We start from the raw sequence: 60,948 nt of genomic DNA, 5'->3' as shown, positions 1-60,948 counted from the left end.
GGAAGAAAAAAAATAAAAATAAAAAGAAAAATAGAAAGAATAAGATGAAAATACCCTTAATGGGATAAATGTGTCACGCTTAGCAAAGTTCGGGTTTTTCACGTCACAAAATAAAGTTTGGGGTAAATCTGTCACCCAGGCAAAGTTTGGGGTTTTTGGTGGCTTTTCCCCTTTCTTATATTGTAATATTGGCCTTCTCAGTTGACCAAGTCAAAGGTGGTGGGACCTACCTTTATTGGAAAAAGAGAAAGACTTGGTAAAAAAAATAAGAAAAAAGGGAAAAAAAGAAAGATCATTGTTGTAAGACAAAGGAAAAGGAGAGGGCACGCCGGAAAGGGGAAAGAAAGAGAAAAGAAGAAGAGAAAAGGGAAAAAGAAGAAAGGGGAAAGAAAGGAAATGGGTTTCGCCTGTATACATGCATATGATGGGGACATTGCTAAAGCCGATTTGACTCCAATTTGCAATGCCGAAAGTTGCTCGCAGCCCTTGTTTTGCCGCTCGAAGTAGTTTTTGGAGTTAGGTTGTATATTTGAAGTTTTGTGAGGTTCAAGTTGTGGAGTCCAATGTTTGAGATGTTGAGTTATGAGATTTTATGGAAATCGTGGATTATGACATTATGGGGCCGTGGGGTTTGATTGAGTTGGTTTAGAGTAACGATTTAGTTGGAGAGAAATTTTAAGATTTTTTTGTGTGAGTTTCACATTGCGTTTAGATATGAATAATCAATTTGAGTGAGCAATTTATTGACGCATAAGAGTTGTTTTAAGCGTAGTTTAGCCAATTCTTAGTATTTTTTTGTGTGAGTTTCACGTTACGTTTAGATATGAATAATCGATTTGCGTGAGCGATTTATTGACGCATAAGAGTTGTTTTGAGCATAGTTTAGCCAATTCTTAGTTGTTTATAGTATTTTATTTGGTTTTGACATAAATTCTCGTTTAATATTAGGATTCTTGATTTGAGTGAGCGTTGTTGTTTGGTTTTTAGGTATTCTAGGTGAGTGGTGCTATATTTTCTATGAATTTGTAAGCTCATGTCATGAAAGTGATAAATATTTGAGTATCGTACGAGTTGTTAAAGCATGTTTAATTTTATAATATCTAGATCGGGCAATGTCTATCTTTTAGTATTTGTGGGTTTGAGAATGATTTGACGAAAGGAATTGTGAAATTATATATATATAGCTTTACAAACTAGTTTATGAATTGACTTCAAAGATTATTTGATAAATGTTTTACAGAAAGTATTTCATGCAGAAAGGTGTGTTGAGAAAGATTATATGTTTGATTTATGAAACCGTTTTGTGATTTGATTCCGAATTGACTTGTGAGTCCATTGAGCAGCTCATGGGTATGTATATCGGTTAGGATATTCTTGTAAGTTGAGCCATCGACTTATAACTAATGGAGACCTTATCAATGGAAGAATTTTGGTCGTCTTGTCACTAGGCGACCTAGTTTGAGATTGAGCAATAAATTGGTCAATGGATGGACCATTAACATGTAAGTTAAGATTGGTTAATGAATGGTTTATTAGCACATGATTTTGATGAGATTAATCAATGAACTTGATCATTGATGTTTTATAATGATTTAAATGAGTATTTTCTAAGTTGTACAAAATAAAACAACTTGTATAAGGTTATATATATTAAAGAATTGAAATATGAGTTTTCGATAGTGCTTTACACTTTTAAATATATATATATAGTGGTTGTTTGATCTATTTAGAAGAGATATGTATTACAGATTGTGATTGCTCATTCCATTCATCGTTTGTATTTTTTCAAGTCCCTCAATTAGTGGCTATTAAAGTGCGTCTTTTAAATGGAAGGATGGTCGTGTCATTACTCATATCCTTGTAGGATTTGGAGTGTGACAAAAAATATGACAATTCATAAACTTTTATTTTCACGCACTAAGGTGGCGTCTTCCATAAATCCAAGAATTTTTCTTGTCTCATGTCACATGCATGTTGCAGAAATTCATTTGCAAAAATTGAAAAAGAAAAAGAAAGAAAGAAAGAATAGATTTCTTCATTCATTTATTAAACATAAAATTTGTTGTTCGATCAATCGTGAATTAGCTTACCATGCCACGTTGTTAGTGTCACTCTTATATTTCGCCTTGAAATAGTCCTACTTCATAGAAAATTAATTAAATGATTCATAGAGACCTAGCGTGGCAAATGGCTACTTTGCTGCTAAACAAAGAGTAGTGCTTATGAAACATAACAATTTAGATGTTAGCCATGAACACCTCCTAATACATAAGCGTCTTAGGAGATGTTTTATAACTGGATTTACTAGTTTCAAAACACTTGCAATTCCTGTGCCACAACTAAAGCCCACCTCTCATACATAAAAAGAATCCAAAATAGGAAAATTCCTTCTCAAGAGACTATATGCAAATTAGAAAATCACTGAAACTAAGAAACCTACTCAAATAAGGAAATTTTGTGAGTTCAAGCTCTAGAGATATTATCAACATTAGTTATGGCTGTCAAGCTCATCTGTTCAACATCGACACATGTTATACTCTGTCTTGTCCCGACTCTTTGATCTACTTTGTTTTAACTGCAAACAAACAAATACAAATCAAATCTAGTCTTGTAAAATGCTTAGAGCAATTGTTTCGCAGACATATGACGTCAAAAGAAATGGAATTTAAAGTCTTTAATTAAAATTACTAGTAATGGTAATTCGACTTAATACTAGTATATCGCTAGTTGTGAGGTTCAACGGGTAAAAAGAAGTTGCTGAATTTGATGATATTAACATTAGCCTAGACATGAGAAATCAATATCGTTTGTTATGTTTTGTTAGTTGAATTAAATTCTTAATGAAGTAAATTATAAACCTAGTATACTTTAGGGAAAATGTCACAAATGGTCCATATACTATTATTTAATATGCAATTTCGTCCATAAACTTTCGATCGGCTCAATTTGGTCCATGAACTATCGATAAATGCCCGATTTGGTTCGAATTTTCAATCGGCTCAATTTGGTCCCCGAACTATTGATAAATGTCGATTTAGTCCTTCGTTACTATTTTTCTTTTTTGCTTATAGTAACGAAATTGAACAAAAAAAAAATAACGAAAAAGAAAAAGAAAAATAGTAACAAAAAAAATAGTAACGAAAAAAAAAAAAAAAAACCTAGCGGGTAATGTTCATCTTCCTCGCGGGCGCCCTTGCTCGCACCGGCCACCGCGCCGGCAGACCTCGACCGCGCCGGTGACCCACGAGCCCCCTCGCGCTCCACCGCCGCTCCACCGATCTCGCCCGCCGCCCGACCTTGCAACGCCTTAGTCGCCCGCAACTTCCGGATCCGGCGACCTCTCGCGTCCTCGTCGCACCTCAACGCTTTGCCCGACGACTAACGACGACCTAACGCTTCGCTACCTCACCGAGTCGATCCTTGCCACCACGACCCAACGCTCGACGTCCCGCTCCGGCCGGCCGACTGCGACGCCATCGTTGTCCCGATCTCGCCGCTCGAGTGTCCGACACCGACGGATCCGAGAGCTCCGCAGGCCACGACCCGAACGCCCGCCGCCGCCGCGCCCGACGCTCAACCGCTGCCGTGCCGCTATCCTTGCCGCGACTTGACACCGCCGGAGCCCACACCGCCGCGACTTGACACCGCCGAGCCCACACCGCCGCTACTCGCCTCTTCCCGATGTCCGACAGCAAGCCTCGCACCCCGCGACACCCTCGCCGATGCCCTACCACGCCGAGTCCTCGCTAAAGTTCCGAACCGGCCAAGATTTTTTTTTTTCAAAAAGAAAGAAAAAAAAAATTAAATTAGGTATATTTATTTTATTAGGCACATTTATTTTATTTTATTTTATTTGAGATATTTCCCCATGCGTAATTAGCCGGTGCATGCAAGGCTGCTTTCGTGAGGAAGATGAATAGTACCCGCTAGGGTTTCTTTTTTTTTTTTCGTTACTATTTTTTTTTCTTTTTTTTTCGTTATTTTTATATTTTTTCAATTTCGTTACCATAAGCAAAAAAAAGGAAAAAAAGGAAAAATAGTAACGAAAGACTAAATCGGACATTTATTAATAGTTCATGGGCCAAATTGAGCCGATAGAAAATTCAGGGACCAAATTTGGCATTTATCAATAGTTCAGGGACCAAATTGAGCTGGTCGAAAGTTGATGGACGAAATTGCACATTAAGTAATAGTATAAGGACCATTTGTGACTTTTTTCCTATACTTTACCTGTATGAGCTTAGAAGTAGTGCTGATTCTTATGAAAATTAGGGTTATTTTCTAAAGAACTCATGAAATAGGCATAAGCACAAGACCATAATAGTACTAAGTAACTTATGAGTTTTTTTTTTATCGAAACAAGGGGTTAATATATGTTTGATAGGTCCAATTCTATGATTAAAGTGGCTACTTGAAATTTTTAAAGAATTTTGAGATATTTGTACTAAATAAATTTTTAACTCAAAAGACTTATATATATATATATATATATATATATATATATATAAATCTCATGGATATTTTCACTATATATTTTTAAATATCATGTTTTATTTTAAAAAAATTATGTTTTACAAATTGTTTGTAAAATAAATAAAATAATGCTTTTTCAACTTGTTCAAATGAAGAGCATTTTGATGCTCTCGTGGATTTGCTAGTCTCTATTAGTCGTAGCGATAAACTAGAGTTACTATATATGATATTCTTAATTGAGACCTTTCTTTAACCTAGATGATTTTTGCCAGCAATCATTATTTACATTTTGGGATAAATAAATTTTTTTATCATGTCTTAAAATCTGATTTCATTTCTTCTCAATCCGAAATAATTATTCCCGATATATACGTTGCCGGAGAAAAAACATCTTTTCCGCGTACGCGTCAACGAGCTCAGGTGCCTGCACAAGGCTCGAAGCCCCCCGCATGGCGATTATTACCTTCGCGCGTTAATTGCGGACACTGTCTCCGAGGAAGAATCCTATGAAAAAAAGTAAAAAAACAATGACGTGTGTGGTGCAGGTTGAATCTGGTATTCTTCACTGCACAGTTCACTGCAAATCCAAATCCTGCCATTTCATATTACACCTTCGCCAATGGCGAATCGCCATTGTGATTTTCAGCCCTCTATAACTGTATGTGTGTGCAGCCTTTCGTGCGGCGCAACGGCAAATTGGGGGAAAAAGGTGAGCCTTCTCGCGACTCCTACTGTTGGTTATGAGTTCTTACGGTTGCATTTTTAGTTTGGTTGGATTTTAGCTTGGTGGGATTGGGAGTTCAAGAAAGTGGCCGAGGAGATTGGGGAAGGTGTTTAGATGAAATGGAGATAGTGATCTCTGTGGCAGCTAAAATTGCGGAGTACACTGTAGCACCGGTTTTGCAGAAGGTAAAATATGTGTTTTCGTATCAAAGTAACATCCACGAGTTGAAAGTCGAGCACAAAAGGTTAGTCGAAAAGAGGGAAGGTGTGCAACTGCAAGTAGATGAGGCCGAGAGGAACTTACATAAGGTTGCGCCCGCTGTTGCGAGCTGGTTAGAAAGAGTGGACATGATTAATAAAGATGTGACGGGGTTCTTCGAAGATGAAGTTACTGTCGATCTAAAGTGTTGCAAAGGGTGGTGTCCTGATCTGAAGACGTGCTATTTACTTAGCCAGAGGGCTAAGGAGAAGAGTGCGGCTGTTACTAAGCTTGAAAGGGATGGAAATTTTGATGAAGTTGCTTATCCTGCACCCCCACAAAAATTGGGGAGAACATTTGCATATGGTTCTAAGGACCTTGAATCAAGGACAAGGATTATGAACGAGATAGTGGATGCAATCAGGGAAGAAGAAATTACTATAGTTGGAGTTTACGGGATGGGTGGTGTTGGTAAAACAACCATGATGAAGGAAGTGATCAAGACAGTGGAAAAAAGGAACCTTTTCGATGAAGTGGTGATGGCAGTTGTGTCCCAGAACCCGAACATTACGAAGATACAAGATGAGATGGCAGATAGGCTTTGTCTTAACCTGGATAATAGAGGAGAATTTGGAAGAGCAGGTCGGCTACGTGCAAGACTGCTGGAGCGTAAGAGTACACTAGTGGTATTGGATGACCTCTGGGGGGAGCTTGATCTCGAGGCAATAGGTATTCCTGCTGGGATTTATTGCAAGATTCTATTGACTTCACGAAGCAAAGATGTGTGCAAGAAGATGAGAAGTCGGGGGATCTTCCAAATCTCAGTTTTATTAGATACAGAATCCTGGGATCTTTTCCGGGAGATGGCAGGGGATGCTGTTGACTCTCTAGATCTACATGACATAGCAAGAGAAGTGCTGGGGGAGTGTGGGGGTTTACCCCTCGCAATTGCAACTATAGGAAAGGCTCTAGGACATAAAGAGAAGCACATATGGGAGGACGTACTAGAACAACTTAGAAAGTCTACCATCAGCTCATTCACGGAAATGCAAGAATCTGTGTTTTCACGCGTGGAACTGAGTTACAAGTATTTATCGAGTGAAGAAGCTAAGTCATGCCTTTTGCTGTGTTGTCTATTTCCGGAAGATTTTGATATACCAATCACCTATTTGGTTAGTTATGGAAGAAGCTTGAGGTTCTACAAAGGTGTTGATACACTAATAAAAACGAGAAACAGGGTCTTGGCATTAGTGGATAAATTGATATCTTCATGTTTGTTATTGGAGAGTAATCGTAATGATTGTGTGAAGATGCATGACATTGTGCGGGCTACAGCCATCTCTGTTGCTTCCAGAGAAAAAGCTTTCCTGGTTAGTTGTGATTCTGATATGGGACAATGGCCAGAAGAAGACACAGGCCAAGATTGGCAAGCGATTTCCCTCCTTTTTGATCAATTGCCTAACCATACGTGTGAATGGAACTATCCGAAGTTAAAGCTTTTGCAAATGGCATGCATAAATACTTCTCAGACACTTCCTGATAATCTCTTTAGAGGAACGAAAGAACTCAAAGTTCTTACTTTGCTGGGATTATCGATCCAACAAGCACCTTCATCTCTTCAATTCTTGCTGAACCTTCAAACTTTGCGTTTAGAGTTTTGTCAGTTGAGAGACATGTCCGTGATCGGAACATTAAAAACACTGGAAAATCTTAGCTTGGTCGGCTCAGAATTGGAGGAGTTACCTGAAGAAATAAAACTTCTCAAGAAGCTGAGAAGTCTTGATTTGAGGGGTTGCAAAGGTCTCCGAAGAATCCCCCCTTGTGTTCTCTCAAATTTATCTCTCTTGGAAGAGTTGTACATAGGGTACAGCTTTGACAGTTGGCGAGAATATGGCAGTGGTCGAGAGAGTAATGCGAATCTTAGTGAGTTGACAGCTTTGCACTCTCTGAGAGATTTAGTTATTTGGATACGAGAACCTGAAATCTTGCCAAAGGGTCTCCTTTCAAATAAGTTAATGAGATTTGCTATACAATTGGGACATTCTCCTACTTGGTACTCATGTACTTCCCAAAACAACAATATTCTTCTTGGATCTCCCAGCGAATCCAGCAAGACGAAGGGCCTGAGGAGAAAGGGGACCGAGCAACCGCTGACCGTCAGATTCCCTAGCTCGTGGCATGCATGGCGCCCAAAAAGCAACGTGTTGACCATGGAGATTGACGGGGAAGATCTGCTGACGAAAAATATTAATGTGCTGCTAGAGAAATGCGAAATTCTTGATCTAGATGTCCGTGGTTTGACAAATATTCCTATGAACTGGACAAAGCAGGATTTGTCCGCTTGAAGTCATTACTAATTGCAGGGTGTGGGTTAGAGTATGTAATAAACCCAACGGATGGAAGTCTAATGCTCCCTTTCCTCTCTTGGAGTGGCTCACGATTCGTGATATGTGGTCTTTGAAAGAAATATGTCCCTATGAGAAAGCAGTAGATCTTCCAGAGACATCACAATTACCGAAGAATATCCGACGCCATCCATTTCTTGGAAACTTAAAAGTTCTGGAGGTGTGCCGATGTAACAAGTTGACATATGTATTCTCGCCTAGCGTAGCTAAAGGTTTGGTGCAACTTGAAGAGCTGATTGTGGTCGGTTGTGAGATGTTAGAAGAAATTATCAGCATACAAGGAAGGCATGATGTCGTAACAGCTATTGAGATCAAGTTCCCACGTCTCAACTATTTAGAACTGAGAGGTCTGTCTGGCCTTGTCGCATTTTGTAAAGCCCCAAATGAAGCTGAGTTTCCTAATAGCAATTCTTTCGAAATGGAGGGCACCAGCAAGACTTCTCACGAACCTATACTAGATAAAAAGGTATGTCCGTGTATGCAGGATTATTGTTGCTAGTAGAAAAGTTCTAAGGTTACATGACTTACCACAATTGCTTCAAGAAGGCTCAGGAGTTTCCATGTCTTGCTGAGAACTGCGGTTGAAGTGACTTTACGCCATTACTGGATTAGAATCTTTCTGCAGATTGCTCTGGTCCCTTCCCCTCAGCGTTAAGGAAAAGCTGTATTGATGATACAGATAAAATACATGCCAATTATTAAATGTCTAATTTCCAGTAAGAGAGATTTTTTTTTTTTTTTGGGGTAAATAAGTAGCATAATAGGAGAGGCGACAGTAACGCATCGACTCCCGCCGCTTTGTTTGTTTGTATCGTAAGATACTATGATTAAGAAAAAAGTAGGAAAATATTTCCGTCTGTTATTCTTTTGTCATAGGTATCTTTGTCACCCCTATCGATTTTGTAGGAAGAATTATCTTATTGTAATTGTGTCAATTCAATCATAAACTTTATTTTTATTTTTTTGTCAATTCAGTCTTAAAATTTTTGTATTTGCATTAGTTTAGTCCATCTAGCAAATTTTGGCCGATCAACACGTTGACATAGCAATTTGAAATAATATTTTAATTTTTTAATAATTTTTCTTCTATTTCTTTATTTTTCCCCTTCCTCTTCCTCTTCCTCTTCCTCTTCCTCTTCCTCTTCCCTTCCCATTCCCTTTCCCCTACTCTTAGTGCCAGCCGAGGGCTGGGCAAGGGCATCGTGGCCCTCGCCGGGGGGGAGAGGGCATCACAGCCCTCGCTCGGGCGAGCAGATGATAGTCGCGATGCCCTCACCAAATTTGGCCAAGTGAGAATGCCGTGGCCCTCCCTAGACTAGGCGAGGGCCGTGACACACTCTTCCATTGCCGACAATGGCCACAATGCTCTCGTCAAAAATTTTAAAAAAATTATAAAAAATCAAAGAAAAATTAAAATATTATTTTAAAAATGCTACGTCGGTGTTACTAGCACCACGTCAACTTTGGTTAGGTAAAATTGGCAAAATGGACTGAACTGGCACATATGCAAAATGTTTAGGACTGAATTGATAAAAAAAAGAAAAAAGTTTAGGATTGAATTGTAATAATTGTAATAGGCTTAAGACTTTTTGATAATTTCCCGTGGTGTTATACAACTCTTGATCATTCCAGAAAATCAGCAATCAGAAAAATGCCGGTCATACTAAAAATTATTGTCATATTCCAAGTTGTATATTCTAAGTAGTGTCTAGAAGACGTTGATAATATAAATTATGCGTGATCTTGACAGTCTCTCGCCATCATTGCAGTTCCCTAAGTGAAATCTCCCCAAGCACAAGTGATCAGCCCACCAAATCTGTAGAAGATTTAAATGGAGCGTCTATAAGTTTGCTGCTAGAGGCTAATGTATGCATTGATGTTCTTCGTGGTTGGTTAGGCTTACGCACGCATTAGTATATTCTTGAGTCCGTTCCTTCTAGCATCTTCGGTTCCTTACAACTACGAGATGAGATCTTCTCTAGGAAAGCATCTTAGCCAAAGTAAATGCTATTTTTTGTTTGCTTCCTTCTATTTATCATTTAATGTCTGATATTTGGAGTTTATTTATAATTATGGAATTTTAAACTCCTATGAAGTCTACAGGGTTTTCTTGTAAATTTTAAAATTGAACTGCAAAATTTATTTTTGTGGGAAAACCAAAATGTAATTCTTTACTTTTCTATCACTTTTTATAAGTTGAAGAATCCACCAGTAATTTTCTCATCAAAAGCACTTCATCAGCTGAGTTTGGGAATATGTCAGAGCCTCTGTTGTTCATGTATTTGCAGGCCGTTTACTCCTTTGAATTTCCATCATTGATCGAAGTGATAATTAAAGCATGCCCCAAGATGGTGAGATTCTCATATGGCCAAGTCCGCACACCATTCCTATGGGTTGTAATAAACGACGAAGAGAAACCATTGACGGAAGACCTTGATGGGACAATACAGCATGTCTTCGAAGGTAGATACACATAGCCGATCGATCGAAGTCATTGCTATAAATATGCATCTTTTCATTAAGGTGCATTTGTTAATGCAAAGATTGAGTGATGTCATTGCACTTACTATTTTGTAGCTTCCAAAACTGAAGCTTTGCCATCTAAGCCTATCGAGGAGGGAGTTGCACATGGAACAACTGTGGGAAAATTTGACATTGATGCTGGCGACGCAAAAGATATTCTTGCTGCAGTTGAATATGTTGAGGATATCTACAAGTCCTATAAACTAGTCGAGGTAGGATATCTCTGTGTGTGTGTAGGTGCGCGTATGCGTGTGTTTGACCAATTAGTCATGGAATGCAGAGTGAAAGCCGGCCCCATGACTACATGGATTCACAGCCAGACTTAAATAAGAGAGAGAGAAATTCTAGTGGACCAGCTCATTCTTCTCCACGATACACGTAAGCTCATGCCAAAGACTCTTTATCTTACTATCAACATCCTTGATCGGTTCCTCTCCGTGGAGACTGTGCCAGGAAAGAAGTTTAGATTGGTCGGAATGGCAGCTATACATATAGCTTGCTTACACGAAGAAAGTTCGCCTCTTCGGGTTTGCCTCTCTCTCTCAGCTTGACGCACTTAAGTTTGCAATAGTTAGTTTCCTTCTTTAGCTCAGTTATAGTGATCAAACGCAACGGTCAAATTGTGCAGGTTTTGGATTTAGTATCCCTCGGAGGCGATGACTGCACTAGGGACGATTTTAATGTTATGGAGCGTAATATTCTGCTGAAGTTAATATATAAGATAACGGTTCCAACGCCTTATGTCTTCCTCAATCGTTTCATTAAAGCATCTGACTCTGATAAGAAAGTAAGCATTCTTCGCCCTTAGTCTCTGTTTTGTAGTCTTTGATTGCCTATGAGTATCTTCATATTACCTATCCGCGGAGTATATTTATGTTGTATATGAGTGGCTTATGTTTTCAACGTGCTGCATTCCTCCATTATATGTAATTGAAGTTTGCATGCGGTGGTTAGCTCCCTGACTTACCTGGCGTAAATGTGTATCCATGTGTGTTTGGACAATGTCTGACTCACCCTGTTAAATAGTGCAATATTCCCAATTAAAACTAACCAATTATGTTCTCTGTTTAATTGTCTGTAGTTGTGCTGATGCATTGGCACCATCATTTTTACCGTCATCTTGATCAATTCAGTGGGTGGAGGCATGCAAAATTAAGGAGCAGTTGTTTTGTACTTGCATGGAGCATAATTAGAGCTTTGCTTAATTTATTCGCTTCTTTGTTCTTCGTAATAGCTGGAGCACACGGCATTTTATCTGGCTGAGCTGGGCCTGATGGATTATACCTTCAGCGTCGCGTATTTACCGTCAATGTCTGCAGCAGCGTCGGTTTATACTGCTCGATACCTTCTGGGTGAATGTCCCCTGTGGACCGAGGCACTTCAGTTCCACACAAACTACTCGGAGTCTCAGCTGAGGTAAACTTAAACATGCCATTTCTGCCTCTAATTGAGACTCGAAAAAAAAAAAAAAAAAAGACCTATTTTTTTAATTGCCTTCTGAGTCGACCTTCTTGCCTATTGTCGTTTGCGCTATGGAACTTCCTTCCTAAGGGACTGCTTTGAGATATTATTGAGTAAGCACTCGAATGCTGGGGAGGATGAACTCAAGGCTGTATACGAGAAGTATTCCGAGGCTGAGCGAGGATCCGTGGCGCTCGTTCTTCCAAAGGAGACTTCCGCGTGTGGCAATTTATCTACCGTAGAGCCTCCTCAAAATTCCGAAATTTTACTGCCAAAAGGGGATGATAATACTTCCGCCGAAGAAGGGAAAGTTGCCGACTATGGAAATGAGATTCGAATGGGTTAGTTGGAGCAATGGGCTGTGGATTCAAGTCCAACCTTCTTCCTTCTCTTAATCTAAGGAAGATTCAAGGCCTCTGGCATCTCATGTAGCTGAAGACAATATTCTAGGGAAAACTGATGTTCAGTCTCAAGGTGTGCATGGACCCCCAGGTCGATTCAACGTTATTGATGCATTCTCCTTGTTGTGCTCGAGACGCCACCTCAATTTTAGAACATAAATGCAAAAGCAACAAACTAATCCTGTGTCTTAGTGAGTTATGATCACATGCATTTTGTCCTGATGGGACAAGCTAAAATCTAAAAGGTTTGGTATCAATCTTTGAGATCTATCATTTCGTGGTCCAGCAACTATCAGTCCACGAGGAATGACTTATCAAGGAATTGCGGAAGCATATGCCACGGTTTGCCAGAAAATCATGACCCTAACACTCTATGCCATTGTCCAAATAAATTTCAATACCGGATGATATTGCTTCACCTGCATAGATCCATGCGGTTATCAATTTTCCCATGAGAACAACACCACCTCAGTAAAAAGCCTGCACAATTACATTACCTCCAATAACCACATTCAACAACTGGGGATACTAAGATATGCAGGTTAGGTTTCATCAACTTCATTGGAAGTTCTCAAAGACTGAAAGGAAAAGCGCGCGCTAGATGCGTTGTGGAGAGGGAGACCTCCAGCACACTAAAAAAAAAAGAAGGTAAAAAGCAACAGCTGAAAATTCAACCTCTACCTTATTTTGCTCACCTATTTATCTTGCTTAAACTATAGATCTGTACACAATAGTGGCCATTATAGATGCCTCCAAGCCACCATTTCTCAGCAGCCATTGCTTGACAGTTGATCAAGATCCGTCCAAAACCCAACTCACGTCAGCCATTAAGTCCTCCCAGATTGCAGTTGTGGATGATATTCCGCCGGAATTGATATCGATGAAAGGGCAGGCCAAAAGGAGGATGAACCCCAAGGCCGGGCAGACGGTCATAATCTCCACCTAAGACTCCTGGAAAACCTAAAGGGTTCAGAAGCCTCCTGACCCGTGAAGTATATGCAGGCATCTGGCACCGACTACTCTCCCTCTTCCTCTTCTTCTTTGCCTCCAATGTGAAAATCTGCTTCCAATTGATCATCTCTCCACTTTCCGTCCGCTCTCCAAACTCCTCAACATACTTCTGCTTCCACAAATCATTATTGGATGCCAAATACTGCAGGTCAGAAGATACACACCCTACCCTTGCAAGGTCAATTCCAGGAAGCAATTCGAAAATCCTGAGCTTCAGTTCCATTGGAAGGCATGTGAAGCAAGATGGAAGCGGCAAACCAGCTCTTTCAGTTAGGTCTATTAACAGTGGCAATGCCAAACCATCTTTCACGATCTTCCAAAACTCAAACACTTCTTTTTCAGAACTCGAATTCAAAGATCCACCATCCTCATTCCCTTCCACATCATCATCGCCTTTCGCCCACATCTCGTCTATAATAGGAGCAAATCTGCGCTCGTCCAAACAGACTCTACGCAATGCCAAATTGGCTTTAGCCAGACGCCCATAGACACTTATAAAGTGACCTAAACTCACAAACTTCAGAACTACACTCTCAGATACATTCCGACCCTGTGTCTTAGCCACGAGCTCAGGCAGACTGTACTGCAACGTCATCATAAACGCCGTGGAAGGCCATTGATCGGAGAGATGAAACCGATGGGCAGGCACTCCAGTCACCGGATCAACCGCGACGAAACCGGATTCCAGGAGAACAGCATGCACCGCAATAACCAGAAGCCTATGGTCACCACCGTCCCCACCCAATTCTTCTCTCAAAACCCTCTTCAGAAAGCAAGGCTCGGAGAACTTGCTGCGAACCCCAGCCGAGTCATCCGCGGCCACAACGCCGTCGCCCTCAAAATCAAAACTTGCAGAGACGGAATTACCTGGATCCCCGGCGCTCCCCGAAGCATCGGCTCCCGGCGCATCATCAGGCACCGAATCGACCATCTCCGATTCCGCGACCTCCCGAGGCCGTCCCCCGGGCGGATCTTCGGAATCCATCTCCGCGTGCCCTAGGGGGACCCCACCCGACGCCCCTGCGGAGGATTCGGCGCTGGAGGAGCCATCGCCTGCCTGAGGAGAAGCGAGCGCATCGGGGGCGAGGGAGAAGTAGACGAGGTCGCCGGACGCGAGGCCGAGGGACTGGAGGGAAGCGGCGGGGTCCGGCGACCGGAGCTCGTCGGTGCGGTTGAGGGAGAGGCGGAAGGAGGCGCCGGGAGGGGGCGGGGGGAGAGGCGGCCAGCGAGGATGCGGCGGAGCTGGGGGAGGGAGCAGGGATCGGGGACGTCGAGCTTGAGGGTGCCCTTGGATTCCAGAGACCGGAGCCGGAGCTTCATGACGACCGATCGATCGACCACCGCGATGTTAATCTGCCGTGCGGGAAGGGATTTAATTTAAGGAGTCGAGTCAGCGTTCCCCCTACGTCCTTTAAGAGGAGGAAGAAAGCCCATTTCGCCGCCGACCTTCAGGCCCGTTGCAAGTTTTCAGGCCCAATAATCGTCAGGCCCATTTGAATCTGCCGCGGGGTTGATATGGAGAAAGGTCTCTGGGAAGTTCTCCCTTCTTGACTCCCCCACTGAAATTATGTCGGCAGGGAAATGAATGAGCCTGTGATTGTAGCTTCGCGACTTGTCGAGTCCATGGTCGAGTTTCCTACTCCGGCCCGTGCCCGAGGTACTATTGCTAGGAATGAATTTTCTCATGTAGATAGGCAAGTTACATTCGCTGATGGAGGATATATCTAGTTGTTAGCAGATTTTTTGTTCTAGTCTCGTATGTCTGTCCTGTGCAGATTACCTGCACTTGTCTTCTTTCTTCTTCTTTTCCCCATCCATTAGGAGATACCCATAAATTCTCTTGGTAACAGAACAATGAACTGAATTGGCTAAGAATATGCATGGGTTTCGTTGCCTATTTCATCCTCTGATCTAAGTCATTGATTAGATGCTCGGTTCGTGAGGTTGCAGATGTGTCTGAAGCGGTCGGACAGTATGCTGGTGCTTTGATGTTTTCTGGTGAATCCACGAAAGGATCATGTGGACGCCGTCTTGTGAATGACCGGCAGGAGAACCGACAGAGCGTGCTCTATCATCATAAACTAGAAGCCTCTTTGCCTGACCGTATTGCTGAGCAAATTTGTAATTGTGTTGCTGAAATAAGCAAGATTCCTTTTTGCTTCAGCATTCTAATGTCCTTACATGTGTGTCTAATCATGCAAGATAGCCCAAATATACCACTAGCCAGCATTGATATTCCATCATAATATGCTTTATGCTTCTAAGGCTCCGTTTGGTTCAGCATTCCAAATGGATTTTGAGATTCTAAAGCCCCTTGGTCAAATGCAAATAACGTTTGGTTTGTTTTTTACTCAACTTTGGGGAAATATAATTGTATTTCCATAAGGCTTTAAGGACCTTTAACTCAAAGTAGGTCCAAATGTCTTTTGGGAAGTTGTCTTCTCAGAATATAAGTCTTGGTTTCTCATTTATTGTTCATCTTCCCCATGGTTTGCATGGAAAAGTCGATTGGAGGTTGATGATCGTCGGCCAAGGGGTCGCGCACATCGGCAATTGCCACTTGAGACTTGCCTAACCCTGATGATCATCGCTTGATCTCAGGTGACGCTTGGGTCACGTGACCCCACGCGACCTCACGCCCAAGACCTCAAGCGAGACCAAGGTGGTATCACTTGGGTTGTGACGACCCAAGGGATGCCTAAGGTCGCATGAGACCTCAAGCGAGGTTGTTTGGCAGTCGTTTTGGTTGCCAATGGCTGAACTCAATTTTAAAAAAAAAATTTAGTAAAAAACATTTATAAAGTGTAATTTTTACCAATGATATTTAAGTCAAAGTTGTTTCCCAATACAATTTAAAATTACAATTAACCAAATACTATTTGCATTTTGAAAAACCTCATTTAACTCAAAAATATTTGTATTTTTCCAAGGATATTCTCAAAAGTTGAAACAAATGGGTCTAAAGCACTTCTAGACCGGCAGCCAGTGATCATGTTTGGAGCAAAGAATTCAGTACCTTCTGCTAAAATCATACATGAAAATTGCAATGCACTTTGTGACGTTAGTTAGACAGACTCGTACACCCGGGGCTCTCAGGTAAAGTGACTAAATCCTGGGCACTCTGTATAGTCTAATCGAGGAGACAAAAAGTTTTGATCAGGCACACCTGCTTCTGATGATGTATTATTGGACAAATCCACTGCGCCGGTTGAAATTTATATGAATTCTGTGTGCTTTTTTGTTCATTACGCAGCTGGCAACCTTAATGTCGATGCCATTTTCGTGTGTACAAAACACGGACACGTGGCATCTCTTCTGTCACGGAAGCTATCCGTCCTCTTTCTTATTTGTGTTCACATGGTGTTTCATTGGTTATTTTCTTCAATTATAGCATAATATATAATATCGTGTCTAAATTTTTAATAAATATCTAAATTAGTCCATGAATTATAAGAAAATGTCCGATATTATTAATCACACGTAACATGTCCGACATTAATGTGGATAGTTATTATAATTTTTTTTTTAAATTTCTTGAAATTTTATTTTATTTTGTTTTTTTAATTGTGGCCAATGACCCTAGGTAAGGGGTGCTCGTCTGCCCCAATTAAAAAATAACAAAAAATAAAATAAATAAGTAAATAAAATGCTAAAATAGTTTACAGCAATACCTGTTATCTTATGTGGCATAATTGGCGTTGGCGTGCATGTCAGTGATTTATGATCAAAATTGACCAAAATGACTACGTTATTAACTCATCCAATGGGTTAGAACTAAATTAGTCAAATTAAAAAAAAAAGAATTGAAATGGTATCTATACAATTAATTTTTTTTTAAAAAGGTAATTTTCTCCGGATAAAATAGAACACCAATATACATCAGTGGTTTCTCAACTTGTCCGTGAGATCGAATCTCGTGATGATCGTCTGAAAAAGAAAAGGGAGAATTGCCTAAACTCATCATAAAAGTCGGGACACGAAAATCTGACCAAGAAGAAGCTTCTCATTAAAATCCAAGGTGGGCAGTGCATACTTATCTTCGGTTGGAGCCCAGATTCTTCTTGCCCTTGTTATATTTCAAGCCACCCAACTCCACCATAAAAGATAAAATAAAAGGCGTTTCATAAATTGTGCCCACAAAATAATGGTCCGCCTAGCCATTTCTAGACGTCGACTTTATCACCCCAGTATTAATGAGTCTCTTTGACTATCCTGCTTTCGAAATTTCCTAGGATTAGGCACAATTATCTCCTTGAGCATTGTCACGAAATAATACATATGGTGTATGGACCACCCCCACTAGGATCCCCATCGCACGATATCATGATACTACTTATATCACGCGGTTTTCTTTCTCCACAATAATGCTGAATATATGAGCACCGACGGACTGGAGAAGTCGATTATTCCCAATTGTTTGGTGCCTGTTTATACCTGATTTGCCTATGAATACATGGAAATATACCTAATTTTCATAAGTTTTGTCCACACGGTTTATGCAACTAACAAATACGGATTATCTTAAGAAGACTTCGTGACGAAAATCCTACCGACTTAATGATACATGTTGCCGACCAGCCGATATTTCGGTCACATGTTTGCGTTGGAAGATCTCCATGGCATGTTTTATTTTGGAATATAAAACAATGTAAAGTAAGATTAAACGCAGAAATACCGTGATGTGGTCTGACTATATTCAACAAATTGCTGCTATTCATGTTGAGATGAGAATGTCCAACTGAAAAAACGGCGCAAAACGCGTTGACCATTAAGTGGGAACGCTTCTTCTGTGCCGCTGTGACAAATTCTCAAATTCGAGTGATCAAAGTAGAATATTTGTGGCCAGCAAAAGAATGTTCTTTGCTCGTCGCCTAGAAGTACCTCAAGAACTGCTCTGTCTAATAATGAACTTTATTTTCAGAGAAAAATAAAAGAAAAATATCTTGGTAATCTTGTAAATAGGACAAGACACGGCACCACAATCTCGAATTTGAAATGATTTATATACATGGTAGTTTGGAGAATCGACTTTTGCGTGGCATAATCCACACAAATCCATTTCTTTGTAAAAGTTTCCCAAACTAGTACACGGTGATAAATTTACTTCAAAATCGATACATTTTATAAATTAATTTTTTTTATCACTAAAAACTTCAAATTAGTACATTCGTGATAAATTTACCTTATATTAATTTCCGTTAAATTAAATTAATATCACCAAAATGACAAATTGATACATTTATGACAAACATATGATAATACCTCAAATTGGTACATCCATTAACTATAACGTGTTAACCAACTCAGTAATTTGACAATAAAATTTAATAAAAACTACTAGAAAATAAATTTATCACAAGTGTATCAATTTTAGGATTTTTGTTGATAAAAAAAATATTTTGGGGTAAATTTATAATAAGTGCATCAATTTGGGAATTTTTAGAGGTATTGACCTATGTTATTTTAATGTAAGATGCTTGATTATTTCCATCGATGAAATGATTTAGGATGCCAGGCCATTATGATTAGGGGCTCCGCAATCTGACTTGAATATTACATTTACTTGATTGAAAAGAGTGGAGTTACATTCATGGTAAATTATTCAATTGCGAGGGGTCTGGGGCTTATTATGTGTCCACGATTACATGATAAAAAATCATGGTTTCTAGAATCATTGCATCCTTGTATAATATTCAACGACAAAGATGGTCTGACGCCCCCATGATTCACCCAACTCAACGCCGTACGTAACTTTTCATTTCTGATTCATCTATTCGATTATTTTTATTGTTGTGGGTAGATGGATAGTACCTTCCATTTAAAATCCCCCCCTTAAATTAATTCTAACCCCTATCACCAAGAGGAAGATTCCCATTTCGCCCCTTCCATGCAGCTTCCCCCGTCTCCTCTATAAATTATGGTTGTCGACTGTCTCTTCAATTCCAGGCAATTCTAGAGAGAGCTGAGAATTATGAAGGCTTCCAAAGCAGTCATCTCCTTTTTTTTGTTAACTCTCCTGTTGTTCTCCGACGTGTCTCGAGCTGCTCGGCCGGCGCCGGTTGGAGCCGATTTGGCAAGAACTCGACCCGAGGTAGGTTGTCTCCCGTTTCCCGAAAACAAAAAACCCTTTTTTTTTTCTCTGTGTCTTGTGATCCTGGATTGATGAAAGGAAGCTTACGGGGATGAAACTTTTGCAGGGTGTTGATGGGGAAGTAGAGAAGGTAGAGGTGGAGCGGGGCTGCGAAGGGATTGGAGAAGAGGAGTGCTTGATGAGAAGAACCCTCGAAGCTCACCTTGATTACATCTACACTCAGAAGCAAAAACCCTGATGAGCTATCTTGCTCGTGAGGGTAATGAAATTATCCGTGAGGGTAGCAAATGGAGTCCTGAACTAGCTTCTGCTTGTGAACGTTTAGTTGATTTTTTTCCCTTTTCTTGTTCATTAGTTTTGCTTTCGTTCGACATGATTCTGCAGGATTTTGTATGTAAATTCTATAGAGATGGCCCAGGCTCTGTCAAATGTCCCTGCTTTGCTCTTACCGGAACGTTGGTGAGGGTCTGGTGCTTGATAGAGAGATTGTATTCTCGCGAGGGTCTTGGAAACTATTACCGATATCACCATACGATGTATCAGCTTAGCCGCCTCAATTTTTCGCTCGTTCTATTACTCTTGTGATTATCTCGAGTCTTGACTAATGGAATGAAGAGAAATGGCCCGGCCCACATCCAGGTAAGTGATCAAAATTCAAAGCCCTATCTATACCTTGGTCTTTAGGAACGAGGGGGCGACTGTTAGGGTTGACCAGAGGGCGAAATGCGTGCTGCTCTCCCTGGTCCTGTCTAACCTCGACCAAACTTTGATGGACTGTGTCAAACCCTTTCCTTGTCTTGGTTGACTTCTCCTTTCTTCCTGTTTCTCTGCGGACGGCTCATTTCCATTTTACAAGATTGCAGTTGTCATCTTCCCAAAATCATCATTTCCAACGTCATTCTTGTCCAAAGATCAAGCGTATAGGAACCAAGTCGGTCGAAGTTCAAACCTCACGGGTTAGGTATGTACGGAGAGACTAGAGGTCTGAGTAACATACAAGCAAGAAATAATAATGCAATATTTCGCTCGTGAGTATCGCACATGCCTAAAGACTTTAGACACCCATCATGATATTGACCGGCGTATCCTCGCCAAAAAGAACGAATAGTCAATCTCAGAGTTCTATCATGCATAATAGTGCTTAATTTGTCCTAAGGATTTTCACTATCAGAACCTCGTCATAAACTCGGGTGACGATGTTTTGTGCAAACAAACTCTCGGTCTATATGTTCCTTTCGAAAACATCTAAGACATTTATCTCACGTCATCCGATTCTTGTTCAAACAAAATTGGATTTATCGTGCGACTCCTGATCCTGCATGTATATTACACGCATTGGATGAAAGATCTCCTATTCTCCTTATGTGTCTCAACCTGTTTCAAGTATGTAAAATGACCCGCATCACGAATCTTTGAAAGGATGCAGGCTAAGAGGACGTGCGTGCGGGTTCGGATCCCGCACGCATGACATGAAGTGAGACCCATCAAGAAAATAGGGGAAACCCATATCCATCAATTATTACACCTCAAGCTTATTATTAAGATTACAAATCATCATACGATAGCTCAGCACTATAGGCGCACATACCGTGACCTTTTAACTATGCGCCATGATGCCGGCCAGCACACGCCGGAAGGATTTCCATCGTTATCATCATGGCCCTCTTTTCTGTATTTTTTATGTGTAATTTTTTGCCACTGGTGGTCTCAAGAGTTAGAATAGGTTGACTTTGGTGCAATAAAATGATTCACTATGCTTTACAATGAATGCGCCTTGCATTTTCATATGTGTTGAGATTGTTCTACATTGATCGTGGAAGGGGTTAATGGTTAATTTATAAGTACGAGAGAAAGTTTAATTTTTTAAATTAGCTTTTGGCGCAAAAGAGGCTAAAATATTCAATATTTTGAGTTTGAAGTGAATCTAGATGATATGTGGTCGGAGAAAAACTGTGTAAAACCTTTGGAAACAATCAATATATGCTCAGCATCATGCACGCAAAAAGAGGTGAACTTGGATGATGTCTTTTTAGGGAAAAAAAGAGCATAAAACCTGGGAGTCCACGGGTGCCCAAAGCAATTAATAAATGCTTTACATCATATGCACGCATAAGGAGATTTGAGTTGGTCGGTGATATATGATTGGAGAAAAATGTGTAAAACCTTGGAAGCAATCAATATATGCTCTGCATCATGCCCGCAAAGAGAGGTGAACTTGGATGATGTCTTTTCAAATAAAAAATGTGTAAAATCTTGGAGTCCATAGGAATCCAAGGCAATCAATATATGCTCTCGATCACGCACACATAAGAAGATTTGAGTTGGTTTGATCTCGAGCACCATGAGCACTGTATAAGAAATTTAAAAATCGCGAAGTAAACGAAGCCTAAATTTAAAATCAAGTTGAAGATATTGAAAGAAAGGAAAAGAAGCTCTTCTTTAGCACAAATAATATAGGAATAAGTAATGTAACTTAAACTTCAGGAAGACGAGGACTAAAGGAGTTGTAATTGTGATTGATTTTCTTTTCCGGAAAAAATGGTAATCGACCACGACTTGCGGTGAGAGGGAATATTCTAATGCAACTTTCAACTTTTCATGGCTCGTTGATAATTAAGGTCCCTAACCTTTTTATTAATCTTTGGAATTTACTGGAATGCTAGAAACTTTCATTTCCTTAAGTATTTCCTAAGATAAAATAAAGGAGAGCAAAATCTACCATGACTTTTCACTTCACTTAAGCGAATCTCTTCACATTCCGTACTTCCAGTTTCAGTGGTGACCGGAATGCTCCTTGGCCGCCATCCTTGGCGCCAGAACCCTGCACTTCCCGCCATAAAGGCCTCGACTTTCCAGCTCCAGAGGCCGCCACGCCCAAACCCTTCACTCCACTTCGCCGTCGCAAGCCGGGAACCTCGCTCTCCCGCCGCCGAAGAGATGGGGAAGCCCAAACAGTACTGGCTCCTGAAAACCGAGCCGGGCGAGTGGTCCTGGGACGACCAGGCGGCCTCCGACGGCGGCGTCGCCAAGTGGGACGGCGTCAAGAACAAGCAGGCCCAGAAGAACCTCAAGTCCATGCGCCTCCGCGACCTCTGCCTCTTCTACCACTCCGGCGCCAAGGCCCGCCGCGTCGTGGGCGTCGTCGAGGTGGCGCGCGAGTGGTACGAGGACGACGGCGGGGGCGGCGGCGGCGGCGGCGACGGGGCGGTGGACGTGAGGACGGTGGGGGAGATGCGGAGGCGCGTGGAGCTGGCGGAGCTGAAGGGGGACGGCGCGCTCAAGGGGTTCGCGCTGCTGCGGCAGCCGAGGCTGTCGGTGGTGCCGGTGGCGGAGGATGTCTGGGAGAGGATCTGCGAGCTGGGAGGCGGGTACGAGGGGGACGGCAGAGATGCGGGCGATGGCGACGGCGACGGCGAGGGGGAGGGCTGAGGAGTGAGGGGGGAAGTGTTGCCTCGTAGGTGTTTGTGGAAATGCCGCACTGGGAAATGTCTTTTGAGGTTGTGATGGGATATGTCCCAATTTTTGTGTTGATTGTAAATGCCAGGGGATGCTTAGATGTGAAAGTTTCGTCGCCCTCCTTCCTTTTGGTAATCCTGTAAATGTTTGCTCGACATGCTGCAGACTTCTATGCAGATGATAAACCAGAATCTCCTTTAAAGAATTCATCTATTGTTCTTTGCTTTGAGTGGGAAAGTTCTTGACAAAACAACGAATCGACCAGCAAACAAATTCCAGCAAAATGCTTCCTTTTTGTGTCGGAAAAAGATCAAAGATTGATTAAATCGGGGGTAAATTCAAACAAAAGTGTTCCGAGGTCGATTTAATAAAGAAAAAGGGATTTAATAATTATTTAAATATCAAATGATCTGAAGAGAGGAAAAAGAACAAACAAGAGGGAGCGAAACGAGCATTGGAGTAGATTCTCCCCAGAACGAAGCAGAACTGCTCCGGAGCTTGAGAGCTCTGGGAAACAAAGGGAAGATCCGAATGCAAGCTCATCGACCCACGTTCCACCGCTTTGCCGCCCTCTCGAACCGATGGCGGCACCGGACGTCGTGCAAGTTCCGAGCTTTCTGTAGCTCCTCTTCTTCTTCTTCTTCTTCCTCGGATTACTCCAACCGGTCTCGCGGTGGGCTCCCTCGCTTCTTCTCCGACGTCCTCCCTCCTTCCGAGGTGTTACCCTCTCTTTCCATGTGCCCGCGCGCGCGCGGGGGTGTTGGACGGCTCGTGTCGCGTCTTCCGGTGTTAATGGGTTTTTCCTTTTGTCTGCTTACTGTCGAACTGCAGGGTGGGGTTGTTCGCGTGCAGGGAGATGAATTCTGGCATATGACCAAAGTGTTGAGGTTGAGTACCAACGACAGGTATCTTCAGGCCTTCATCTTTTCTGACGCAACGGTTGCTGGATTTTCTTGGTTGCCTTCACAATTGGGCTATGATGATAAGGGGTGATTTTAAGCAGTTCGAAGTGACTTACTTGCATTGCCTCCTTGGGCTATGATTTGCTGAACTTTTGGTCTCTTTATATAACCTGCGGATGTTGCATGCTTACCAAGTGTTCGACAAAATCTCCCTTAGTAATTTTATTGTCTAGCTTTGCAAGACAATGGCGTTTATGTAACTTGCATGTAATATTCCTGCAAGGGTAGAGCTCTTCAATGGGAAGGGAGGATTAGTGAGGGGGAACATTCAGAGCGTTGATCGGGCTGGATTGGACTTCGTGGCTCAGGAAGACCCGAAAACGGTCCCTCCTCAGATGCCGCAGTGGCATGTATTTGCTGCTTTTGGTGAGTTATTACAAATCTAAGCAATTATACAGTAGTAGCTAGCTTTTAAAGGCTTGGGACATAATTCTTTTTTAGCTCCTAATTGTTGTCAACTTTGCTTAGGAACTCTAAAGGGGGGTCGAGCTGATTGGCTTGTTGAGAAATGTACGGTATGTGTCCATGCAATTACGTCTTCTTCCTCCCACATTTGAAAATTAAATTGTCCCTTTGTGCTATGCTTGTCACTCCTGATCTGTTCTTTGATTCCCATAGGAGCTGGGGGCGAGCAGTGTAACTCCTCTGCTGACTGAGCGATCTCCTTCAGTCTCAGAAAATAGGGTTGACAGGCTACAACGGCTCATCTTAGCTGCATCAAAGCAATGTCAGTTACTCATCACCACAAGAGTAGTCTTCATTAATAGAAGTCTTCGTTCTTATTAGTTAATTCTTTTTCTTTGGGGAACTTGATCAAATTGTACTTTGTATTTTCCAATATAACATAAGGAGGTCCCTTTGGCTTGGTTGAGTAATTGTTCCAATTTACCTTCTTTAATTGCTTTTCAGGTCAGCGGCTTCATGAAATGGTACTTAATCCTCCACAAAAAATCAATGACATTCTACCTCATGTAAGTTAATATTCCTTGACTGCAACCCAGCACATTCGAAAAATTTTCCAATTTCATTCTCTTTTAGAAATGAATTTTTCATTCTTTGACTAAGTAATTAATTTATGTATGGTTTTGTGATTGGATTTTATAGATTCAGAAGTCAAAGCTATCTTTACTCGCTGTTGCAGAAGCTCCTTCTCTTATGAGTGCATTGACTTCAAGCAGAATTGAACCTGATGGGATTATGATTGTTGGACCTGAAGGAGGTTGGTCCCGTTTTTCTTTTGCTGATTTCCCAGCATATAATTGAGAAAACACGGGCCCTTTGTGTGTGTAGAGGGGGTGAGAGCATGGTGGATGGTGGGTGGCCACCAGTGCAGATGTGTGTAGATGGGTGGGAGTGTGCGCGGGTAAACAAGAGTGGCCACTTCAGCTTTCATCCATTTTAATGATACATCATTCCTCTAGGAAGGCACCCTTCCTCCCCCTTGGTGCTTATCCCTCTTTTTAAGCTAATAGAAAAGGAAAACCATGGAACTGTTAGAAATCTAACTCCTCACATTAGATGGTATGCTATATAGCGCGTGGGTAGTACCTATGGTTCTACCTTTCACAAATAGGAACGCTGCTTGCCATCTTAGTTGGCAATTCTTTTGTTCTTCGAGAGTCTTGTCTTTTGAAGCAAGTCTTTTCTCCTAACATCTTCAGTCTGCAATGCTGATCCCCTTTTCCTTTTAACTAACAATAACATATTTTTACCTTCTGTTTGCTGTATGTCAGATTTTACTGAGAAAGAACTGAGTAAACTGATGGAAGCAGGTGCTACTGCTGTTGGCCTAGGGCCACATCGCCTACGGGTAGAAACTGCCACAATAGCCCTTCTGGCAACGCTCATGTTATGGTCTGATCATCATCAAGTGACTAAAGCTTGATTGCTTGTTCATGCCAGGTAAGTTGTTGTGGTGCTTTTGGCTTATGCTATTACGGTCAGCAATTGTGCTCTATATATTCTTTTACTGGGGCAGGGCACATCCTCGAGAGGCACTGTGCCCTGTGTGAGGAAATATCTCATTGATTTTTAAAATCATATAATACAAATATTTTTGTGATTAGAATATCCATAACCATTGTGAACTCTGCTACTTTAATCTATTCAAATTCTGTAGCTGGTTATTAAAAAATCACAATCGCATGAGTGCGACTCTTTCTTATTTGAATTAACCTTTTGGTATTATTAACTTAATAACATGTATTATTTTTTTTTTCTTTACATTAAATTAAGTGGGTCATGCTTTAGAATGAGGTATATGATATAATAATCTATGTTTCATCTTATAATTTGTAAATATATATATAATATAACTGGGGTGGGGAAGGGTAATGCCATCCCTGCCTTGTCCCCGCGGGGCAATATTCACAGGGACAACTTGTCTCGTTTGGGATGGCGCACCGCTGGGCACATATGCCCATTCCTGTTCTTATCATTATATATAACCAAGATGAGGCTGATGTTGTGGGTTTGATTTTTGTCCTTCAAGATTTGTGCTTGTCTGCACACAAGGCAGATCCACGCATGCTCCCAAATAGGCTTTAGAATTGAGAGATCCGCTTTACTGGGGAAGGTCGTGCACGGCTGTATTAGTTTTGAAAACTGACGTGCGACTTATTTTCTTGGTCTTCCTTATTAAATTAATTAAAGGTTGACTGACTTGAGCAGCATTATAAAACCACCTATTGTGATACCTGCCACGGATTGCGAGATTTCATTAAAATTCAGCTGCACTTGGTTTAATAACATATTTACTATTTGCAACTCGCAGCATCTTCCTCCCGCTTGGTGCTTATATCACCCATGTCAAAAGGATGAAGCACCGAGCATGTATGTTGCAGATGAAGCTCCACTTATTAAATCACATTTTAACTTGTACTCAGGATCAGTGGAAGAGAAGACTTACTCGGAGATGCGGCATTCCATTTGCAGCTGCACCAGTGAGGTGATTAGAATTCAGATTACTGTTTAGTAGACATGGATGAAAGACCGCAGTGTCGTTTAAGAGATAATTAGCTGTTCTTTTTTCTTCTTCTTTTCTTTTCTTTTTTCTCCAAGAAAGAAGCCAATTTGATGAGGCAGTGATCTATCTAGAAATCTTGAACAAAAGGGGTTAGCAAAGGTCAAAGCTCAGGCCAGTATTGTCGTCGATGTTGCTTTTGGCTCAGGGATGGGGAAAATTCAATGTGTTTGACTCTCAGGTTTTGGCAGGCGGAGGATGTGAATGCCGGGTGCATTTGTGGAAAACTATGAGAGAGCGTGTGGAGTCCAAGTGCCGTTTCCATTCACGATGTTGTTGTCCGTATTTGGTGGGCGGTGGTTTCGATTAACTGAGGTTGGGTGGTAATGTAACGTGATCGTTTTGGTCAGCACGATCCATCATTTTTCGATCGACAGTGACTCTGGATAAGTACGAAACCGGGGTCTCGCTCCTGCCGTTCATTTGTTCTATAACACTCGGTTGTACTTTGAATTGCAATGTGTACTGTCCTACATAAACTTTGACCAAAGAACTTGTAGTCCTTTTTCTTGAATTTCCATGGATGTGGCTATTCACATTCAAGGGATATGAATAAATTGGTTATCCCCCTCTTTTGTCAAAGACCGTACATATCTTCATTGCATCGATTCCACCCACAATATAAAAGGTTGAATTCTACTTTTCGCAAGATACTCATTTGAATTTTTGACTCGATTAATCTTCATGGATATAGACAGGACCAAATGAGGTTGTGTTCATGATGTTGGATTGATCACCTCTCGAATAATCGGCAATTGGATTCATTTTCAACATTACAAAATATATCTAAAATGTATACGACCCAAATATAACTCTAGTAGAAGTAATACCCCTATCGCTATCGCTTATATTTGCAACATTTACTATTAATACCAAGTCTGACTTTTACTTGTTCAGTTGACATAAATGAAGCAATCGGAAAATCGTATAAGGAATCAAAATGATAATTACACAAGATATGATTTTTTTTTATTGCGATGTGTCGTTAAATAATTTGGGTTTTATTAATTCCGACCACTATTTATAAGCAAATTAGTCATGTGCGCTTACCATAGTAAAGTCTTCCATACTATCGTTGCCACATATATTATCCCTCTATCTATTTGTCTTGTTCCTTAACTCGTTCCGATTCTCTCTCATTCAAATGATATTTTCGAAAAACATTTTCCAAAACATTCATGTTTTACGAAATAAATGAAATATGAATGCTAGGCCTACTCGATAAAATTGATATCTAAGTGCTCAAAATTTAGGTAATGAATTTTATGTATCAATAACCTTAAGTGCTAAAAATAAAATTAAAAAGGTTTTTAATGATAACTAAAAAGTCGATGGATAAATATAATTAACCTCTCCCAAAGATAGAAAAAAGGACCATTAGTGGCAGATTTTTACTCGTATGTTTAGCAAAATTTAAATCATCATCAATTATTCTTCTATGGAACGAATTAAGCGACCCCTTTTTGCTTACCAGACTAAGTGCATTTATTAATAAATTAATTCTATTTAAGGCCATAAATCAAGCTTAATTTCAAGTTATCAAACACGCTCTTTACTTCATACAAAAACACAGGCCGTTGGTCTTACCCAAAATTTTCTTAGCATGGGGCCCGCCCCTATACATAAAGCAAAGCAAGAGGCAAGTGGCAAAATCGTTATATTTGTCCAACTACGTGTCGACATTCACACGTTCCGCTGCATAAAAAGAACAGCAGACTCCATTAGCAATGCTCCGAGAGCAAGAACCGCAAATTGCACTCCCTTCCCGAGTCCGCAGCGAGCAAGATCGGACGTCCGATCGGACCCGACGATGGCGAACCATCTGGAGGGCCTGGTGGAGACGATAAAGTCGAAGGTGCGGGCGCTGAAGAAGACCAAGAAGCCGTACGTGAAGATGGACAAGAGCTCCAGCGTGAAGGTGGAGATCCGCAGCCGCAAGGCACGCAAGCTCATCGACAAGACGCTCAAACACGCCGATCAACCCGCCAAGCGCGGCTTCTTTTAGGCCTCACCTGATCTCTCTCTCAATCCTCTCTCTCTCTCTCTCTCTCCCTCTCTCTTAGAAATCGAGGAGAGATCAGTCGGGTAAAGGGAGATGATGATGATGATGATGATGATGATGATAAGTTCGTGTTCCGTTAGGAGTTGGTCTCTTTACTTTGGTTTTCGTTCTTTTTCATCGTCGTTCTCGGGTCTGTACCTGCCATTTCTGGGTTTCTGACTAGGTTTAGGGCGACACTGGAATGAAAGGGTTCCGGTGTGCGGCGTTGGAGAGGCGTCGTTTGTTCCAAGTTTGATTGTACAGAGATAAGGGTTCCGTTGAAACATATCGTCCCATCAAGCAATCGTCTGCATATCATCAAAGCAAAAACTCATTTATTAGGAAATATCTTAAATATCTCCTCACATCAAGGGCAAACAAATTCATCGAAAGGGAGAGGAAATCAAAGATGATCACCCTTATTCTGCTTCCGAAATACTGCGCGAGGGAAAAAAACGGGAGACACGGGCGGTTTTCTCTATTTGCCCGGATCTTCAGCCTGAAGTTTTTGTTTTGAGCACTAACTACGCACCGTGTCTGCGCACGCACCGATCTTTCGCAACCATTTTCCTCGTTCCGTCGTATGTAGGAAATTAGGTTTTTCAAGATCCGAGGGATGTGATGTAACGTAACGAACTTCTGTGGAGCGAGAAGTGAGAGCTGTCTTGCAGTCAAAGTATGCGGAACTGTCGAGTAATTATGCAATGGCATTAACCCCGGGGGGAGATCCTTCTTGGTCAGATTCAGCAGCACAAAATCATGGGGGGACGGGTCGCGTATTAAATTCCACGTGCTTGGAAAAATCAAGTTGATGGTGGGGTTGGGCGGGCGAATGTCAAAGGACTCGAAAAATATCTGCCGTTTCCGAAAGTCCAGCGGCTGAGAATGGATCGGGTTTTGAGGCCCAAGCCAAGGGAGAAGGAACAGAGACGCTCCTCCAAAACGACTCGAATCGAAGTGGCGGTGTCTTCCTTGCCTGTCGGCAGATCCCAGCTGTATCCCCTCAAGTTAAGTCCCCTCTGCTCGAAACCTGAAAATTGGGGGGATTTCGCTGATGATGCGTGCGATCCTCTTCCTGGTGAACCGAGATGCGATGCGAGGATGCATCCAAACGTGACGCACACGCTGACGGAGGCGTGCATGGAAGGGAGTACCTGGATTACATGTGTGATCGCGAATTCCGATGGATGGAAAGTCTTCCCGAATGCCCCGTTTAAATTTTGAAAGTCCACGCGTGATTCATGACTCATCTTTTTAGCTATGTATAATCACATCTAAGATGCACAATTGGGAACTTTTGTTATGGTGAGAGTTTTCTTTCCTCCTTCCCCTCTCTCTTTGGGTGTGTGAAATGAAAGTATCGGAATTCAATAATGTCTAGATAGAGAGTAAAATGAATATAATTTGGAAAAGTTTGATTAAATGGCAAGATTCGTCGATTTCTTCCACCGGGTTTTGGAGGGATAGCTTGAACAAAAACATTATTAGCCAAATCATGCTCACGATGAGAGATCATTTAGAAGAGATCAGCCTCCATTCAAAATTTGGAAGTGCATGGGTGATTAGTGACTTATTCCTTAGGGGCAAATTACGAAAAAAAAAAAAAGGCCTAAATTTATTATAATTTTTCCAATTTAGTCATAGTTTTTTTTTTTATTAATGCAATCCTAAAATTTTTGTAATTGTGTAAATTCAATTTATCTAGTTAAATTTAGGCTGAATGGCACCGACGGATAATTTTTTAATGATATATATTTTTTATTTTTTATTTTTTTTTTCTTTCTTCTTTTCTTATCCCTCCTTCCTCTTGCTTCAGTGACCAACCAGAGGGGAGGGTCGGTCAATGGCTAGTGGCATGCCCTTGCCAGTGGCTAGGCGACACTTGCCTTGTTGGATCTGGGTAAGGTCAACCTTGCCAGATTCAATAGGGGCTTGCCTTGTTAGTGACTAGGGAGCTCGCCATTGGTTGGCGACTGGCCCTCTCTCTAGCTGGTCATTGGAGCAAAAAGGAAGAAAGAGGGAGGAGAAAATAAAATAAAAAGAGAAAATAAAATAGAATAATTTTTTTTTAAAAAAGAGTAAAATATTATTAAAAAAATGTCTACAGGTGCCAACATCAACCAACCAAATTTGGTTAAATGGATTACATTGATATAATTGTAAAATATTTATGATTAAATTGAAAAAAATTGTAATATGCTTATGACTTTTTTGATAATTTTCCCCATCTTTTAGCGATGTATAATCACATCTAAGGTGCACCATTGGAGACTTTTCTTTCCCTTTTTTCTTCCCTTTTTCGGAGTGTGAAAATATCGGGTGTTTAGTGATGTCTTGGTGGAGAATGCCATGAATATAATTTGGAAAAGTCTGATTAAATGATAAGATTCATTGATTTCCTCCATCGGATTTTTTAGGGATAGCCTGAACAAAATATTATTAGCCAAACCTCTCTCGTGATGAAAGATCATTTAGAAGAGATCGGCCTCCATTCGTGGTGATGCTGATATTGAAGAGTTCCTTGAGCCCCTTCTTTATGACAATTCTATGGATAGAATGGGGAGTCGAGGGGTACGGCAAATATTACGAAAGCGACGACTTTGACGTTTCTTGTGAGAACAAGCTAAACGTCCTCAATTCAAATATTCATTTATTCTATGCGAGAATTGGGCCAAGGATTTGGACTAATTGGCCTAACGTGAACCCTAAAAATTGGAGGCTGGACTGGTGAAGGCCGAAGCTAAGATGATGCAAAGCTTATGCAACTCGTGAGTATTAATTTCCACCGATTGACCGGAATAACTAATGATCAAGAACGAAACTTAAACAGCATTAAAGGATGTTTGACTACTTGACTACTAATTTGAAGAATTCTTGATATCATGTCCTCATGCATTTGGCTGATGTTAACCGCAAAACAATAATTATCGCCATTCTTGACTCTTTTATTTCAAATTGATCAACAAAATTAACCACTCAACCAATCGGTTTGACCGGTGGTAAGACCATTTTGGCCCCTTGATTGAAATGTCGCTGCCATAAATCAGGAAGAGTTTCAAGTTTTTTTACTCAAAATTTATACCAACTAGAGCAAGAAAGGTGCCTTCCAAATCTTGTTCATTTTTTTCATCAATTTTAGAATCTCATGGGTAGTAGCTTGGGAAGTAGATGGTTTACGTTTCTCTTCAGCCCAATCGCATTCCAAACCTGATCTAGAGGTTCAAAGTGGTGGGATAATTTCAATTTCGCCAAAAAATGCATATGAAGAAACTGTCCTGTCTTGGCTAAACTAACATAACACCCAAATTAAAGCTTCTCTAGATTGCACAATTAGAAGCAAATGCTTCATTTTCTCCTGCAAAAGTCTTTGGCCACTGTGCAAGCTGCAGCTGGTGATCACAAGACGAATAAATCGCAATCATGGAGCAACTGCCAGCAGAGCTGAAAAGTTCCAAAAGCAACTCTAACCAATCACATCATAGATGAGATATCAATGAGGACGATTGTTATGGAATCAATCTATCAGATGATGAGTAATAAAATCATAATAATATCATTAGGAATCAAAACAATATCATAAAAAAAGAAAGAATAAAATCAGTAGGTCATCAGATTGTAGCAGCACGAGGGGACTCTTGCCACTGCTAGAGGTAGAGCCATTAATCAAATTGCAGCAGCATGCGGGTAACTTACCAACAGCAAAAGCAGGTTACTTATCGGACTGTAGCAGCAGGAGCAAAAACTGCATTAAACATCATGGTCGACAAATCATTAATGAATCACTGTACAATCACATGGGCATTCATAGCCATTCTCGTTATAAAATGGCGATTACTCTAACTAATAAGGGCAGAACTTACATTCATGACAGTTTACATTTGTGTGAGAAAGAGTCTCTGTATCACTTTCCTCTACACTTGCATCTCGGTAAGATTCCCATTTCAAATCATCCGTAATCTTTTTAATCATTCCATTTTGTAAGCCTTTACCACTTTATCATATTATTAATATCAGAACTACCACCTACATGGTGGTCTTACAATCTGCTTATTTGCTTTAAAAGGTCTTAGCCAAGCCCGTCTAATCTAAAACAATTTATATAATTAGGATTCGGATCGACGAAACTCATCTCAAATTCATGATGCAATTTAATTTTTACAAGTTTACCATGAAAGTACATTGCTTCATGATTCATTGTTAGCTATGTTCATCTTTCTCACCAGACATTTTTGTTATAGGCGAGTACTTTATTATTATTATTATTATTATTATTTTATTTTTTTTGGGTGTGTGAAGATATTGGCATTTAGCGGTGACTTGGTGGAAAGTAGCATAAAATTTTGGTATAATTTGATTAAAGAATAAGATTCCTCAATTTCTTCCATTGAGTTTTTTGAAGGATAACAAGAATATATAAGCAAACCGCACTAAAAATAAAAGCTAAGCAACAATCAAGTCCTATCGAATGGATGGCATTAAATGATTCAATAGGGTGGCCTCGTTAACTCATTCAAACTTTGCTCTTACTCTTCATACTTTGTTTTATTTGGATTGATATAGATATACTTCTTATTTGGGTAGAATATAATTTTCAGCTCTCTCCTTAAAGGCAAAATTTCTTTTGGCTTTAATTGCTCTACAAAATAAAAAACGTCACAGAAAATGGAAGCATACTGGATTAACTAAAATGATACTAACAGAAAAATATTCTTGATATTATTAAAAATAATATACTAAAACTCAATAACTATAGTCACTTTTAACATAACTAAATAAGGTATTCTAAGAAGACAAATTAAATAAAAACAAAGAATGCCTAGATAAATAAAGTAGAAATTCCTTTTACTTCATGTGTTCCCTTTTCCTAAAGTATCTTATTATTTCTATTAATATATCCATCAAAATTTTAACAATTACATATTCAATATCATTACCATTATCGATAATTATTTATTTTTTATATTAGTATTTGGTTAAACTTATTTTTGTCCATTTTCCTTATGTTACCGTTCTTTAGAGATGGGAGTGATTTTTGAATTATCCGATGTAGCCGCTTCTGCTCTCTCCCCTCCAACGGTCAAAAGAAAAAAAAGCGGAAATCCCCCAAGCCTGGCAACACTCGCCTCGCTCCTATCTCTCTCCCACCACCTCCTCCTCTCTTCTCCTTCATCATCATCATCATCATCATCATCATCATCATCATCATCATCATCATCATCTTCTTCTTCTTCTTCTTCTTCTTCTTCTTCTTCTTCTTCTTCTTCTTCTTCTTCTTCTTCTTCTTCTTCTTTGTCTGTGCTTTCTTTGTCTGTTCTTCTCCTCATTCCCCTTTTTCTCTCTCTCTGGAGCCCCGGTCGGGTCAGACAGCGACCACGACGGAGCAAGATCTGGCTCCGCGTGCCGCCGATCGTCTTTGCCAGACACAACCCATCGTCGGGGCACAGAAAGAGAGGGAGGCGACTGCCTTCAGGGCTCAGCGACTGGGACGCACGCGGTGGCAGCAAGGGCCCGGCTCGGCGATGGGATGTGGGTGGCGGATTCCAGGGTATTGCTAGATGGAGTTCGAGATGGGGCTCTTCAATTCTTCGTGCGGGTTCATTCTGTGAGTATCTGGAAATTCAATCTCTCCTGTATTGTTCTTGTTTCCCATGACGATAATGCCGCGTTCTTTCGATTTGTTTGTCGCTGATGGCGGTTGGCTTGTGTATGTCCTGTTCTGGTTCTGTTGTCTGTTCTGCAGTTGCAACCTTGTGGTGAATTTCTTGACATATTTTTTTTTTTTTTTGGGGCTCGTGTGACTGGGTGGAGAAAATATTCAGTGGTTCGTGCGCGCCACGTCATCCGCGGACGTGGCGCGCATGAACCACTCAGATATCAACACCTGTCCCGAGCGGGACCCCCTCGAAAATGAGAAAAGGACTGGTTTTTGATCGGCTCGGCTTGGCTCGAAAGGACGGTTAGCTAATTCCTCCCGCTCAAAATTTTTCTCTCTCCTCATTTGAATGGCCGGTTCTCTCTCCTCTCCTCGTAAAAGAAAAAAGAACGCTCAGAGCCTTCCTCTGCTTCTTTCTCCGTGCATCCCACCTCCTCTGCCTCCGTCTCCGCCTCTGCCTCGGCCTGCGCCTGCCCAAAAGCGTTGCTGGTCATCTGCCTCTGGCATCTCGGTCTCGTTCCCGAGCGGCACCAAGCTCCCCGCTGCTGACCGGGCGCTGTCCCTGACGTTGGCCCGCTCGGTCGTGAGGAGATCTGGGCGGACTTGGGCGGGGTCGACGGCGCGGCGAAGAAGGAGAGGCCTGCTGCATTTTCTCTCTTTTTTTCAACGGAGCGCGCGCTTTTTCTTTCCGCTTCTGCCTCTCTCTTCCTCGAGCACTCCTCCCTCTTTGTCCCGAGCCCTCTCACTCACCCCAAGCGCCCCCCTCGCTTCTCTCGAGCCCTCTCACTCACCCTAAGCGCTTCCCTCCTCGTGGCTCCAGAAATCGCCGACTGCCGACTGGCCTCTCGAGCTTCTTCGTCTTCTACTCCTTATTCGGTCCCGATTTCGGGCTCGAGTACATAGCCAAGGATTTTGAAGCAAAAGAGGTTTGCGAGGCTAGATATACCGGTGGCGGTGCTAAGTTTTGGGGTTTCGCCGCGACCAATGAACTTCCAAGATCACGGTCGAGCACCGGCACCGGCACATCGAAGAATTTATTTCTGGGTTCCAGCTCTTTTCTAACGCTTCCTCCGGACATGAATTCGCCGACCGTTTTCATCTCCGTCGTCAAATTGGTCCTGCTGTCCAACGGTTCTCTCCGCGTGTCGTCCTCGACTTCGCCGCCCAAAGACCCGTTTCTTGGGATAGCTCTTGAAGGTTCGAGCCCGCCGCTTTCTTTTGGGTGCCTCGTTTGTAAAGTGTTTTTTATTGGACAGAGCTCGCTGTAGTGGGTGGGGTGGGGTGAGGGGTTTTGACTATTTGAGGCTGTGGTTGGGTGACTGATGACAGTCTGCGTGATACCCAGATGTGAAATATTACAGTTCATCGAACAGGATCAAGTGTAAGGATGGGTCGAAGAAATTCACCAGAGCCCAGGTCAATGACGATTTCTGCGACTGCCCAAATGGGACAGATGAGCCAGGTCCTTTTTGAGCCTTTTTTTAGAGTAATTAGTTTGCTGTTGTCCTTGAATTTATTGGTTGTTCTCACGTCTTGCATTGTGTTTAGATGGATGAGTTGATGCAACGGAAGGGAAATAAAGACAGAGATTATGAATATGATAAATAATGGAAATAGTAAAATAAATACTTCTTTTTGGGCCATAGACCACCCTGGGGCGAAACTGGGAGGAGATAGAAGTAAATTCATGAATCACTGTCGCCCTTCTTTTCATTGATGTCTGTCTTGTTCATTTGATGAGATGCATATGAAGAACTCCCAGTTTTCTTTCTTGCCGAACGAAGCAGACGAATTGTTACCTTAAGCAATTTCACCAGATATTACGAACTTGGCGGGTATATTATGAGGACATAATATTTTCCTTGGTAATTGTCATGAATAATCGGTTTTGCATCATAGATCAGCAAAACTGCGGATTGCTTTATTTGATATAAATGCTTTTGAAGAGCAAAGAAATGTATTCAGTTTATATGGGATGGTCTGGCCAAATTCCATAAACTGGCATAGTTGAGCGATGCTCTCCATTGATATATTAGTAATGATGGTACATCAACAAGCTCAGCTGGACTCATGTTAGTTCAGTTGTATTGTGCTTATCACAAACCATGGGTTTCTTTTTGTTAGGCTTGTACTGGTTTTAGATATTACTTATCCAAAAAAGACTGTTAGTAATCCTAGGCTTTATTTCTTCTTATAGAACATAGTATGTGTGGAAACACCTAGTAGTGTCCATATCTGGACCTGCTTTGATGTTTAGACTATTCTAAATGACACTGTTACTTTCACCCGGCTTTGTCTCCTCCTTTAGAACATCTCATGTATGTCTGGAGATTTCTTGTAGTGTCCACCACTAGAGCTACGTACTTTTCTAATTGTAACTTCACTTTCTCTGACTCGATAATGCAGGAACATCAGCATGCCCAAATGGAAAATTTTATTGTCGGAATGCAGGACATGTTCCTGTCATTATATTTTCTTCGAGAGTAAATGATGGCATTTGTGGTAAGTACCATCGGGACTTTTTCTCCATGGTCTTGGCCTTTCCAAGCATTCGTTTTCCTGTGTTGATTGTGGACCTCATTCTCCCTTTTGATCACCTGTACATAACACATGCATGTAAGTTCATGTACCATCGAACAAGATCCTGCTGCATTTGAATTGCTCAACAAGGTTGCAATTCCTTCTTAGACATAAGAATATCAGATATGATATTATGAACAGCCAGGGCCAGAAGTCCTCTTTGCAGATTTTAATTGCTTCAATGTCAAGGATATATCTAATCTTCACTGCAATGAGATGTTCCACGCTTTAGTGTCATGGAGCACTGATTAATCATAATTGTGCAACAACAGATTTATTTACCTGCTTTAGCAACTTCATGTCCTGGATTGTCTTCCTCACCAACAAACATCACTGTTAAAATATTAATTTACAGACTATTTAATGAACCCTAATACCATGAAGACAAGTAAACAAGGGTATATTTCCTTTGGAGTTAGCTGGTTAAAAGACCCTTACATAAACAGACTGAAAAGTTAGCGGCTTTCTTGTTCTTTCAGCAGTTTAATTTGAACATGGGACATGTTTTTCTTGTGAAATACTAAATCCCATTGCTTTTTGTTTGGAGCTTTTTCTGCCATCAAATTGTACCTTTTCGGAAGAACTGATTAGACCTTGGTCCTCATTGATGCAGTAATAAACCAAAGCCTGCATATCTTTCAAAGATTTTGATTGCACTTTTAAGCTATGGCGGGGTCCCTAATGAATTTCTTTTGGACATGGTGAAGAATGCTCTGGGAGATGCAAATAGTGTCTTCTCTAGTAAACGAGAAGCTCTAACTGATTAGTATCTTCATTACGATCCATTAGAGTATTCTGTTTTATAGGTCTTTTGTCTTATAAGGCAACTGATTAAAAGATTTGCTATTGTTCATGTTTCCAAATAAAATCATGTTTTATGGTTTAAGTAAAAGGTTAGTCTTCACAACTATTAGATACACATAGTTTTTTTTTTTTTTTTTAATTGTTAAAATAATCATCATCTTATCCTACTTTTCTAATGCCATTTGTAAGTGCTTTTTCTTATTCATTTAATCAGCTTGCCAATTAATAACTATAGCTATGCTTGTCTGGGGCTTAGATGTTTAATTTAGTTACATGCCTCCATATCTGGTCCTTGGATTTAGACATCAATGGTGTTATATTGCTTTGATGACATCCCATCTCTGGTTCTGTTCTTGTTAACCCATGTTTGAGTTTGATATTCACAACTTTGGGGAAAATGTGTAATTACCTATTGGGCTTTGATGCTATAATGCTGTTTTGGGTGTCTTTACTATTTAATAGTTTGCTCAAATCATCAATGCAGTGACAGTGGACAAATTTCAGGGAAGGTATTAGTATACCGCAATCCTAGTTTGCACTTCGGAGATATTCATGTTTTGAATGCTACATATGAGGAACCTCTGGAAACAAAAGTTGGAAATTCAAAGTATGCTATATTTTTCCTACTAGTGGACCGCGCTCCTTGGCCGATGAAATAGCTGGTGGGGATTTCGATGGGGATATGTATTGAGTTTCACGGAACCCTCAAGTTGGTGTTTATATGAGATTTGCTCATTCTTGTTAGATGTCTTGTATTACATTTGGTTGATGTCCTTTGCTAGCTAATGATGATACAACCTTGGACCCCCTTCCCCTTCCCCCACAACAGGATTAGTCTTTTTATTTTTCTTTTTGTAGTTTCATAATCCTTTCATGATTTTCCTCTTTCTAGTGAGGTTTTGGTAGTTGGATGGTATTTTTCACCATCCTTTTTCTCATTAGACAATTTTTCTGCAGTTTCAATTATTCTGTTCCTGTAAATGTCTCATGCAATATAGCATTGGAATTCTGTGTGGCACCTCATGACTGCAGACTTTGAGATTTTCCCGCGGTTCAAAATTTCCCTTGCTTGAAAGTTGATGCATACTGTTCTTCAAACTATACCCATAATAGTTGTATGTCATTGTAACTGGGTTCCAACTTGGCTAAGCAGTTGTTGTATGGCCAATGGAAAAGGAATTAATATGGTCAATTACTTAAGTTATTTGAAGTTTAACGAAAAAAGTAATATGAAATTCATACATGTTATTTACTCTTGTGACAGACCTTTAGGAGAAGATGAGCCTGAACTTAATTCCCGAACAACAAGGAAAACTGTTTGTGTCCATGTTTGCTTTCATTGGTTTGACTTTTCTCATAAGGAATGTATAATGGCCTTTTCAGCTACTCTTTATGCATGTGCCTGTTCCTCTTTCGTCTCTCCTTTGGCGTACAGGCCTAGACTTTGAAAGTAATTTTAAACTTAGTGGAATAACATGAATGACCAACTGGGGCCTTTTACTGGAACAGGATTTCCATCCTTAATGTCCTTGGATAATTTCTACTTCTAAGATGTTTTGCTGTTGCTTTTTCTTGAATCTCTTGGGCCTACCAAAAACCCGCAGTGGAAAGATAATGAGGAGAATCCTGAGGAAAATTGCCTCGAGGCAATTAGACAAGCTTGGAGACAACAGCACACTGGCAGATCCATCTGTTGTCAATCAGCTGATCTCACTTGCTGATACCTGAAGTGCCAAGGTTTGAAACTTATGAGGTCGTCATCAGGATTTTCAGCCTCAGGCTCTCATCGTTGTTGGATTTTTTGAGTTTGTAAGTAGCAAGATGGTGCTTATTCCGAGTCAGCCATTTCTTTAGCACTTCTCTGAACCTGTTGACATTTGATCTTCGTCATAAGAATAAATGAAATAGATTCTCTTCTGGTTAGCCGTGTAAAAATTACTTGTCTGTCCACAAGAACACAAGCTTTATCAATTCTTGGTGTATGTGTACTAATTTTTTTCCCTATGAAGTTTCTGGCGGAAATATGCTTTACTTATTTATTGCAATTACCATTATTACTAGTGATGTTATTTTTTGATATTTGACAATAGATTTTTTAGTTTCAGCATCATGCAGCTGCTTAGAACTTTTTAAAAAAGAGATTTTTAAATCTTATTTTTAGAGCAAGATCTTTATTTTCTTTGTGCCTTTAAAATTCTCTACTACGTGTAACATATCTCTTATTGTGCATACATTGAGAGGGGCTCAAACCAATATTGCTATTCCTTTGCTTGAGGCTTGTCTTAGTAGGTTTATGTAAGGTATTATCTAGGCTGCAGTTTGAAAATTGATTATCCCCTGAGATATTTGGAGAATCTGTCTCAATTATGTGACTTTTTCGATTTAACCACATTGCTGATAGATGTGGATATACTTATCCTTCAATTCTTCTAGTTCTTGCAGGCAAGGTGGAGGATACAAGTAAAGTTCAGACGCTGCTCTTTAGCGCTACTTTACCAGACTGGGTGAAGGGTCTATGTAACTCAATCTGGCAAAATTGTTTTGTTGTTTTGAATTTGTATCTTGGTTGTCAATGTTTTCTTGTAGTTGTTCAATAGATTTGTATATGATTCAAAAAATCGTGCTGTTTGTGGTTAAAGGAAAAACAATTGTGCTATCATTAGTTGCTGGATTGGTGTTGTATGTCCATGCCAAGGCATATATGCCTTGCCTTCTTTTTCGTTGCTTAAACAAAGCCCTTGTTGATGATGTGCAGTTGAATGCTCTCTTCATTAATCCTATTCATAATTTGCTTTGGAGATTATTTTTCACTTGCAAGAGTTCACGATTGAATATTGCTTTCTAGATTATTTCAATCAGTCGTAAAATGGTAGGGAACTCAGCTTTGACAGTGTCATGTCACCATAACATAAATGAGTGTCATATGGGCAACTTCCTGCTTTCAAATGTTCAACCCAACTTCGATATCTAACTCAGCTGATGATGATTTCCAATAGATTTTTCCCTTCTCTCGGGTCCACCGGTGAACGAACTAAAATCCAATTAAGTAGAGAACATTTTTCCACACCTAAAATGTACTGATTGTCGTTGTTGGGTGAGCAAGATTACACCATATTCCACACAAAATTTTGAGACCCACAAACACTACACAATTCAGAACGCTAGAGGAAGGCTAATGATGAAAAACCACCCTTTATCCTCAAAATGCTCTCCAAAAAGAGTATTGGGAAGATTGGATAAAAGACTTGTGATGAAGTCGCCGATTTATAGTGAGCCAAATGAACAAAGGACACATTGCCCGACCTTTTATGCCATATTGGTTTACAGAAATTCAGTAGTCGGCGACCTTTCTAATTCATGAACCTTCAATCGACAAATCCAAAGTTAGGCTTAATCTGCTAGTAATTGATACCGATAAATGCATCTTATTGTGTACTGTAATACCAATTAAGTTGTTGAGAACCATTCCTCGGTAGGCTTGCTTTCCCAGTCATAGAACCACACCGTATAGTGGAGGAGATATGGAACTGAAATAGAAAAAAAATGATGACAGCTTTTAAGAAGAATGACTTTTACCCCTTTAGAAAAATAATTATGTCCCATCACAAGAATCTTGAGTGTTCTACAGGTTCTCAAAATCATGCAATCGCAGTTGTATACAAGCAGGACATGCACACACCTAACCACATTTGCACACGAGCAAGCATGCCCTATATATAGTATATATAGCAACAAATCAAAGCAAAGGTGTTCACGCCCCCCATATAGCAACAAATAAAAGCAAGGTTTACACCGATGGCCATTATCTTTCCATAAACACATGCAGAGCATTTCACTTGCTCAGTCGTTTGTCTAACAGCAAGAGTAGCATCTGTGAAATAGCCACCTGCAAATCACATAATCTGTACAACCATCTCTAGGAACAGTAACAATGAAGAAGATCACTAATAAAGGTGCCATTCAATTATCGGGCAACAAAGAATTCTCAAAAATTGCCGCCTGTCTTGTTGGCACTACAGGTCTAAGTACATCATCAAAAGCAACAAGAGCATCTATATTTTGATCTTCATAGTTGATAAAGCTAAAAGGTATATAGGATAATGTAATGGGAGCTGCAATTGACGCCTAGAGCCTGAAGTTACTTCTAGCCCCAATAGTAAGTTGCTCGAACTCAACAAATAATAGAAGACCCATCAATAACACTTCAAGTTTTCGGCTTCTTTGGTGCTCCCAAGTTAGTAGGCTCAGGCTTCCGCTTTATCCCCAAGAAATGCTCAACCTAGAATACAGCCGAACATCAGAACTTATGAAGTATGAACCAAGGGCAGGTGCCTTAAAAGTCAAGACAAAAAGATTCCCTGGTAAAAGAAAACAAAAGGAGAAGACAGAAGCCCTACAACCATTTTGACAAACCCAGCTTGATAAAAATATCACTAAAATCGTGATGCCTAAGACCTTGCTTTTCTTCTAAAAGTCTAGTAACCTTAGTCTAAAATACATCTGGAAGCAGGATTACAAAAATGATATGATGGTGGCAAATACTTCAGAAATTATTCCAAGTGGTGTTAAAAAGATAGCCTGGTGGTGCCGCATACATAGAAAACCTTGCACCTGAGATGCATCTTGATAATTTGCGTCAACAATTATGGTGCAAACAAACACAGGCCAATTTCCTTTTTGCAATAAAATAAGAGTAATACTACATCCAAACTTGGGTTGACACCGACCTTCCTATCTCCAAGCATGGGCGTCAAGCTCCCCGGATCCTTCTCAATGGTGGCAAAGCCACTTCTTGGATCACTGTTTTGACTGGAAACACCCCTGAAGAAAAAAGAAAAAAAAACAATTAAATAAACAGGCACAAAGTAACAAAAATCTAATCATTATTTTATCATTCAATTACCATGGTAAATAGACATTGCATGAAGTCCAGCTTACACTTATTAGATGTTGTCTGATTGTCTTCTCAAATATAGATTGTTTATCATCAATCAAGTCAGACCACTCAAATTTCTATTAAGGTGCCGCCTTTTTAAGCATAAAGATGGAGACATCTATAGGATGATCTATAATGCATGGTCATAGGCTATGATTTTTAAGTTAACAAATTCACGAGTCTTGAAATTGGAGATTCCCCCCAAACATCTGGGGAAATATAGTCTGGAAAGAGTCATCCATGCAGTGATCCATGGAGCTGTATATTAGCAAACAGAAACATCACCTCAGCAGAGTCCAGGCTCTGAGGGATTTGGGATAAATAGAAAATTTGAAGCAGTAAAGCGAAAAGACAGTCAAGCACTTTGGTCATGGAACAAGACACTTCACATTGACATCTTATAAAGTCAGATTAATCTAAAATGCTATGTACTTAAATGCCAATGAATAAAGAACTAGTAACTTGATTTTTTAACAGAGGAAAACATACCCAGGCTTAACATGACCACCAAGCACAAGATAAGGTGTCTTCATTTGAGCTTGAGCTTCCCTCATCCTCTCTGCAGACAAAGAAGGCGTGTCTGAATTCTTCATCTGCTTCAACTTCAATTCTTCCTGGTATTGCTTCATGCTCTTCTCTTGCTTCATTTTGCCAGGCCATTTTCCATGAAATTTATGGGAAAGCAATCGGAAAGCTTCCTTTGGGGTTAACTGTTGCAAAACATTCAAAACAAGAAGATTGGCATAAAAACATCAGAGTAATGAATTGGTGTTTCTTTGTCAGACGCAAAAGAAATTATAAAGGACAATTTAGTATTACAAGGCTTTATGATTAATATCTTTTTTTTTGTTGAAAACTTACTATTTGGCCAAATTCATCTGTCCTTTCAATGCGGATCTCTTTCTGTCCATCATCTGCAATGCCTACGAGCTTGCTTTTCTTCTTATCCATGTTTCTACCACCCCACTCAACAGTTTCTCTTAAGTGTTCCCCGTTCCTTAAGAGCTGATAGTTTCCATCTTAGACAAGCTTGTTCTAGTAAGATACCTGGCCTCAGTGACTATAAGTAAATCATCCACTGAACTCATGTCTCCTTTCCAAGAGAAGTCTGGGATCTTAAACTTCAGAAACAATAGACATAAGAACTTCGACTATTGCTAGAATCTTCTTAAAGGTAAATATTAGTAGCTCTTATTGTAAACTAACTTGAAGCATTCCAAACAGATAGTCACCACAGGAAACACTAGGTTCAAGCTCCCAATCATGACCAGGTGGTCTCTCACAAAGCACTTCAATGAATGTTACGAAGAAGTTGTGCACACCCTCTCTCAGCTGTTGTTTGTAGCTATATGGAAATTAGACAATAACATGCATCGGGAATAATCACGTCACCAGCATGTAAAAGTAATAGTGGCATTACTTTATCAAAAATAACTTACGCATGCTGATCTGTGCTTCCTGTATTCCCATAAACAGTAAGCCCTTGATTGACTTGTGAAATGAACAATTTGAGATTTAACATTTTGGAAACTAGAGATGGAGACAAAACTCCCAATTTTCACCAAAAAATCAAATACATACCCGATTGCCATCCAAATCAAATTGTTGCAGATACCAACTGAATAACAGAAGGCTGTCTTTGTAAGGAAGAATTACCATGTCCTGACAGCAGCAATTTAAAAAGTGAAACAATTGTCAATGACTGCAAACTAAAAGGGAAAAAAACAACAATCGAAAGACACTCTCATTCAAATATAATACCTTAGATCCTACACCATCAGAAGCCCAATACCAACATAAAGCAAGCAATGCAGCAGGGTTGTTCTTCACCTGGAAAAGAAAAAAGTTATTTCCGCTGACACAGGACTACAAAAGGCAAGAACCATCCTTTGATCAGTGCCAGTAGAGAAGCCACTCAGACAGCTAAGGAAAACTACCGATAGTTCTTATGTTGTAACTTCTTCTTTTGTGTGTGTGTTTTCGTTTTTTTTATTTTTTTCGTTTTTGTTTTTTGCACCGAGGGGGGGATGATAGGGACTGCACATCAGGTATTATGGCTTTTGGTCATTAAAAGTTATTATATGCTTCATTTTAGAAGTAAAATTATCCAAGAATCCAAACATCTATGATTTAAGGTTCAGCGTTCAATACTATTAAATTCTCAAAATGAGCCAGTCACTTTCAAGTTAGAAGTTATGTCTTCTATCAACTTCATTTCTTTAAAGTCAAAGTTAAAGCCAAAAACTCAAAACCCACAGCTAAAACCAGAAAGGCAAGCTGAAACTCACAGCTACCCCAAACAGGCCTTGACATTTATGTTTGTGATTATTTGACAAAAGTAGTACAATGATAAGTTTCTTGCCAAAGGATTTACAATCTAGGAAGCACATACAGTGTGGACATGCTAAGTTAATCTACAGTCCCTACATCAATGTTTCTGTGGATCTTCTGACACAACATACAAGTTAGCAATATCTTGGACAAGAAAACATAATTAATTCCCAGACTTACATGGGACTGTATCCTTAAAGAGAATTTTATTTGCTGCCAAATTTAATACTGCAAGCAGAGAAAGGAATTACAACTAGGAATGCAAACAATGTGGATATGCTATCAGTCCCTAAATGAACACATCTGTGGTTCTTTTTCAGACAACCTACAGTAATGGATATCCTGGACAAGGAAACATGATCATCTCCCTGACTTGCATTGCAGATTTACTCTGCATCTTGAACAAGGATTTGAATTGCTTGCGAAATTGATACTACAAGCAGGCAACAAGAGAAGGCACAAATCAAAATGCATGAAACTAAAAGGCTATACTTTGATTCACTGTAGAGTGCATCAGCAACTAGAAATGAATATGCCTTGAAGCAACTAAGCGACAACAATAGCAATCGCCAGTCGTGAGCTTAAATGGATCTAATGGATACTCTGCATTCTATTTTACAGTGAATTATACTGTATGACATCCTCTAGCACATATACTACAAAATCTTCTCAGTGCATAATGATGGGAAACAAGTGACAATTCTCCTGCATAATAAGTTCACAAGTTACTCTTGCATACATCACAGTGCATACTATCAAAGACAACCGTTCAACTTGTTAGCTGACATCCTTGAATGCCTGATTAGCTATCTATAATCAAGACTGATATCTCGACCATACTTAGTTAATTCGGGCGACCCAGCTTCTTACATCATAAAAGTGCACATGCAGAATCCTAAGCACTACACACTAAGCAAGATTTTACACCATAAGTTGCCCCACTGGGTACCAATAAAACATTCTGACGAAACACCAAATAACATCAGTCGACAGCAATCTTACCACTTTCGTCCTAGTTGTCCCATCCATGAAGGATGCGCCAGCAAGCATTTCTCTGATATTGATCCCCTGAAATTGGAGTCGCTAATGAATATGCTCTTCGAGTCAAGTCAGAATATAACCACAATGAGATTAGAAGTTAAGCTTACGAACTTGAAGGGCTGCAGGAAGTCGACCAACTGCAGACATTTCAGATGTTCTACTGGGAGCTGTCTGTTTTACCAAGTAAACTAGTCATTTACATTAGAATTCAATAACATGAAGTTATGTACCAGAGGGTACTTGAATTTATCAATTGATAAACTTGAGGTTACATGCACAACCGACTACAAAAGCTTAAGCCATTAGAGTGCGGTGGTTATTTTTGCTCATGCAAAGGTGATTTGATGACAAAGGCCTTAGGCATGCAAACCCTATGCTTGCAGGCATAAGAATAGGCAGACCCATAACGGGTTGCAGACGACAGTTAGCAATCAAACTCAAGAACTCTAACTCTGCCATCAACTTGAAGCTAAATGCACAATCGTTTACTTCAATAGTTAGAGTGTGGCACAAAGTAAATTTGTATCTTAACAGATATAAAACCTTACCAATTTAAACAGCAGTAAATATTTGACGAAGTTACCAGCATGCTTTCAATTTCTTAATGTCCAACAAATTATGAATGTTTGGCAAGTAACACGTTCGACTTTACAAAATATGATAACGAGAAAACTTCCTACATCAAATAGGATAACGATTTTATATATGTTCTTGAACCTTGACCACTGCTGCAATGGCATTCGTTAACAATATTCATTTTGTTAAGCAAGTCTAGCATGTGAAATGTGTGTTCTTCTCACCTCAATGCTTATCTTTTTTTCTTTTCTCGCTCTTTCTTTTTTTGTATTTTTCTTGGGAAGCATATAATTTTCACACTGAGCATTCCGTTACTGTTGTCCAGGGACGACATAAAGATTGCATAGTGGTTTCCTTTGTGAGGTCTAACAAAGAGGGGAATCATTGCAATTCCTCAGTACTTGGTGATTGGCATAGGATCAATGTCGCTGTTACTCATGCCAAGGTAAGCAAACCTTGCCATTGTACTTCAAAAGCTTTGGGTCTTAGAGCGATGGTTTTTTCATCATCCAGCTTTGACACTTACTAATGATACTTAAATCCTATTAAGCTGATTTTCTAGGAAGATATGTTTACTTCCTGCAGTACGGGAATGGCAACCCTTTTCCCTTCATTCTCCTACTAGTAGGGATTTATTTAAATTGAATACATTAGAATACATGATGTGAGTGCAGGACATATGTGAAAAGTATTCAAAGTGCAAAAGGTCACAAGAGCATTATAGTTTTCACATCAACAACGATCCTGGCACTAAAGAATGATTACTTTATAACCAATTGTAACAAGTGCAGACCATGGACAATTATCTATCATGCGCTCTTCCTCACAGCAACAATAATAAGGTTAAAACTTTCATACCAAAGGTGCGATGACAAATACTCCGGTGGGAACGGCAGGATGCGACTTGCTTCAGGATTCAAAAGGGCCGATGAAGAACTCTCCCCTCAGCCTCCTGATAAGCTATCCGACTCTGGCTCAACCTAGAAGACAAAACAGCCACTATCACTAGGCCTCCATGCCTCCTGAAACAGAGGCGATAGAAAAGAAAAAAAAGGCAAAGGAGAAAGAGAGGTCTCACGGTACCCATACGCCTCTCTCCTCCACCACAATATCCCTCGCGGCCATCACGGCGTTGCCGAAACCCCAAAACTTAGCACCGCCACCAGTATATCTAGCCTCGCAAACCTCTTTTGCTTCAAAATCCTCGGCTACGTACTCGAGCCCGAAATCGGGACCGAATAAGGAGTAGAAGACAAAGAAGCTCGAGAGGCCAGTCGACAGCCGGCGATTTCTGGAGCCGCGGCTGGAAAGTCGATGACGGCGACGAGGACAGAGGCAAGGAGGGAAGTGCTTAGGGTGAGTGAGAGGGCTCGAGAGAGGCGAGGAGGGGGGCGCTTGGGGTGAGTGAGAGGGCTTGGGACAGAGAGGAGAGGAGTGCTTGAGGAAGAGAGAGGCAGAAGCGGAAAGAAAAGCGCGCGCTCCGTTGAAAAATAGAGAGAGAAAATGCAGCAGGTCTCTCCTTCTTCGCCGCGCCGTCGACCCCGCCCAAGTCCGCCCAGATCTCCCTCGCGACCGAGCGGGCCAGCGTCGGGGACAGCGCCCGGTCAGCGGCGGGGAGCCTGGTGCCGCTCGAGAATGAGACCGAGATGCCAGAGGCAGATGACCAGCGACACTTTTGGGCAGGCCGAGGCGGAGGCGGAGGCGGAGGAGGTGGGATGTGTGGAGAAGGAAATAGAGGCTCTGAACGTTCTTGGTTCTTTTACGAGGGGAGAGGAGAGACAAAATTTTGAGCGGGAGGAATACGCCGACCGTCCTTTCGAGCCGAGCCGAGCCGATCAAAAACCAGCCCTTTTCTCATTTTCGAGAGGTCCCGCTCGGGACAGGTGTTGATATCTGAGTGGTTCATGCGCGCCACGTCCGCGGATGACGTGGCGCGCACGAACCACTGAATATTTTCTCGACTGGGTGTCTTTGCGTCATGGTAAATTTCAAGTTGAGGTCCATTTTTTTTCCCCGGTCGTACTCAAGATGATGTTTGATGAGTCAAGATAAGGATTTTTTATTTTAACTTGAAAGTGTGAATGGAGACAGCTATGGCAATTTATGACGTGACCTGGTTATCTGTCTTTCGGGTAGGTGTGGTTTTGGATAGAAGTGAATATAAGTTCAAAACTGGATTTCGCCTGAAGTAGTTTGCGAGACCGTTTGGGAGGAGTTGAGGTGAAAAAGTTGGAGGATTTGATGACCATTAGTGTCTGGAAAGTGCTCCTTTGAGCATCTGACTATTGGGACTTTCTTCATGTCCAGATAGAATTTTGGCCAACTTAGTCATGGGATTATGATCTACTAGAGAGTTGAGAAAGCGTGGTTGACAGGATTTCGAACTGGCATTTCACATGGTCACATTTCTCTATCACTATTATTCCGTAGTTGATCAAGTGTTCTTTGGGAAAAAGCAAAGGAGGATATTGTCTGAACCGTAGTGGAACATTTATTAGTCTTGGAAGCTTTTCCCACTTAGATGGTCAATTGGTGGAACTGGTGACACCTAGGTTTGATGACATTTGATTGATCTTGTCTTTCTTGGAGCCACAAAATTTATTGACAAAGCAATAATAGGATCCGCTAGATGCATGGAAGGATTTCTGTGGCGTCCTTATTCTATCGATGGTGTTTAGATTGGAGGGTGATGGCTTTTATATGGGCCGCTCATGTTGGGCTAACTCGGTCCATGATCTATCATATTGGTTAATTATCCGATGGTTATTTGCGAATGAGGCGGTTGCGGATAAGGCGATTTACAGATAATATAATAATTGCTCTTGGCAGTTCAAATAGATTAAGAGAAGTAATCTTTAAGAAATTAAAACATAGTGGATTCGAAATCTAACTCCTATTAGGAAAATCACATCTTTCCTTAAGAACGGCGTTTTTGAGAACAATGTTTTTGTTGCCTCCCGATAAGGTACAACATTCCACCTGCAAAGAAAAATCTGTTGAAGACCTTTGAGCCTGCAATATGATGCTCTTAATTAGTGGAAAACAAGGTACGTTTCGTTGCATGATGTGCTTTATGATTAGCGATACAAAGTTTTTTGGGCATGCTTCTAGAATATTTTTTTCATTTGACTTAAAGGTTAGTAATATATTGAGGAATTTGTTTCGACATATAGAAATTAGTTTCCATCCTTGGTATCAAAGCATGTGTTCTTATTTCCTGATCATTTAATAGGTTTAATAAACAAATTATTAGCTAGAAATCACAAAGTAGTGCCCGATGAATGCTCGGGTATGAAAAACCGACACTAGACCATACTATTTAGGGTCGTTTCTCAATGTTCCGTGCATTAAAAATCATATTTGGAAGTGTAGGGTTGTAGTTTTCGTCGAGTTAAGAAAAGCAAGTGGCGGCACACTGCCGGAGGTGGCTGGATGCGCCTCCATGTGCAGCCACAAGAGACAGCCTTGTCGGCGCATGCGCTCATGCACATAAGGAGAACTGTAGCCCGCGTCACACGTCACACATGCGTGTCATGCACTAGGCTAACGTCACTATGATGTTAGCTGAGCGATAAAACAGTTGAGTCTCATGACTTGACTAGACGCCTGACTCGACCTTTGAATTGTTGATGACTTGATTTATTGGCCATTGGTTGTCATTGACCGTTAATCGACATTGACCATTGACCAGTGTTAATTGGCCCAAAAAAAAAAAAAAAAATTCCGTTTTGTTAGGATGTATTGAATTGTGGATTATGTGCAATCCATTTTTTCGTTCTACATTTGTTGCAAGAATAATGCTGTGTTTAATACACTCGCATATTGTTATAAGAACGGATGAACAAATGGGGAGACTTGGAAGGTTGCAAGTCGAGTTAACTACCTATCAATGAGATGAATGTGACATGGTCAATCAATCATGAAGGTCAATGGGATGATTCAAGAAATAATCTAGAAAGGTTATAAAATGCCAAATGAAGAGATGATTGGTGCCTTGAAAAGAACTCTTCTATTTGAATTGGGAGAAATGATCGATGATTTATGGAAAGCTTCTGAAATCGATGTGGTGGATGGTCTATAGGAAATGGGTGAAAATCCTCTTGTTCTAGATTATAACGAGCTTACGATAGATTTTCCAAGAAAGTTCACAAGGGTTTGTCGGAAGAATGCGATTTCCATAAACTAGTTCAAGGAGTTCAAGTACAAGAGACTTAAATTAAAACATAGTATGGGCCAAAGGGCTTCCGAGGGTTGGACAACCAATTGGAAGCTAAGGTTCTATTTCTATGGGCTTTCACGATTTAATCAGCCACCATACTAGTTTCTTTACCACAGTGGGCCAGACTCAAATTCGTGAAGCCCATTAAGAAGAGCTAGGTCTCGGCAATAAGAGCACCTGCTTTCCATGAATACATTGAATAGTAATCTCTGCTCCTTGAAGTGTTTTAATTAAAAGCTTCTTTGTCAGACTCAAGATGAAAACTGAGCTAACTCTTATAGAGTGCAAAACCACACACCATTTCTCTACAGCTGTTTCGACAAACGCAAACTAATGGTTCCCGCAGTCAACCCGTCCAAGAAAGATCCATCAATACTGATCTTAAGGGTTCCTTCGCTTGGGCTCTTCCAAAAAGAGGTGAGTTGTTCCTTTTGTCTTGCAAATTTATAATTGGGAAAAAGAATTCCACATTCCATGGGGCAAAGGACTCTATCCAATCTCCCTTTAATAAAGGCAACCCCTTCTTTATTGTTACTTGTTAGTCCACATAAAAGCACATCATTTACTTTTCATATCCATCATAATGCAGGAGTTTAAAAATTCCCAAAACATATTGAGTCAGATTATATTCAATCATTCTTTTCCCTACTTTCTCCAAATGATAAAAATCTCATTAAAGTCTTCTATACAAACCCACGGGAGTAGATTGAATAGGTTGATTCTTTGTAACTCGTCCCGCGGCAAAATTCATTATCGGAACATAGATGGGGCGTGCACAGAAGTAGCTCTTATGAGCCGATTGCTATCCTGCAACTTACATATAATATCAACATAAAAGTTCAAATGAGACTTAACAGTAATAGAAATTTCCTTGTTCCAAAAGATGGCCATTTCCCCTGCAAGACCCACTAGATTTACTATGAAGTAGTGATTGAACTGAAAACACCTATTTATTTTACAAAGCACATGCTCTTGAATTTTTAGTTTCCATTAGAAAAGGGACACCAAGCCTTCCTTGAACCACTAAAGCTCTAACTGCTTGAACTATCAGTAGTGTGTTCAACCCCAGACAGTTCTAGTTCAATAGTGTGCCCAACTCTCGCCAGTTCTAAGTATAAACTTTATAAATACCTCAATGATTTATTTTGGCTAGCCACCAAAGCCCATTCACTTACTTCATCAACCATCATAAGCAGTGTTTCCAGCAAGTCGGATTCATTCAGAGTTCCCTGATTTGCTCCTAAAAATAGAAGTGTATGGTGTTAGAGCAACGGTCATATTTCTTAAATTGAGATGCCATCCCTTTCCTAAATGGAGTAAACTAGGTTTGTCTAAGGTTCTATGATGCAATGACAATTGGAAATCTCAAGATGGTGAGGGTTTGAACAATGAGAAGGTGCCATGTGGCACGAGAATTTTCTGCCTAGAGACAATGGTGTGGTTCACGGTTGAATTGGGCTAAGCTTTATCGGTTAGGTCTAACGACCCAAGTCAATTATGGTCAAACTAGTTGGTCCCAGTCTTTGCAAACTTCCATGATTAAAAACATTTCTTCGAGATAACGATAGATGAAATTTGGGTGTTAATAGGAGTAAGTAAGCTTCAAATTTAATTAAAGGGACAACATATTGTATTTCACTCATGTTGAAAACTTGCTTGTTTTTTTTTTTTTTTTTTTATTGTATTCCTTATAAGGGTGTCTTTGTTTTTAAAAGGGCGAACATAGTGTATTATAGTGTTAAATGTGCTTTTATTCATAGGTGATGCTTGCAAAGTTCCACATCAGGCAATTAAGGAGATATTCTAATGCTTATAATAGGCAAGTTCCCTCTCCTGACAAGTTAGTTTTCAATATGAGTTTTTCCACCCCTTATAATGCATCAACATGGTATCAGAGCCAAATTTTGAGTGCCAACCTTCTAACACTTTATTCTTGAGGCTGTGGTCCCTTGGTGGTGACCCAAGGTGTTGTCCTCAAGGCCATTCTGCGACGTCGTAACATCCTTGACGAGAGGGGAGGATGATGCAGGAAAAGTCCCACATTATAACCATATACTAAGATTCTTGTCGTGGAGAAGCAACATCTTCTATAGATTGTAACATCACTGAGATTACTAATGGATTCCAACATCGTTTTATTTATATTAGTCTAGGAGAATGGATGTAGGCATAGTGAAAAGCCTAGCCACTACACATTTACTTACAATTTAACTCTTCAACTCTTTTGTTAGTTATCTGATAAAACTATCAACATTTGCATAATTAGTTCTTCTTTGACAAAAGAGTACTTTCAAGAAAGCTTGGTAAGGCGTAGGATAGACTAGAGAAAACAGGCGGATGGGAGTGAATAGGGACAACTTAAGTGAAAAGCAGAATCTATTTAGGAAAGTTAGGTCTGGTTCAATGCAATACGTGGACGTAAAGCCGACTTTGAACGACCAGATATTGTAGAGAAAGGTCATTGATGTGCTGAAGTGGACCGTTGTATACTAGAAGATAATTTGAATGAGAAGATTGAACGAGTTTCCAAACTTTTTGAGGAAAATTGTGGTGGAAGGACAGGGTCTAGCAAACTTGGCTTTTGGCTTTCACTTACTCATAAACATAGTTCATGTTCCTTTCTAAGCTATAGATCATTTGATCAATAATAAAAAGGTTGAGCGTTTTTCTATTGGCCAATTCTAACCTTGGTCTTCATTGAGAAATCTAGGATAATTATCTAAAAATCCTAAATTTATTGTATAGTGGCCAATTCATTTTTAAATCTTTTAATTGTGCCAATTCAGAAAAAGACAACTTATGCAAAAACATAGTTGATGGCAGGAGATCTGCATCCCACATGAATACCTTCTCTCTTGTTCTTCGTGGCTCTGTGTTGTCAACCAGCAGATTTTCTCTCATCTTACATGACTTGAAAGTTGAATACTTGCCTTTTCTCGATCTGATTGCTGGACCATCAATACAAAAAAATGTTGTGGTGTTGACCAAAAATTGTTTCTATCTAATTTGTAGTCAATGTTGTCCTTGTTGACTTTATTATTGACGATTTTTAAACGAAAAATATTATCCATGCGCATGCACATCTAGATCATGAAAACCATTTCTAGTGTTATATCCATGTTTATCCGAGCATATCTTACATGAAAGATGTACGTGAAATAAAATGACTTATACCCACTATGATTTTGATCACATAAACTTGCTTATATATAGAATTTAACAAAAATAAAAATTACAGAGGTCATCGTCAAATGATCAATTAGATGAATTTTACAGATATTAATAGAGTTAAGTACCACAAAAAACTCAAATTGGTACATCCATATCACATTTACCTTAAATTAATTTCTGTATCACCAAAAATCCATACCAGTACGTACACTCATATGATAATTACTCCAAACTAATTTTCATGTCTACAAATGAATCTCAAACCAGTACACCCCTTGACAAATCTAGCCTCCATCAACTTCCATCTAATATCCTCATTAAATTGCTAACATGAAAACATGTGTGGCAATCAACTCGAATAATTGGTGCGTGACATGAATTCGATGTGAAAATTTAACATTTTTTAATGATGTCGTTTTGAGAAGCCAGATCTAAAGAGAATGAACTGAGATTTAAAAACATGACAAAATTGAAGTTGCTTCAACTCTCTCCCCCAAATTAACAAAATATTAAGGCAAACTTGGGCCAAAATTGGGGATTTACTGGATTTTAAACTGTGAGAGAGTTTTTAGGGCATAATAAGCAGATTTTGGCATTTTTTTTTTCATCTTTGTTCATTTTCTTCAAATCCGGTTTCTCCAAAACAACATTGTTTAGAGGAGTAGTATTGAATTTTCACATCAGATTCATGTCATACTCAAATCATCCAAATTGTTTGTCATATATGTTTTCATGTCAACTATTTAATGGAGATATTAGACAAAAGTTAACGGAGGACAAATTTATCCTTTATTTATCGATTTAGGATCATTTGTAACATCAAAGTTAGCTTGGCGTTAATGTGACATGAGAGTATTAGTTTGAAATTTTTAATTAATTTGTGATAAATGTAGCACGAATTTATCAGCTACAATTTTCGACGGTATTAACTCATTTTAATGTGACGGATTTTGTCAGACCATATGTAATCATTTGTCTGAGAAAAAAAAAATGCACCAAATGTTTCTGATATGCGTGTCCCTAAGTGCTTTTATTTGTTAATCCTTTTTTTTTTTCTTTTTCTGAGAGCTTTTATTTGTGAATCAAAATCACATGCCAGAGTGCAAAGGACAGAACTGTCGGGAGCTGAGCAGGGGGCATTAATGATGGTTGTCGCGAAACGACATAAATGAACATCACGAGGCGGAGTCAGAAAGTCAAAACACCGTCACGTGCGGTGGTCCAAGTACACCTGCTATTGCATTTAATAATACTTCCAGCATCCCGTCTCGAAAGTAATGCACGTACGTAGGAAAACAGGACAAATTACTAAAATATAATCTTCATGATCATAAAATTGTTGTATTTATAGTGTTTATCTACCGAAAATAAAATAGAAGATTAATACTATAAAAAATTACAATTAAGTATATCTGTGATAAGCTTATTTAAAATGAATTTTTTAACCGTAAAAAATTCTAAATTGATATATATATTATAAATCTATAAATTTAGTTTTCCATTAAATTTTATTGTCAAACCATGAATTTGATAATATATGATAATTGACAGATATTTCATTTAGAGTTTTAACCTCCGTTTATTGTAAGTATATCAATTTATGAATTTTCATGGTAATGAAAAATAAATTTATTAAAATTGTATCGATTTGAGATTGTTAACAATAAAAAAAATTAGTCTTAAGTAAATTTATCAAAAGTGTACTAGTTTAAAACTTTTGATGGTAAAAGAATTAATTTATGCTAAATTTGTCATAGATATATTTGTTTGAAATTTTTCGTGATAATAGCCTTAAAATATAAAGCTTCTAGGGAAAATGTCAAAATACTACTTATTGGAAATATTTCTCAAAATGCCAAAACAGGAGATCTAGGGTTTATTTTGTTCTATTCACGGGATTTTACATGAGTAAATTTTGGGGAAATGAAAGTTTCGGAAAAAAAATGCTAAGTATTTTGATAGTTTCCAAAGTTTCCGAGACAAGTTTTGCATAATTGCTCGTAATTTGGAATGTACTGAGGCACTCATTATCTACACAAAATTGTTTTGAAAAAACAAAACAATCTTGTTAACAAGTACCATTTATCGACCTTGATTGTGATTATATATAACATATTAAAACGGTATTTTGATGACAAGCTATGTTTATTGAGAGATTTAGGCAATCGTTAATAAAATTTAAAAAAAAAAAAAAGTTCTTTGATTTCCCAAAATACTTATCATGAATTAAAAATTACATATACGGCAAAGTGCGTAAATAGTATTTATTTTCCCAAGCTCCGCCTTATAAATTGCACCTGCTTCTTTTTGCAAAACTCATCCTCCCCAACGAACCCAAGAGGCGAAAATGACCCACTCATTTCTTCTCCTAGCTTTCCTCCTCCAAGCGACGCTCCACATCTCAGCTCAACCCCCACCACCAGCACCGCTTGCATCGCCTCCGTCGCCGGCGGCCCAGCTCCCCGCCGCCGCCCAGGAGTTCCTGGACGCCCACAACCAGGCCAGGGCCGAGGTGGGCGTGGCCCCGCTCCGCTGGAGCCCGCAGCTGGCCGCGGCCACGAGCCGCCTGGTCCGGTACCAGCGGGACCGGATGTCGTGCAACTTCGCCAACCTGATCGCCTCCAAGTACGGCGGGAACCAGCTGTGGGCCGGCGGGGCGGGGACGGCAGTGCCGCCGCGGGCGGCGGTGGGGGCGTGGTTGAAGGAGAAGATCTACTATGACCACGCCAACAACACGTGCGCGGAGGGCGCCGCTGCTGGGGGTGTACACGCAGGTGGTGTGGAGGAACAGCTCGGAGTTGGGGTGCGCACAGGCGAGTTGTCCCAAGGAGGCGGCGAGCCTGACCATCTGCTTCTACAATCCGCCGGGAATGTCGTCGGAGAGAGGCCTTACTAAGCAGACCGGCGATGTAGGGCGAGGGATCTTTGGGAAGAACGGGGCTTGAGTTGGTCTGTACTTTTTATTAGTCTTAAAGATGTTCTCTCCTCAGTTTGGACAGTAGAAGAAAGGAAGCACCCGTGATCTTCCGCTTTTTGGGATTTCTTTCTTTACATTTTTAAGATTATGTCTTATCTAAATTGCGCATTTCTTTAGTTTTCAATTGATCCTTTTGATTAGTTGTGCACATGTAGTGTAGTGACCCTCGTCGACCCTCATCTCAATTTTGGGCGAAGAATTGGGATTCAGTTGCACCCAGAGAGCTCGAAAACTAAACTCTTGAAAATACCGTTTTTTAAGTTAAGAGGGTCGGGATTAGAATTGATTTTTGTTTTGAGGAAAAACTTCATTCGAGAGGGAAATAAGTACAAGTCGCTCGCGCATATTGGATCCCCCTTCTTTTCTGAGTTGAATAGTAGAAGCAAGCAAAATAAATAATGCAATGAACCAACATGAAAGATAGTACGGATATTCTCAAATTCACTAAGCCAATTCAAAGACTAGGAAAGGTTAGTTGATCACGAAGTCCAACTACCCTCGGGCAAACTCAAGCCAACCTGGCTCTATAACTCCCACAAGGATGCACTCCTCCCAATTAATTTATAATCAAATTTTGAGTAAATTGGCAAGATTGGACAATTTATGTTGAATTAACATCCACACAATTATACATATAGCACTAATTTGACATCATGAAAATGCTTGTAGTGTGTGTTGGTTCTAGTATATAATTAACTCGAGAAAATTATCAAAAAATTATAAAACTATTGTCTGTGCCAATTTATACTCAAATATTTTAATTTAGTCAATTTATCATGAACCTTTTAAGAATCTTTCAATTAAATCATTTTAGTCAAATTTGGCCGCAAATTGTCAAAGTAGACAATATTTGCAAGTTTTTAATTTTTTTTTTTTTTTTGAAATTTTCTTTTCTTTTTTCATTGTGGCAAGCGATGGTCATTGTCAACTCTCATTGGCCATGGGTGAGGGCCTCACAAGCCCATTAGCCAAGGACAAGGTGGCTCTTTCTCATTTGTGGCCGATAAGGTTGCTGTGGCATTGGGCAAGGCCTTTGCGTGACCCTCATTGGCCATGATGAAAAATAAATAAAAAGAAAATAAGAAATTAAAAAATTATCCATATTAACGTTGGTCGTGCCATGTATGATGTACGTCGGCAATTTGGTCAGAATTACTCAATTGGCAAATTGTTAAAAAGTTTAGACTAAATTGGTCAAATTAAAAAGATTTAAGATTGAATCGACACGAAAGACAATAAGGATTTTATTGATAATCTATTACAAATGGAGCAATCGTACGTAGAGGTTGGCAATTTTTTAGTTATTTTGCTTAGTTCGGAATGTTAGCACTCTTTGCTCTCCTGTCATTAATTTATTAATTGCATTTAGCTCATTACTGCAAAATTATACTTCTATTGAACAAAGTAAGAAACTCCTCCCTAATTTATCAGATTAAGTGGTCCTTAACTTGATCGAGTCAATTAACTTAATTCTAGTTTAGTTTGTCAAAGGAATTATAACTCATTATGTGCTGAGTTTTAGTTTTCACTATTTGATTGAGTCATCAAACAGGCTTCTAAAATTAGACTTTGTTATAATTCTTATTATTTATTGGTCTTTAATTTATAGTGTGAGATTTTCTTCTTGATGCACAAGCTGTAAATTTTAGGTAGTCTCATTGATGATAGGTATTTCAATACACTGTTGTCTTTTTTACTATGGTATTTAGGATGTGTTATCTTTTCGTTAGTTAGAGTTACTCCAAATGGACTCTTAGCTACAAACACAGAATTTAGTCATTGAATAAAATTTCATGCGTAGCAATTGCCGTAGAGAATGTTGGATCTTGGAGTAGCCCAATAGGGTGGTGATTCGATTAAAGACTAGATCAAGATTATCTGGTTACTAAATTTGTTATTTCAACACAACATAGCATCATTTGATATCAGAACCAAGGTCCCGAGTCCGACCTTAGGGATATTAGGTGCCACCTCGAGTCTTCCCCCTGGGAAGCTGGGCTTAGAATCGGTTTCGATCTAGGTCTCGAGATGGTGCGACAAACTCTGATTATGTTTCTCAAAGCCGGTTTTAAGACCTTAACGGTTAAATATGTCAAAATAATTCCTAGCTCATTTGATGAGTTTGACTAGTACAAAAATTTTATGAATATAAAATTACAATAAAAAAAATAATAATAATAATAATAATAATAATAATAATAATAATAATAATAATAATAATAATAATAATAATAATAATAATAATAATAATAATAATAATAATAATAATAATAATAATAATAATAATAATAATAATAATTGGCACATCCATTTCCAAACCAAGACACTTGTGTCATATTATACATGTATCCCATTTATCCCAAATTGTGGTAAATTAGGGATTTTTGGGTAAATATGGCGTGGGTATACAAATTTGGGATTTTTGTGACGTGAAAATTAATTTGAACTAAATGTGGCACGAGTGCACCGATTTAAAATAGATGTGAAACGAGTATACCAGTTTGGGAGTTTTTGAGATAACAAAATTCAATTGAAGTAAATGTGACACAAATGTATCGATTTGGGATTTTAGTGGTATTAACCCTTGAAAATATTTCACTCTTGTCTAAACTTGCCTCCTTTACCATGATGGTTTGAGAAAATGTTTGAAAAGTTCTAAATGTATTGTATTGTGGCCAATTTAATTTTAAACATTTTAATTGTGTTAATTTCATCCTAAATCTTTTGATGACTCATTAATTTAATCATAAACATTTTAACGATTTGTCAATTTAGTCATTTCAATTAATTTTGGTCAGAAATTATTAATGTTGTAGTCTAGTCATCATTGACCATCTTAGATGGTACAACCGATATTAATGTGGACAATTTTTACAATTTTTTTTTTACTTTTATAATTTTTTTTCTTTTTTTCCTTTTTTTTTTTTTTATTTTTCTCTCCTTCGACCATTGTCGAGCATCATCGATGGCTTAACAAGGTTGTCGACCTCAAGCAAGAGTCGCCCTTGCGATCTCGAATGGGGATGCTTGCGATTGGCTTGGTGAGGGTTGCCTTTGCGGCCCAAGTGAGGGCTACTCTTGCCCAATCTGACGAGGACAACCCTCACCTCGCTTGAGGTCAGTGACTTTGACGGCCATTGATGAGGCCCGCGTAGGTAAAAAGGAAAAAAAGAAGAAGAAAAGAAGAAGAAAGGAAAAAATGAAAAAAAAATGTTAGAAATTGTCAATATCATCCATTTCTAATTAGAATTGGTCAAAATAACTAAAATAACAAATTCTTAAAAAAGTTAGGGATTAAATTAGCAAATCATCAAAGTTTTAGTATCAAATTGACAGAACTGAAAAATTTATAATTAAATTGGCAAAGTAAAAATATATCGGATTGAATTGGCAGATGTACAATAGGTTTAGGAGTTGCTTTACATGGTGCTCATTATAATTTCTAATTATGAGTTAATTTTCCTAAAAAAGCTCTAAAACCTTATCCAGTTTACCAGCCGATTATCGAAAAGTTTTCAAAGGATTATTCTGACATTTAAAAACTGTTCAGATTTTCTAAGTCAATCGATCAATGCAAATATACCGTTCCACTTTTTTACAAACAAATATCGCGGATGAGCGGAAAATCCAGAAGCTGAGATAATCTCTCAGCAAAACTGCACAAGTGCTGTACCCAGTACACAGTACACAGTTAAGATCCTGAAGATCCGTTCAATTCCCTGGTATCTGTAACTACGGAAAATCTCCTTTTATCCCTTTCCAGGGCTTGTTCTTCACAGAGAATCACGTCGCGATTTCACACTGAAGGAAGCAATCTATGCTTCACACCGACTGCAAGGACGCCGACGACCGCCAACCATGGTGGAACGTATTCAAACCCGTCCTCGACGTC

General features: G+C 39.8%; 8 protein-coding genes and 1 non-coding gene across 16 annotated transcripts; 7 read left to right on the top strand and 2 right to left on the bottom strand.

The window, feature by feature from the left end:
• Positions 1–4,890: 4,890 nt before the first annotated feature.
• On the top strand, positions 4,891–12,422 carry LOC104419797 (cyclin-B1-3). Of its 2 annotated transcripts, XM_010031572.3 has the most exons (8): positions 4,891–5,028; positions 5,146–8,266; positions 10,089–10,263; positions 10,378–10,535; positions 10,604–10,850; positions 10,952–11,110; positions 11,558–11,739; positions 11,875–12,422. In XM_010031572.3, the coding sequence occupies exon 2, from the start codon at positions 5,317–5,319 to the stop codon at positions 7,738–7,740; it is 2,424 nt and encodes an 807-aa protein (XP_010029874.2). In that variant the 5' UTR covers positions 4,891–5,028; positions 5,146–5,316; the 3' UTR covers positions 7,741–8,266; positions 10,089–10,263; positions 10,378–10,535; positions 10,604–10,850; positions 10,952–11,110; positions 11,558–11,739; positions 11,875–12,422. The 2 variants fall into 2 exon arrangements, with proteins under 2 accessions (XP_010029874.2, XP_039157455.1); XM_039301521.1 differs by lacking the exons at positions 4,891–5,028; positions 5,146–8,266 and adding an exon at positions 9,781–9,800.
• A 583-nt stretch (positions 12,423–13,005) lies between these two features.
• On the bottom strand, positions 13,006–15,010 carry LOC104419796 (F-box protein SKIP22). The gene is made up of 2 exons (XM_010031570.3): positions 14,977–15,010; positions 13,006–14,438 (listed from the first exon to the last, which is right to left on the bottom strand). Exons 1-2 carry the CDS (start codon positions 15,008–15,010, stop codon positions 13,006–13,008), a joined length of 1,467 nt encoding a protein of 488 aa, XP_010029872.2.
• Positions 15,011–19,145: 4,135 nt separating this feature from the next.
• Positions 19,146–19,512, top strand: LOC104419795. Its single transcript, XR_001981231.2, has 2 exons — positions 19,146–19,287; positions 19,394–19,512. It is a non-coding gene; the product is annotated as an uncharacterized LOC104419795 (transcript).
• Positions 19,513–21,982: 2,470 nt separating this feature from the next.
• On the top strand, positions 21,983–22,928 carry LOC104419794 (thymocyte nuclear protein 1). Its single transcript, XM_010031567.3, has one exon. The coding sequence runs from the start codon at positions 22,075–22,077 to the stop codon at positions 22,714–22,716; it is 642 nt and encodes a 213-aa protein (XP_010029869.2). The 5' UTR covers positions 21,983–22,074; the 3' UTR covers positions 22,717–22,928.
• A 140-nt stretch (positions 22,929–23,068) lies between these two features.
• LOC104419793 (ribosomal RNA small subunit methyltransferase E) lies at positions 23,069–27,079 on the top strand. 4 transcript variants are annotated; one of them, XR_005546343.1, is made up of 10 exons: positions 23,069–23,460; positions 23,575–23,648; positions 23,929–24,071; positions 24,174–24,220; positions 24,324–24,432; positions 24,615–24,676; positions 24,810–24,924; positions 25,439–25,607; positions 26,591–26,652; positions 26,919–27,079. XR_005546343.1 is itself a non-coding variant. In XM_018862180.2 (9 exons), exons 1-8 carry the CDS (start codon positions 23,275–23,277, stop codon positions 25,588–25,590), a joined length of 888 nt encoding a protein of 295 aa, XP_018717725.2. In that variant the 5' UTR covers positions 23,069–23,274; the 3' UTR covers positions 25,591–25,607; positions 26,591–27,079. The 4 variants fall into 4 exon arrangements, 2 of the variants coding, with proteins under 2 accessions (XP_018717725.2, XP_010029868.2); XR_001981177.2 differs by having other exon boundaries at positions 26,479–26,652; XM_018862180.2 differs by having other exon boundaries at positions 26,591–27,079.
• A 1,424-nt stretch (positions 27,080–28,503) lies between these two features.
• On the top strand, positions 28,504–29,072 carry LOC120288324. The gene has a single exon (XM_039302242.1). It carries the CDS (start codon positions 28,538–28,540, stop codon positions 28,730–28,732), a length of 195 nt encoding a protein of 64 aa, XP_039158176.1. The 5' UTR covers positions 28,504–28,537; the 3' UTR covers positions 28,733–29,072.
• Positions 29,073–34,866: 5,794 nt separating this feature from the next.
• LOC104450192 (glucosidase 2 subunit beta) lies at positions 34,867–40,551 on the top strand. 3 transcript variants are annotated; one of them, XR_005546421.1, is made up of 6 exons: positions 34,867–35,618; positions 35,767–35,883; positions 36,828–36,923; positions 38,290–38,314; positions 39,410–39,614; positions 40,248–40,551. XR_005546421.1 is itself a non-coding variant. In XM_039301566.1 (5 exons), exons 1-5 carry the CDS (start codon positions 35,498–35,500, stop codon positions 39,531–39,533), a joined length of 483 nt encoding a protein of 160 aa, XP_039157500.1. In that variant the 5' UTR covers positions 34,867–35,497; the 3' UTR covers positions 39,534–40,551. The 3 variants fall into 3 exon arrangements, 1 of the variants encoding a protein (XP_039157500.1); XR_005546420.1 differs by having other exon boundaries at positions 40,239–40,551; XM_039301566.1 differs by having other exon boundaries at positions 39,410–40,551.
• A 1,040-nt stretch (positions 40,552–41,591) lies between these two features.
• On the bottom strand, positions 41,592–48,367 carry LOC104450171 (glucose-6-phosphate isomerase 1, chloroplastic-like). 2 transcript variants are annotated; one of them, XM_039301571.1, is made up of 12 exons: positions 47,773–48,367; positions 47,548–47,669; positions 46,225–46,284; positions 46,075–46,140; positions 44,503–44,571; positions 44,323–44,403; positions 44,181–44,233; positions 43,948–44,086; positions 43,603–43,862; positions 43,231–43,451; positions 42,533–42,626; positions 41,592–42,084 (listed from the first exon to the last, which is right to left on the bottom strand). In XM_039301571.1, the coding sequence occupies exons 3-9, from the start codon at positions 46,258–46,260 to the stop codon at positions 43,740–43,742; spliced, it is 567 nt and encodes a 188-aa protein (XP_039157505.1). In that variant the 5' UTR covers positions 46,261–46,284; positions 47,548–47,669; positions 47,773–48,367; the 3' UTR covers positions 41,592–42,084; positions 42,533–42,626; positions 43,231–43,451; positions 43,603–43,739. The 2 variants fall into 2 exon arrangements, with proteins under 2 accessions (XP_039157505.1, XP_039157506.1); XM_039301572.1 differs by lacking the exons at positions 41,592–42,084; positions 42,533–42,626; positions 43,231–43,451; positions 43,948–44,086 and having other exon boundaries at positions 43,784–43,862; positions 47,773–48,363.
• A 7,985-nt stretch (positions 48,368–56,352) lies between these two features.
• Positions 56,353–57,186, top strand: LOC104419790 (STS14 protein). The gene is given in 3 exon segments (XM_010031564.3): positions 56,353–56,837; positions 56,839–56,944; positions 56,947–57,186. Coding segments are annotated over 3 exon segments (546 nt in total). The 5' UTR covers positions 56,353–56,426; the 3' UTR covers positions 56,976–57,186.
• The last annotated feature ends 3,762 nt before the right edge of the window (positions 57,187–60,948 follow it).

The sequence above is a fragment of the Eucalyptus grandis genome, chromosome 9 (genome assembly GCF_016545825.1).
Source record: "Eucalyptus grandis isolate ANBG69807.140 chromosome 9, ASM1654582v1, whole genome shotgun sequence".
NCBI classification, from domain to species: domain Eukaryota; kingdom Viridiplantae; phylum Streptophyta; class Magnoliopsida; order Myrtales; family Myrtaceae; genus Eucalyptus; species Eucalyptus grandis.
Note: the sequence above shows the minus strand (reverse complement) of the source record. Positions and strands in the feature narration are given on the sequence as shown.

Bases quoted from the DNA above. Each gene is read 5' to 3' on its own strand.
- LOC104419797 (XM_010031572.3), top strand. From the start codon at position 5,317: ATGGAGATAGTGATCTCTGTGGCAGCTAAAATTGCGGAGTACACTGTA.
- LOC104419796 (XM_010031570.3), bottom strand. From the start codon at position 15,010: ATGGGGAAAAGAAGAAGAAAGAAGACAAGTGCAG. The intron at 14,439-14,976 runs GTAATCTGCACA...TCCCTCCCCCAG, and splicing joins AAGAAAGAAGACAAGTGCAG to CTCCGCCGCATCCTCGCTGG.
- LOC104419794 (XM_010031567.3), top strand. From the start codon at position 22,075: ATGCTCCTTGGCCGCCATCCTTGGCGCCAGAACCCTGCACTTCCCGCC.
- LOC104419793 (XM_018862180.2), top strand. From the start codon at position 23,275: ATGCAAGCTCATCGACCCACGTTCCACCGCTTTGCCGCCCTCTCGAAC. The intron at 23,461-23,574 runs GTGTTACCCTCT...GTCGAACTGCAG, and splicing joins ACGTCCTCCCTCCTTCCGAG to GGTGGGGTTGTTCGCGTGCA. The intron at 24,925-25,438 runs GTTGGTCCCGTT...GCTGTATGTCAG, and splicing joins GATTGTTGGACCTGAAGGAG to ATTTTACTGAGAAAGAACTG.
- LOC120288324 (XM_039302242.1), top strand. From the start codon at position 28,538: ATGGCGAACCATCTGGAGGGCCTGGTGGAGACGATAAAGTCGAAGGTG.
- LOC104450192 (XM_039301566.1), top strand. From the start codon at position 35,498: ATGAATTCGCCGACCGTTTTCATCTCCGTCGTCAAATTGGTCCTGCTG. The intron at 35,884-36,827 runs GTCCTTTTTGAG...TCGATAATGCAG, and splicing joins AAATGGGACAGATGAGCCAG to GAACATCAGCATGCCCAAAT. The intron at 36,924-38,289 runs GTAAGTACCATC...TCATCAATGCAG, and splicing joins AGTAAATGATGGCATTTGTG to TGACAGTGGACAAATTTCAG.
- LOC104450171 (XM_039301571.1), bottom strand. From the start codon at position 46,260: ATGTCTGCAGTTGGTCGACTTCCTGCAGCCCTTCAA. The intron at 46,141-46,224 runs GTTCGTAAGCTT...CTCCAATTTCAG, and splicing joins GACTTCCTGCAGCCCTTCAA to GGGATCAATATCAGAGAAAT. The intron at 44,234-44,322 runs GTATGTATTTGA...TTCATTTCACAA, and splicing joins TTGATTTGGATGGCAATCGG to GTCAATCAAGGGCTTACTGT.